The 60,948-nt window shown below is 42.6% G+C and overlaps 1 protein-coding gene across 3 annotated transcripts; it reads right to left on the bottom strand.

Moving 5' to 3' along the window:
- Window positions 1-3,617: 3,617 nt before the first annotated feature.
- On the bottom strand, window positions 3,618-43,366 carry SYK (spleen associated tyrosine kinase). 3 transcript variants are annotated; one of them, XM_079995542.1, is made up of 14 exons: window positions 43,217-43,366; window positions 24,208-24,659; window positions 23,150-23,310; window positions 21,312-21,450; window positions 18,852-18,933; window positions 17,403-17,443; window positions 15,915-15,983; window positions 13,420-13,534; window positions 11,703-11,874; window positions 9,666-9,875; window positions 8,916-9,102; window positions 8,251-8,391; window positions 7,474-7,586; window positions 3,618-5,524 (listed from the first exon to the last, which is right to left on the bottom strand). In XM_079995542.1, exons 2-14 carry the CDS (start codon window positions 24,613-24,615, stop codon window positions 5,452-5,454), a joined length of 1,911 nt encoding a protein of 636 aa, XP_079851668.1. In that variant the 5' UTR covers window positions 24,616-24,659; window positions 43,217-43,366; the 3' UTR covers window positions 3,618-5,451. The 3 variants fall into 3 exon arrangements, with proteins under 3 accessions (XP_079851668.1, XP_079851669.1, XP_079851670.1); XM_079995543.1 differs by lacking the exon at window positions 43,217-43,366 and adding an exon at window positions 37,086-37,168; XM_079995544.1 differs by lacking the exon at window positions 15,915-15,983.
- Between the last annotated feature and the right edge of the window lie 17,582 nt (window positions 43,367-60,948).

The raw sequence follows: 60,948 nt of genomic DNA, 5'->3' as shown, positions 1-60,948 counted from the left end.
GCCAGGGCAATGGGTGTGTGTGTGAGACGGAAATTTCATCAAACTCTTCATTACCCAACTTCTTTGCTGTTGCTACAATCCTCACTTACCAGTGTTTTCACACCATACATCTCCCTGTTTGTGATATTTTCAAAACCCAGAGTTAAGAGGAAGTGTGTGGATTTTGGCAATGCAGTAATTAGGTACTTGGCAGTTCTTAATGTGTATTAATATTATTATTATTAATGATAAGCCGGTAAGAAACTGAAATACAGAAACACACCAAAAGATTAAACAAAACACGTGGAAAAATCCATGGCAACATTAAATGCTGGTTATTAACAGGCATAGATTTGAATTTGGGACTAGAAAATGGGCTTGCTATTTCTTCTACTGAATTTTAGGTTTAAGAGGAAATTTTTCCAGGAGAGGCAGTCAGGCAGTCAGACAGACAGAGAACAAGTCAGTATTGAATAATGGTCAAATTAAGGGTTGGATCGGTTTCCACAAGATGTGCATGATAGCAAGTTCATGTCAGTCCTGGAGTTTTGAGGTAGTCCAAGCTCCTGCATATAGAGCAGGAAGGGGCTGCAAACTATTTCTCACCCTTTTCACATGCTCTTCTAGATTGGGAAAGATTTGGTGGTTTTTAATAAGAACTGGGGTTCTTTTTGCTGGTATAATTATGTATCCTCAGAGACTTGGAGGCTTAAGATAATGGGCATTGCTATTGACCTTAATCCCGTTTTGTATACCACCCAGTGCACCGGCAGCCACGCTGTCAGGCCTACTGGAGGCGGTGGCCGGCTGGGCCTTGGAGTTCCCAAGCCTATTGGTTTTTGGAGACTTCAATGTCCATGCCGATGCCGCCCCCTCCTCACAGGCTCTGGACCTAGTGACTTCCATGGCAACACTAGGGCTTTCCCAGTTTGTTTTGGGCCCCACTCATCAAGCAGGCCGCATGCTGGATTTGATCTTTGGTGCTGGCATAGATGTGATCATGCTCCCCCCTGTGGAAGTGCCATGGTCTGATCACTACACTCTGAAATATTGACTTCCCGCTCCTCCCCTGCTCGGGTGGTGAGCCTATTTGGGCTCGCCCGCAAAGGCTGATGGATCCTGATAGATTCTGTCAGGCATTGTGGGACCCTGCTCCTCCTGGTGACTCATTAGATGACCTTGTCGAGGACGGGAATAACCGGCTTTTGGCGGCCATCAATGAGATTGCGCCTAAGCGCCCTCTGCGACCCCACCAAAACCGGGCCCCTTGGGAAGTCAAGACTATCCTCCACCAGGGCCAGGGCCTTTTCAGTCATGGCTTCAACCTGGTGCAATGCTCTGTCCCATGAGACTAGAGCCCTTCAGGATTTAACCTCCTTCTGTCGGGCCTGTAAGACAGGGCTATTCCGCCTGGCCTTTAATTTTAATTCAGCCTAATCTTTTATTTCCCTTCTCTTCCCTCCCCCTCCCCTTTTATGGATTACCCACTCTGAAACCCCACAGCTAATTCTCCTCTCGCCTCTTTGCTGGCCCAGGTAGGACCAATTCAGCCAGCTAGCCCTGGTGATTACCTAATGCTTATTTCCTCTGAATTTTATTTATTTATTTATTTAAAAACATGAACTTTATTCATGTTTCTATACTGTATTTTATGCTGCTTTTACAATTAAGCTGATTTATGAATTTTGAATTTTATTCATGTTTTTATACTGTATTTTATGCTGCTTTTACAATTAAGTGTTTTAAATTTGTTGTTAGCTGCCCTGAGCCCGGTTTTTGAACCGGGAAGGGCTGGGTATAAATAAATTATTACTACTACTACTACTACTACTGTTGTTTTAATGAAAGTGCAGTCTATAAATACAGTGGTACCTCGGGTTACAAACACTTCGGGTTACAGACTCCGCTAACCCGGAAGTAGTACCTTGGGTTAAGTACTTTACCTCAGGATGAGAACAGAAATTGTACGCCAGCAGCGAAGTGGCAGAGGGAGGCCCCATTAGCTAAAGTGGCACCTCAGGTTAAGAACGGTCTCAGGTTAAGAATGGACCTCCAGAACGAATTCAGTTCATAACCAGAGGTACCATTGTATTCCAATAAATAAACAAACAATGCCAGGACACAGATCTCACGTGCTTTCCCATTAGGATCCTTTTTATTCTCTCCCTTTCACCTGATCTAATCTATTTTAAGTTGCAGTATTTACAAAGCCCCCCCTCGAAGAAAAACGTAGTTATCATGCTCACTTTCAGAGTAAACTGTTGTGAAGACACAGCCATTTTATCATCTGCTCACTAGATGGCACTAGCCTTAGCTGCATTTGGATGGAGTCAGAAGTTTCCTCTTGCTGTTTTGCTTTTTTTTAAGACTATGTACACATTGCTGGTTTAAAATGCAGTGAAGTCATCCCCTCCCCCGTGTTTCAAGGTGTATTTGCACCTTTCTGTCCACATCAGTATGCTTTGATGTGTTTCCACCTCGCCCGCAGTCTGTCCACACCAATGGGCAGAGAGCAGGCAGGGATGCAAACTGTCTGGTTAGTTTCCTGCTACAGTCAGTGCTGGATTTGGGAAAACCACATCAAACCACAACATTTCCAGAAAACTACAGGATAGCTCTGCATCCCAGGTAACATGGTGTGTACACAGATTCAAAAACCAACAGTGGGAGAGAGGGCAAATTTTTTGTCTAGCTTTCTGAGAGGTGTGTCTCCTAGCCTTCTATAAAATTTCTCAAACGCTATGAGTAACTTAAACAGGACTAATGGCATGCAAAATGTAAGGACATTGCACACCTTATAGGAATAATACAACCATATCTCTAGATGGATTCACCGCCAGTTTGAAACTGCCGTCAGCACCCCACTAAATGGACCAATGGTGTCACTTAGGCTTGAACTGTGCCTATAAGGCACAGGTCTGAGCTGTTTTGCCCTTGTCCTTCCGCTTTCCCTGGAAAACCTGCTCTTTATTGCTAAATCGGAACAAACGGCAATCCACGGGAAATCTGAAAGCAGCGGGGCAAATGGAAGTGTGAATGAGCCCTTCATTTCAGGCAGCTATCAAGGTTCCCAGTCCTATCTTCAGCTTCTGAGTTTACAGCAAGCATTGCCTGCACCCTCTACGAAAGCTTAGGAACATTAAAACATAAACTGAAATGTGTAGGCAGCTGAATTTTGCACCTAATACAACAGCCTGAGCGTATCAGCATTCCCACAGAACCACAATAGATATAAATCAGGCATAGGCAAACTCGGCCCTCCAGATGTTTTGGGACTACAATTCCCACCATCCCTGACCACTGGTCCTGTTAGCTAGGGATCATGGGAGCTGTAGTCCCAAACATCTGGAGGGCCGAGTTTGCCTATGCCTGATATAGATGTCCCTGGGCAAATGAAAGTGACATTTCCTGATGACTGGACTTCCAGTTACCTTGCCCACACTCCCCAATCTACATCACTCACAGATTTCTATGAACCATAGGCAGGGCTTGTATGAACCACAAAATTCATACAAGGAAGGGATATCACCACAGTCCTGACGCAACTCCCACCACCATCCATGAAATTTCTCGTGATATAAATTGGCCCTGAACAAAGGCACTGAGAAACCAGACCAAGGAAAACCAACAGCCAGAAAAAATTGAATAAACAGATGCTTGTTTTTCAAAATCAAAATGTAGACCATATGAAATAATATAAGAGAAGCGTTTTCTGTACATAAATAGGCAATGAAAATAGAAGTTCATTTTTTAAAAACTATTTTTAAAAAGGCATTTTGCATTCATAGGACCTAGTGCTAAGATTTCTGAATCTGATTGTTTGGCATTAGTTTTCATTCTGCAGCATTGCTTGATTACAAAGAGATATTCCATTTTTTTAAATGTCATGATCCTTTCTATTTGTTGCATTTGAGGTGCTGAAAAGACTCAACTGTTGTACCGTTGCTCATAGGGGAGTTCCTGCAGTCCCATGATCATTTTGGTTGCTGGTCTTCAGGGACACAATTAAGGCAACAAAACCACTTCAGAAAGCTCAGTGGAAGGCTGTGGAATGGATCCAGCACTGTTTAGGGGCAGTGTTTATGCTCAAGACAGTAAATCTAGGGGCCCTTTAGGGTGCTAGGGGAAGGAAATTCAGGCGTGCGCCTTCCGCCAGCCAGCAATAATGCAGGCTATGAGGGCTTATTTAAAATGCGACCAACTATGCATGGGGACCAGTGAAAGGATTCCTGCATAGTGGGTGCTAAATCTGAAGGCTCTTGCTGCATTCCTTGGTTCAGTCACATCTAAGCCTCTCCATGTAAGCAAATCCTGAGAAGTGCAGTGCTCACCTGGAGATTCTGAGGGGCAGCAAAAGTCTTTCAAAAGGTGATGTCCATCAACTCCTGTGTCTTCCCATGGAAGTACTTTTCAGCAGCCTACAAGATGGGACAGTCACACTGGATTGGTCGCTACAGCCTGCAGATACCGGTTAAGATTAGTTGCACTGCTGGTGGCGAGTTTGTGTATTTTATTTACAGTGGTACCTCGGGTTACATACGCTTCAGGTTACATACGCTTCAGGTTACAGACTCTGTTAACCCAGAAATAGTACCTCAGGTTAAGAACTTTGCTTCAGCATGAGAACAGAAATCGTGCAGCGGCGGTGCAGCAGCAGCAGCAGGCGGCCCCATTAGCTAAAGTGGTGCTTCAGGTTAAGAACAGTTTCAGGTTAAGAACAGACCTGCAGAACGAATTAAGTTTTTAACCCAAGGTACCACTGTATTTTGTTACTGTGAAAATTATAGTTCATTTTTAACAATGTATACTCAGAAGTCAATCAACAAGAATCACTGCTCAAGTATTTCCTTAGATATTGTAGCCGTAAGTTATATAGATCAAGAAAGAGGGCGTGATTAGGCTGCTGTTGTGGAACATAGCCTACAGAATAATTAGATTTCTGTGTTCAATAGGACTTAAACAGTACTTTCGAAGAAGTACTAGCAGAGGCCAAAGCAAGGCTCTTGTTTAGCACATGAACAACACACTACTTCTGCATTTTGCATTGGCAAACACAGTTTACGGCTGAAATCGGCTACTTGAAGCAGGCTCAGGACTCAGTTCCGGTCCAAAATCAATCCCTGTGTTGACTGCCCCAAGGAAAGGTTATGAAAGTGGCAGTATCAAATAAGGCACTGAATATCTCTTAATAGCATTTACGGGTATTCTACTGAGAGCAGGAAAAGTCCGTGGGGACAGTCTGCTCGGTTCTCCAGCATTTTTACCAGTCCAACAGCATCAATAGGTTAAAAGCATAATTAATATCCAAAGAACAAGTGCAAGCCCACTTGGAAAACGATTCCTGCAGAAATGCTCTGAAAAGCTGCAAAGGCATCTATACAGCAGAACTCTTTTCACCGGAGAGCATCTTCATTCTTCATATTTGCCTCCTGCATGGTGTCTCCATTTGCAGCCATTTAGTACACAGTGCTCTTATTGTGCCATGTCATAGTAGAAATTGCGCAGCCTGAACTCCACCGCAGAAAATCCTGGCCGATCATCGACGCTGTAAAAGAAAGACATTTCGTTTTTGTTATAGGCACACACGTTCTTTGCTCTCTCCTCATTTAAGTCCAGATGAGCAATTTCCAGACATCATTACCTCAAGACCAAAAGTGGAGATGGGTTTTGACCACATGTGCAGGTAATGCCAGAAAATGTTGCTCCCCAGCAGTGTCAAGAAGGTACTGTTTTTGGGGGACAGGGGGCGGGCGGGTGTGGGGGATTCCCTGGTCCTGAATGGGGTTACTGTGCCCCTGAAGGACCAGGTGTTCAGCCTGGGAGTCATTTTGGACTGACAGCTGTCCATGGAGGCGCAGGTTAATTCTGTGTCCAGGGCAGCTGTCTACCAGCTGGTACGATGGCTTGAGACTCTACCTGCCCGCGGACTGTCTCGCCAGAGTGGTGCATGCTCTAGTTATCTCCCGCTTGGACTACTGCAACGCGCTCTACGTGGGGCTACCTTTGAAGGTGACCCGGAAACTGCAATTAATCCAGAATGCGACAGCTAGACTGGTGACTGGGAGTGGCTGCCAGGACCACATAACACTGATTCTGAGAGATCTGCATTGGCTCCCAGTATGTTTCCGAGCACAATTCAAAGTGTCGGTGCTGACCTTTAAACCCCTAAACGGCCTCGGTCCTGTATACCTGAAGGAGCGTCCCCATCGTTCAGCCCGGACACCGAGATCCAGCACCGAGGGCCTTCTGGCAGTTCCCTCATTGCGAGAAGTGAGGTTACAGGGAACCAGACAGATGGCCTTCTTGGTAGTGGCGCCCACCCTGTGGAACGCCCTCCCTTCAGATGTGAAGGAAATAAGCAGCTATCCTATCTTTAAAAGACATCTGAAGGCAGCCCTGTTCAGGGAAGTTTTTAATATTTAACGCTGTACTGTTTTTAACACTTGATTGGGAGCTGCCCAGAGTGGCTGGGGAAACTCAGCCAGATGGGCGGGGAATAAATAATAAATTATTATTATTATTATTACTACTACTACTACTACTAGGTGGAAGTTTGTGAGGGCAATACAGATATTTAGCCCCTAGTTCTGACTCAGAAATAAACAGCAAGCTGCCTTACACCAGATGAAGCAAGGGAATAATGGCTATGAGAAGAAATGCAGGTAGTTGAAGTAAAACTGCAATTCCTGGCTGCAATGTGAATACAGAGTCTATTCCCTCCACAAAGCGGGTGGGAGCTCTCAAGGAGAACCTGTGAGGCTTGGAGGAATAAGCTACTTCTTGACCCTTCCTTGAAGAGCACAAGCAGAACTGGATCAGCAGCCAATAATGCTCCTTTGTCTTATACAACTTATCTCAGAGATATAGATAGGAGTTTCCCAGAAAACGTACTTAAAGGGGCCCCTAGAACACCATCCCCTGGGATTAGTTTGTTCTGGGTTCCCATGTAACTGAGAACATTTGCTGAGTGATCATCATCTAAGCACCCTACTGCAATAATTTAGGGCACCCTCATCACTGAAGGGTCTTCTGTTTGTGAGATGTGCCAAAAACATCGCTGTACTTTTGAGGTGTTTTTTTTTTAAAAAAAACCACCCCTATGTATATTTTTAATCATTTTTTTCATGTTGCACAGCTCTTGTAGCCCAGTGTTCTGCTCAACAAGCTTTTGCCAGTCCGTTTCTGAAAAACACAATCAGCTGCTATGTAGCTGTGCACAGTGGTTATAAAAAAGTTATGTTATCTCATCTAAAAGCTATATTGCAATTTGGCTTGCAGGGCATTACTTCTTATTTTCATTACTGTGTTAAGTAGGGCAACGATTATTGTTAATTCACATTTTATTCCTTTGGCTTGAAATGTTCCTTCAAGGGCAGTTTGCATCTTTTTATTTCATGGTTTAAAATGTAGAAAAAGCGAAGACAGAGTGGGGAGTGAAAAGCACAAGAAATCCAATATTTTTATCAGAAGAAATACAAATATGATGATGCTCACTCATATGTCCAGCATAATTTCATTAACTCATAGACCTCAGGTGGGCAGTTTTCTGGACATTCCATTCGCTCTCCTCTTTCAATCATCTGAGCAACCTCCCCACCTTTCATACCCTGCAACAGAATGAGAAAGGATTTACTTATTTTTGTCAAACTCAATTATTTAGGGACAAGTGATGCTCTGCAACAACATGGAGTGTAGAGTGCTCCTTTTCCTGGTTCCAGCATCTTTATTCTGCTCATGGCTACCAACCCAGATGTGCTTCCTACCCCCACAAGTCCATCAGCACTCTGTGCCCACTGAGCATGCTGAATCTGCGTTTTTGGCTTTGAGTTGGGTAGGCATATTTGTGCTGAATCCCAGCTATACTAAATTCTGCGCTGAAGTCTAGGGCAGCTTTCTCTTCTATCCCTGGGGACATCTAAAAATAGATTGTTAGTAGGAACCAGGAAGAGACCGATCCAGACAAGATAGTTCTTTTTACATTCAGATATAGCCACATATATTTCTCTGTCCTCCTGTTCCAGCCACTCCATTCACCCTTCCCCTCAGTTATCCCTTTATTTCTCCTCTCAATCTATTACTAGTCCATGTCACTGAGTTATTATAGGGCTGTTTGGGGTATCCCGCCCCCGTTTCCCCCCACAATTTTTTAATACTTGAGCATGCACTAGTGGTAACATCTTGCGTTCCAGTGGTATGGTTTTGGCTACATAAGCACAAGCACAGTATTAAAATATGGATGTTTAATGAAGGAAAGCAACATATAAAATGTACCTTGTATGGCTTTTGCCCATAGGAAAAAGCCTCCCACATTAAAACACCAAAACTCCAAACATCGCTCTTGCTCGAAAATTTGAAGAAGTTCATGCATTCTGGAGCATACCACTTGACCGGCCATTTCCCATAATGTTCTGCCTACAGTGGTGCCACACATAAAAGAGAATATTAGACATATAACACAGCATACAGTAATAAGAGGAAGCAATTACGGTTTTGCAGAGTTTCTAAAGTCCACCCTCTTCTGACACCATCAGAGAGGGAAGGTTAGTCACTGGTGGATCTAGTTTTCCCAGTACTGCATCATGTTGTGAGCCAATGATGTCATCAGTGTGTGTGTATGTGTACACTGATGTGTGGGCAACCTGCTAGAATCTACTGAGCACATATAACATAGCTGTACCTGCAGCCCCCAGGCCCCTGCCTTGCTCAGCTCCCAGCAGTGAATGGCTTGCATGTTGTAAATAAAAGTAGTTTCGAGAGTGTTTGTAGCAAAGGAAAGATTCCTTGCAGAGCCATGCCTGCTGCCCTGATCATGTTTTGTGTTGAAGGACAGCTAACAAATTTTAAACTACAATGACAGTGCATGCACATCACAGGAAGCCACAGTGACACCATGAGAAGAAATCTCAGTCAAGACAAGTTACAGGGTGAAATAGTACCTTGTAATAATCATTAGAACCAAGGGCTTTGGAAAGTCCAAAGTCACTGATTTTGGCATAATGTTGTGTAACCAGCAGTACGTTTCTCGCAGCTAAATCTCTGTGCACAAAGTTGTTTTCTTCCAAATATTTCATCCCCATGGAAACTTGATGAACCAGCTCAATGATATTCTTTTCTGCGACATCTCTGAAAAACCAGAACTAGTTTACTACTTTAGCAATTTGTAGTAAATTTTCATTCCTTATTATTCCATTCCACTTATTTTGTTGGTAATTAACTAGTTGTTCCTGCTTGTGTGGAATCCAATGTTACACAAGTAGACCTGCTCTTCCTTTCCTGTCCCTTAAAGCCCTCCCCCCATGAGCTAAAAATCTGTTTCCAAGGGTTAGCAAACTATCCAGAAAATATTTTGACGGCATGTGTTCTTTTGCTTCCAGTCAGAAACAGAGCCTTTGCTTTCATGTGAGTGAAGGGGAGACAAATCTCTCATAACTAACTAAATACTTATGTTACCAATCCATTATGTGCTTACACTTTTCAAGAACGAAGGGATCCCATCTCAAAGGGATCCATACTGGAGAAGAATGATGTACTCAACTCTTTTAGAGCACATCTTCACCTTTTGACTGAATTTCACAAATGTGACGGGAAAGTAGAACTTCTTTTTTACAAACCAGTAGTAAATGTGCTCTTGGAGAAAATAAAGCTTTGGAAAACTACTCAAGCTAGTGATTAGTCCATCAATTTACCTGTGTTTTATCAGATATTTATTTAAGGGGCCAAGTTCAGCCATTTCCATTACCAACATCCAGGACTCGGCCTCACATATGCCTATCATTCGGACAATATATGGGTTATCCAGCTGTTGCATAACATTTGCTTCTCTCAGCAGTTCATCTTTTAAGGAGGGGTCGTTGCTTTCGTTCTTGAGAATTTTCACAGCCACTGTCTTCTTTCCCCTGAAAAGAAACCATCAGGAAACCTACATTATATGCTGTGCTCAAAGTTTTCTTGTCTGTTTGCCATGTGCTCAATCTATCCAGTTTCTGCTTCCAAATGCGGCTGCATGCAACACCTCAGAGGAGGAACAGGCAACATTGCATTGCATAATTCATGCACTCTATGTCCTTCTAAAGCAAAAGCTATGAAGCAAAATATACGGGCACAAATATGGTTAATTGGTTTCTTTCCCACTGATGGGGAAAAGGGAGCATTCTTGGGGATGGATCATTGGTGGTGGTATAAGCACTTAAAATTGATACATTCTGGTCAAAGGCACAAGTTCTTGTTGTCAAAGTAGAAAAGGAAAGCTTTGCTGTTTGGTGCTTATGTATCAAAACAGGTCAAAGACCCAAAGTTATGAAAACATACTATATTGTATTCAGGAAGTGTATTTAAAAGGGAATAAACACGACATGCATAGGGCAATGAGCAACGCACACACGACGGAACACTGTTTGTTAGTCTGTTTCAACAAGTGAATCTTTTGAAAACGCATCCCAGCAAGGTTTAAAAGCAGGCAGAAATTCAGCAAGTGAAGTCTTTTTTTAGTATGGTAATACAATTATGGGGAAAGCTCCTCTAGTTCACATAAGATGTAGGTCAGACATTTTATTAATTATGTGTGGCCTGGTTTATCCATCCACCTTACCCCCAACAGAGGATAAAATTTGTACATGATACAAAATGTATACAAATGTGTGCCTTCTTGTGACACTGAGGCAGGGAATCTATGCAATCTAACTACTGATTTTCTTTAGGGAAAACAATGTATGGGATCACACATTAAAAGCTTTCGCTTTTTAAAATTACTGAGTGAAAAGGACTTAATATACCCTTAATGTTACAAAGGCCACCCCAAAATAAAACATTATGGATTGTAGAAAAATAAATCATAGTTATTTTATGGAACATACTCTGGTGCCAAATCATCTTCTCTAACCTGGTGATCTGCAGGCAAGGCTTATGGGAGGTGTTGTCTAAAATATCCAGAGGACAACAGTTGCGGTAGGCTGTGCACATGATGAAGGAGGCATGGCAGTGCCACCCTCTTGGCACTGGAAGTGCTTCTGCTTGCTGCAACGGCGTGTAGGTGAGTTCAAGGGAGCTCTGAGATGGTGGTGTCAGTACACACACCTTTGGGATGCCAACCTGGAGGTCCCCCCTGACCTGGCTGTCATACCCCATTCCATCCTGGACACCTGTGCTACTGATACAGGTAAAGGTAAAAGGTAAAGGACCCCTGGATAGTTAAGTCCAGTCAAATGGTGACTATGGGGTTGCAGCGCACATCTCGCTTTCAGGCCGAGGGAGCTGGCGTTTGTCCGTGGACAGCTTTCCGGGTCATGTGGCCACCATGACGAAACCACTTCTGGCTCAACGGGACACCGTGACGGAAACCAGAGTGCATGAAAACGCCGTTTACCTTCCTGCCACAGCGGTACCTATTTATCTACTTGCACTGATGTGCTTTCAAACTGCTAGGTTGGCAGGAGCTGGGGCAGAGCAACAGGAGCGCACCCCCTTGCAGGGATTTGAACTGCTGACCTTCTGATGGCAAGCCCAAGAGGCTCAGTGGTTTAGACCAGAGCACCACCTGCATCCCTCTACAGATATAAGAAGGCAGGGCAGGTCCTTCTCTCTCTCTCATGGGCTTCTATTGATTGAGGCAAAGGAAGTCTGGTCCAGGGCTTAAGAACAGCAGTATCATCAAAGGAATATGACAAATAAAATAAAATAATAGTCAAGAGGGAAGGATAATAAGATGAAAGCATTTCAAAACTTACTTTTTCATTTCATAGGTGCCTTTTTTCACAGTGCCAAAATTACCAGAACCGAGTTCGTGGTCTTCCAGGACCAGCAGACTTCGGTCCAGGGTGACATTTTTAGTTTTTATCTCTTCTGGGTCTGCATATGGACTCTCGTAGACCTCTGTGTCCATGGGCAACCTCTGATCACCTGGGTGTTGAACAGCAGAACAGGTTTAGCTTTTTCTGGCACACAAATGTTTCTGTGCTCCCTGCCTGTCAAATGTTAGTACTCTGCCTGCTTTCTCATCCATTTCACCTCCTATGCGGTGCAGTATGCTGGCAACAATCCCTACTGCTATTTGGCAAGCCTCTTTCATTTCCGGACTTCCCTCATTGATATCCAGTTCTGCAGCAAAGACTTTTATGTCAAGTCCTCCTCCCAGACTCAATTTAGCTGCACTTCCATTGCCGACTAACTCCTACCTTATCCCACCTTCAGTTCCCATTTGTCAGCTCTTCTCTCCAATCTCCCCCTGCTGTGCTGCTTAACAGGCACTTGTTTGGCTTTCATCTGAATAATGGCTTTCCTAAAATTTCACACGGGCATCATGGGGTTTTGTACTTTTCTCAACAGAAGGGGTTCTGAGAGGAGCTCGTTTTTACTCAAAATGCTGTGTACCTTTTCAAGTAGCATATTCTCTCACACACCCTTGCTAAACATTGCTAAACTGGAATTTATTTACAGTTTAGAAGAGAAAAGAAATGCCTTTCCATGGGTACCAGCCCTCACCAGTGAAAAGGGCTGTACCAAATTGAAACAGGACGTTTCTCAGTTTCTCTCTGAATTACCGGGTCAATTGCATGAATTTCTAGTTGCCATTATTTCTCTCCAGCAATATCAGCATCTGAAAGTAGCGGTACTTAGAATCACCTTACAAATCTTACAATTTCAATTTGTAAACTGCTTGGAGATCCTTTTGATCAAGTCGTTTATGAATTTTCTAAGTCAGTAAGTAAGTACAGATAGCTGCAAAGATGTAGATTGGTGACAAATATACCGTATTTTTCTGTGTATAAGACTAGGTTTTTCCACTGGGTTAAATCTGAATCCTCCAAAATAGGGGGCATCTTATACATGGGGGTGTCTTATACACGGAAAAATACGGTAAAGGTAAAGGTAAAGGTACCCCTGCCCGTACGGGCCAGTCTTGACAGACTCTGGGGTTGTGCACCCATCTCACTTAAGAGGCCAGGGGCTAGCGCTGTCCGGAGACACTTCCGGGTCACGTGGCCAGCGTGACATCGCTGCTCTGGCGAGCCAGAGCCGCACACGGAAACGCCGTTTACCTTCCCGCTGGTAAGCGGTCCCTATTTATCTACTTGCACCCGGAGGTGCTTTCGAACTGCTAGGTTGGCAGGCGCTGGGACCGAGCAGCAGGAGCGCACCCCGCCGCAGGGATTCGAACCGCCGATCTTTCGATCGGCAAGCCCTAGGCGCTGAGGCTTTAACCCACAGCGCCACCTGTGTCCCTAAAAATACGGTACTTGTTCTAAATAGGAAAAGCGTTTCCAGGATTTTTTCTTTCTTTCAAAAAAAGGTTTCTGCATTATGAATGGCCACAATTACTCAGGGTTCTATCACTCTCCATGTTTAATGCCTCAAATATTCTACAGAAAAGTCTGTCCAGTGCAAAATAAGAAGGAAACTTGGGGAACAACTATTATCAAAAGAGAACTGATTTCAATTGCCTACCTTGCTTTACACGTGGTGGCCCATAAGGGTTATCTGAGAAAGCGGCAGATGGTAATGATGTTGTTGATGTTCTAAAAGGTAATCCAGAATCATCATTCCGGACAGGTAAAGGTGGCTGTGGCACACAAACAGATTTTTCCATTAGTACATATTTGGGGTATTAAAGAGAGCATGATAAGAAAAATTAAGCAATGAAAGATGTAGGCAATGAAAGCATGAGTAAAGAAAGCGAGCGAAGCTTACCTAAATCTTCAGATTGTTTCTTGCATATCTGTGTCAGCAAGGTAAAAGACATGCTGCTAAAGCAGAAAAGGATTCTGGCAAGTATTTCGGAGAACTTCCTGATGAGGGAATCAACTAATGCAGGCATAGGCAAACTCGGCCCCCTGACCACTGGTCCTGTTAGCAAGGGATGATGGGAGTTGTAGTCCAAAAACATTTGGAGGGCCGAGTTTGCCTATGCCTGAACTAATGGCTTTGTGTTCAAATGAGAACTCAATAGCAAATAAAGTTGGTCTTTTTCAAAAAACCTACATCTGCTTAATCTGGAGCTGCTCAGTCTTATTCTTCCAACCAGTACTATGCTTTTCATGGATTCCCTTTGATGACATATGCAGCATATAAACAGGTCTCCCGCAAACTCTGAATCGTAAGCTTGAGAGTGAGCCCAGGTTGACACATTTACGAACATTTGAAATGAAAGTGGCAGACTTTGCCAACCTGGTACCCTCCAGATGTTTTGGTCCACAACTGTCATCAGCCCAGCCAGCATGGGAACTGTAGTCCAAAACATCTGGAAGTTACCAGGTTGCCAAAGGCTGGTGTATAGGAAAAAAATGCATTGTGGGACCCAGCGCCATGTCTATGTTTAAAAGCAACATGTACACCCTGGGCCTTTCTGCTGTTAAGGTTGTTGAGCTGATGTTTTAAATATTTACTCTGTAAATTTTGATGGGATTGCAGCGGAATGAGTCCAGGGCTTGTGTCACTCAGTGTAACTTGCAAAGAAACAGAGATCCTGAAAAGAATTTTGGTGTTGTCTATCAGCCTTACTCTTGTTTAGATTCCTGCATCTCTACCAATCAGTAACACTATTAAAGATGCCTGGGTGAAGAAAAAAATGTAGTGTTTAAGATAAGACTGATTTAAAGGGAAGTCATGTCATCAGACAAATCAACTCTATTCTCTCTGCAAAGCAAGCAATTGTATCCTAAACATTTTTACTCAGAAGTAAGTCTCTAAACACTATAGTACAAGTGCACATATTCTGGAATAACTATAAAAAGTGCATGCATATATTATTTCTTGTGTATCCTGTTAATATATGGAAGTGGGAAATTGTTTCTGAGTCACTGGAACCATACATTTAAAGGGGATAAGTAGTGAGCAAAACATAGATATGAGATTCCCAACTGACACTCGTTTCATACTTTGGTACTTGCACTTGCTAGGGAAGATGCAAACTCTTGACTTTCAACAAAACAGAAAAACACCATGACAGGAACTATGGAATGCCTGTGCTTCCTACCCTCTCAATATTTTTAAATTTTGTCCTAAGCCACTGGTCTTTTTGCCAACTAAGTAGGGCTAAACCAGTTTAAATGTTTGGAGATTTACTTTTAAATACGAGGTTTGTTCATATCAGAATTCATTAGGACTAGCATGAAGGAGACAGACGTGAAAATTCACAGAGAGAACTGATCTGACCCAACGTTATGGGAAAGAAGCAGGCATGTGCCAATCTGCTCCACAAATTAGGAAGTATTTTTATTTATATTTTATTTGTAATGTAACATACAAATGGGCACCATTCATCCATTTGTCCTCAAATAAACCTTTTTGCAGAAGAATTAAGGATTAATTTCAGCTTGCAGCCACTGTGATTGGCTTTGGCTTTTTCCAGCAATCATTGTGTCTAAAATGCATAGCTCCTGGAATTCGGTAGGGTGAGGAGGGGTGGCAGGAGAGTACATATGCTCAGTGCTAGCTTTCATGTTATTAGCTGGTACAATAGTGGGAGGTAGAAGAAAAGAGGGGTGGAATATCTTCTCTAAAGAAGCAGGGGCAGTTGTTTTCCACATTTCCCATGTTTCAGAGAGAGATAACTCACACAAAAACTAAGATTTAAAACGAAATTATAAATATTGTTTCATTGAAACATAAAGGCAGTTTTCAAAGATGCACCCACACATGTGATACTAGCTTATTTTCAACTCCATTCTACCAAACTGATCTCATTATTATTACAGTTATGAATATTATGGCACAGCATGTTGGCAACAAATAAAATGCAATCACTTCTTTTACATAGCTAAATTTGAGCCATGGGTTAATTATATTAGGCCAGAAGTAGAAGCTGAAGAAAGTTGCCAAATGTGCACAGAGCGTTAGCAGCAAGGCATGGAGCCAAATCATTGAAAAGAGCTGTAAGTGAGCTTCATGAGGGTAAGTCCTTCCACACATTTGCAAATTTACAAAACACCATGTTTATGCACCTTTTTGCTTCCCGGCTTTGGGAAAGTGTATGACTTGATTCTGGTGAAAATTCCACCTGTTGACCAAGTCTAGAAACCGTAAAGGATATCAAAAGGATAAATAAGTGTATCAGAAAAAGTAAGAAATATTTCACACACATATTTATTTTCTTTAGTCATCTACAATAGTGGTTTCCAAACTTTCTACTGAGAATAGGACTTGGTTGCGAACTTTTGCATTTTTAGCCAAGATTCACATACAAAGACCTTCACTTTTGCACTGTACGCATCCTTTCTAATATGCAACGCCAGACTGTAAACCAAATATTTCTTTTTTTAAAAAATGAAAGCACCTTCATTCTCTTCAGCCCAGTCCATCCATGTAAGCAACTCAACCCAACTCAAAAGAGACTGCTCCACTTTGCAATCTGTTTGTACAATGTATTTGTCCTCCTGCATGCATCCAGGAGTTATCACCATATTGTGCTAAACTGCAACAAGTGAAGGTTTGTATTGTAAAAGATGCTAGAAGCACAGCTGTGTTTCAAGCGACCACCCATGAATTGGGTGTAAAGGAGAGAGAAGGGGTGTGGCAATTTGAATAAGTGAACAATCTTTTAAAATGCATCTCCATTCAGTTTGAAGTCAATGCCTTGCCTCCTTCAGCACTGAGACTTTTAAACGTTGACGAGAAAAGTTTTATCATACAAGACAGAGCAGGAATTTTCAAAAGGGCTCAGTGCTTGAGACCATGAGTTTTCATTTCTCGTGTTCTGGTTCCTGTCATTCACTCTCCAAATGGCTTTTATGGCCCTCTGTAATGTCCTTGCTTCTATACCATTTAAGAAATGTTCCCGTTATTTTTCTCTCCACCCAGTTCTCTTATCTTGCTTTCTCTCACTATCTACTCTAGTCCTTGTCAACACATTCAAATCCCTTGTGTAACTGAATTTTTGGAAGAACAATGATTGCAGAGCAAGCAAATACATGCAGAACATCTTAATTTAAATTATTGTGATTTTATAATTGTATTTTCTCATATCTAAATTTGGACTGTTGTGGCAGAGAATACATCATACACTGTACAAAGTGAAACAAGAGTAGAAGGCAGTTGGTGCCACTCAATGAATGCAAGATATGGCTCAGTCAACAGCACAGGAAAGAAGATTTATCTTGGTGATTCTTCCCAATTCCCTTCCCTAACCTGCTCTGGAAGTTTGGAGTAATTCCCATACTTTCTACTGTGGAACAACACCAACTGGAGTCCACCCACTGCAGACTGGAATACATGATATTTTCACCCCAAAATACTTCTTATGAAGAATTAAAAGCCGGAGCAAAAAAATTAATCCACATAATGTCTAATGCTATTGCATGTAAAACACACAAATATATCTGAAAATTATAGCAAATGTTCATATATTAAGAAACTCAAAAAGTGAAAATTAACCATCCTTGAACTTTATTTTATTATTAAAAACCACCATAAATGCTTTTCAACTTTCTTACCTTGCTGAAATTAGGCCTATGATCCGGTGGGGCGAATACGCCTAAGATAATGAGGTACACTAATTACTATTGCTGCTTTTATCAAAATACATTTCGGGGGGGGGAGGGGAAGAACACTCTCAAGGGAATAAATATGCAAACATCAGTGTAGCTGTGGCATAAGAAATGAAATTACTGAACTAACAAGAAATGAACACAGGAATCAGCCTTATACAGACTCAAGAGCACAGCTGCACCCAGCTCAGAGTCATCTAGCTATGGCTCCCCAGTGTTTCAGAGAAGGGTCTCTCCCTGGACTGAACATGCCAGGGACTGAACAAGTAACCTTCTGCATGCTCTACCACTGGGCTATGGCCCTTCCTCAGAGAAGATGGCACAATACGGGTCTTCCCTGGGCAAAGTGCCAGGACATGGAGCTTTAAAGCACAGACCAGTACCAGCATGACGCAAAAGGAATTTTGGATGAGCCCCAAGTGACTCTGAGGTTGCAGCAAACTGATAAATATAGTCTTACTCGAAGAAAAGGCTAAGGAGTAAACCCTACACAAATTCAGAGTGGAGTCCCTAAGGCAATTGGATGGCACCTTGTATGCCTTCTTTTGGCAACTCCTGCAGCCAAACTGGTATCAAACATATTGCTCTGCTTTCCTTTGGACTATATCAGCAAGGCTGAGAGGGCGGTCTTGTCATCTGGGAAGCCCAGGGCCTCCAGACACACTGCCTAGGCTTGTGCCACCAGGAGGTCCCTTCCGTGCTACAAACACAGCAGTTTGACTTCATTCATGGAGATTGATGGATGCCAGCAACTATCCATGCTATGCTCTGCTGTTATTAAGCCCCAAGACTTGAAAGGGTGTCCCTGATGCAAGGCGCAGCACTAAAAGGGAATTTAGAAGAGATTCCGAGAAAGCCCTGGCCCGCTTGCTTAACACAGGGTGTTGCTGCTTTACACATTTGCACTGCTACAGGTAATGTAAGATTGGGCAACCTATGGCTGCAAATCTGTTTGAAACTCTGGAGAGCCACTGTGGACAACAATGAGCTGGACTGACCAATGGCCTTACCTCCTTGTCCCTTATACACAGATCAATCATTATACCAATAAAGGCTAAATGAATGAGTATACACAGATCAATCACTGCAATCATCTGGAGAAGTCCTCCTGACGGTCCCACAGTTCTTATATTTTTTCAGCTTCCGCATTTACTAAGACTTTTTGTGTAGTGGCACCAGTAATTTGGGAGACTGTTCCTACTGGAATCCTACAGGTACCTACAATTCCAATATCCTATCAACCTGCTGAAACCTTTTTTGATTTACCAAGTGTTTTTAGAAAATTTATTGGATTCAGTTATATATTTTATGCTCTTATAATTTTATGGATGATTTTCATGTACACCACCATGGGGAATCAAATTCTACATTTTAAAAATAAACCCAGTCACTCACCATTTTTCAAGTTAGGATTTGGAACTGGATCTGTGATGATTCTTAGAAGTCCGTCTGCTTTGTAGGAATAATGTTCCACTAGCTATCATGAGAAGAAAACAAATAAGAAAGAATAGACTAGAAGGAAGGAGAAATAACAAGCTACTCAACTGCTACAGTGGCTTAGGGCCAGACATTTAGCTAATCATTTCTAGTTAATATGTAAAATCCAGCCACCTGTCCTGCTGCCCTCTATAGGTTCTCTAGTCCTCAGGTTCAAATATGTCATTTTGTTTCCCCACTTCTGAAGCCAATAATTTTATCCCCAGGCAGCTCCACTTTCTCATTTGCCATTAGTCATTAAGTTATCGTGGCACCTGCTCCCCTTAGGTCAATTTTGTGGTGAGCAAAATACTGTAGTGTAGGGGTGGCCAGGAGATTTTACCATGAGCCACAGAAGAATTTATATGAATGGAGACCTTTGTGAAGAGATTCTGGCTGTGTCCCCTGGAAAAGAGTTCATTTTGCAGGAAGGACACAATTGGGTCACCAATTAGCACTCATTAGCTAAGGATCCCATGCCATACTTCAAACATGACAATGTCCACAATAGCCCTGTTCACACGTTGCCTGCATGTAGACCATACCTGTTTTGATGATGGTGTGTGGCAGCAATTTTAGCCAAGCCCCCAGGTGTTTTTCCTGCAACAAATCTATCTTGTGTGCATTGCCTGCTGAAAAATTCAAATGCATGACCGCTATTCACTTGCAGGGCTTTCCATGTTTGGGGCCCCTGTGCAACTGGGCATCCCGACTTCATGTAGTCCCTATATGAGTAGTGTCTTGTGCACTGGAATAGTTGTTGCAGAATAAGATCAGACAAGAAGGGTGATACTGAAGCCTGGCCCTGCTCTGCAAACACAGATATATCCTACATGTGAGGTACTGAGTATCTCCACTCAAGAAATGTCATATTTAACTTCCAAACACATATGTTACATCTTGCTTACAGTGATGCAAAAGCAAGTGCTATGTACTTTGGATTCAAAATTCAGTCCTTATCATGCCTGTGCCACTTCAGAAATTCAAACCCCTCCCTCTCCCTCTCTTTCATACAGACAGCCCAATAACAGAGAACAACAGAGATACTATGCAGTACCTCATATATGCTAGGACTCATTAGGTCTCAACCATGTCTTCAAATACCCTCAGCCCTAAAACTTATGAATGTTCCTCTGGACATGTGCAGAGCTCATTTCTCTCATTAGTTCACAACATGTTATCCATCCTCTCCAACCGCATTAGAATTAAAGAACCAGGTTTACAGAGCAAAAGACTTGACAATTTCCCCCGCTTTTGACCACAGTTGGTAGGACCAGTATTATTTGAAAAGTGCAATACTGAACATTTCATTAATGAATACTACTACTATTAATAATAATTGGGAGCCAAGACCGAGGGTGGTTTCCTCAATTAAAAAGAAGTGATAATGGAAAATGTTCAACTAACTTTTACATCCTCTTTTGGTGCTTATATATTAACATGTAAGGAACAACTTGCACACCTCCCCAGCAGAAAGATGTGTATGCTCAAAAAAAGGTCCAAAGTTCACACATTCCCTTAGGGAAATGATGGCCAAACTTGGCCCTCCAGCTGTTTTGGGACTACAACTCCCATCATCCCTAGCTAACAGGACCAGTGCTCAGGGATGATGGGAACTGTAGTCCTAAAACAGCTGGAGGGCCATGTTTGGCCATCACTGCCATAGGGAAACAGGCACCATTTTGCCTTTCCCATGATACACTAGAATTATGAAAACTGAGTGTACAAATCATTCATGCATTTGCTGTTGCTATTCCTTTGTAGAAAACTCACCTGAAAATAATGGCAGACCCTACACACTGACTCAAGCATCATGGATCCAAGCCCAATGTACACTGAACTGATACCAAGTACATGTATAACATCCTGAAAATCTTGAATTCATACTTGTAACAAAACTGCATTCAAAAAGAGCACGTTTCTGCCAATTTGAGAGTCTTTTGTTATTTGTATTGACTCAAAAGAGAGGGGGCGGGGAAATAAAGGCAACAACAGATGTCTCATAATGCAATCCTAAATTTATATTCCCTTATGGCACATAGTGTTTCAGAGAGGGCATAACAAAAATGGAATTTCGCTGTCTTTCTATAACTCTGCTATTTTCATGAATAAATTAGATGATTTGGGATTTCCTGCAATTTGCTCAACAACAACCGCAGCCCAGATTAACCTAATTTTTTCTAAGGAAGATCTAAACAGCTCATATTAACCAAAGTAAGCGTTATCCTCCCATACTTTTGCCCACAATGGAAAACAGGAAAATATGTGATTTTGCATAACACATTTAATCTATAGACCCATGGCAAAGCAAAACTCCTGTTGTCTATGCTGTCAATATGCAAACATAACAGACAGCTCAGCGAGTGACACTTGACAAACCTGGCAGAGTGTATCAAATTTCTTTCCCTCTGGGATTGAGAGTTTCCCCCTCTTGTCCTTCTCAATACGATAATGTACCACCTTTCCTTCATTGAGCAGACAGAGAGCATAGGATCCCTGATTCTCCTTTTCCCTGATTCTGCAAAGAAAAGAAATAAATAAACAAAGGAACAATTTTCAAACTGCAGAGGGTCATTCTTACGTAAACAAATATGAGGCTAATTCTTCTCCACTGTTATTAGCTGTGTAAAGCTCTCATCATATTTTCTACGGTCTTCAGAATAACTTTTGTCACCCACAACTTGTCTAATAGCTGCTGGAGACAATAGTGGCGTACTATCCACCCACCCCCAGACCCCAAACTAGCAGCCAAAGTACAGCTCTTTTCCCAACTGAGATTCGACAGACTGAGCAGTATCCAGAAAAATAGCCGTGTGAACTGACTGGTGCAGTTACCCAGACCATTTCATAAGGATTATTGGGCTCCTTAATTCTCATAATAATCCCAATTATTATAAAATAATAATACTTCAGAATATTACTCTGTCATAAAACAATACCTTCCTAGCTCCTTAATATTCCTTGGGAAGTTTTAAATGTTTGATGTTTTATCGTGTTTTTAATATTCAGTTGGGAGCCGCCCAGAGTGGCGGGGTATAAATAATAAAATTTTATTATTATTATTAACAGGCACTAACATCTACAAGTTCTCACTTCCCGGCAAGTTACACAAAGGTCCCCCCAAGTGTGGCTTGAATTTATTTTTTACAGAAAACATCACACCCTTAAAAGTCAGGATTTCCATTTTTGTCTACTACAGCAGTCCTTCATTTTAAAAACAACTGGCTTCCAAAGTGAAGGACAGATGTAATGGGATAGGAAGAGCAAATCTATTGGCTTATCATACTTCTTTTATGCCACAGCCTGGGGTGGTAGTGGGGAGAGAGGCAGAACAACTAATGTGATTTTGCCTAGTCCAAGCTACATGGGTGAGTCGGATTTTCCAGTTCCTGAATTACTAGAACACTGTGCACTTCTTGGCCTATCTATAAATAGGTTACGTAGCTGTTAACAGAAATAAAGGCAACCATGCATTACAAATGTTGTTATTACAGGACATAGTCAGATAAAAGAGGAGAGAAACCCCAAAATATAAAACATGAATGAAATATGGGACGGGGATTCACTTAATTTGTTCCACCACAAAGAAATTCAGGGCCTTTAATGCCTGTCATGAGCAACAGTGTGGTAGCGACCAAAAAGTATTTTCAAGAGCAGTAAATTCTGCTTTTTGAGTAGACTTAGGTAAGTTATCTCTGTCTTTATAAAATTTGGGTTTGCACACAGTCAAATCAACAATCTTACCCCAAGATCATTGGGTTTGAATATACTCAACAACCGACAGGGATTAGTACTTGAGATAATAAAACAGTGGAAAGTGCTTGAAACAATTAATGTTTCCAGTATGCTGAACACCACCACATCACCATTGCCTCTCATAGAAAAATAGTTATAAAGTTGGTTAATAACAGTTAAAGTATAATCCACTGTTAGCTTAACAATGTTGTTTTGAAAAATACTATCCCATATCCATAACAAGAAAAAAGGGGAGTCAATTCAATATTCCATAAATAAGTTACGATGTCTCGGCAAATAAGCCAATAAATGCTGCTTCCAGGAAGGCAAGGCCAGATGGAAATATAGATGAGTAAAGATAAACATACTTGGCAAACTTTGGTATTGTTAGAAATAATGACTCTACTACTTAGTCTTCCTATTGCAGTTCAGGTTGTCGGCATTAAGCCTCTAGAAATTGCAAGAAAAACATGTTTACTTACAAAAATTTCCCATTGGTCCTTGTCCCCAGAAGAACACGTTGTTCTGATTCCTCCCGAGTTATTATCCCATGGAACCAAGGCATTCTCAAATGTGCTGTTGTAGCAATCAATTTCTCTAACTGTGGTTTCTGACTAATAATCGCTTGCTCAAGGACATGGCCCTGCACAGTAGTGGAAAATGGGGGAAAGTTGTAAGAATACAAAATAAGCAGTTCCAGAAGTTGAGCTAAGTGCTGGGCATATCCAGAGTATTTTGCCTGTGTGTGTGTGTGTGTGTGTTTGGCAAGTAGCCATGTTTAGCCCAACAACATTTTAAGCTATATTAAGCAAAGCACTTTTTTCTGTATATCTCATGGGTAGGCAAACTAAGGCCCGGGGGCCGGATCCAGCCCAAACGCCTTCTAAATCTGGCCCGCGGACGGTCCAGGAATCAGCGTGTTTTACATGAGTAGAATGTGTGCTTTTAAAAAAAAATGCATCTCTGGGTCATATGCATCTGCATCTATGCATCTGTGGGGCATAGGAATTCATTCATTTTCTTTCTCCAAAATATAGTCTCCCCCCCCTGCAAGGTCTGAGGGACAGTGGACTGGCTCCCTCCCTGCTGAAAAAGTTTGCTAACCCCTGGTTTATCTGTTTATTAAAAAAACTGTACAATTAGTAGTAGAATAGGCTGCAATACTTCAAAAGGCACATTTTAGAAGGCAAAAATAAAATGTCAAATAATCCAACAGATTTCATAAAAGACTGACCCATGCAAGAAAACACAGCACCCTAAAATCTACCCTGTGCTTTTGTGACAGTAAATTTGATCGCTACATGGATTTTAAACTGGAAAACTTAAAGTAGTCTCCACCCCAACCCCAACCCCCGCCTGAATAGTGCTGGCAAGAATGGTATTTTTCTTTAGCTGGGGAATTTTGCCATTTATGCTCACAGTGCTTGGGTGCCATTGCAAAAGTGTGAGGTTTCACTTCTTTTCTTATTCTCCTTCACACATCTCCATACTCACCAGGTGTCAAATGCAAAACAGAAAAACACAGGAGAACTAAACTTACATGCAAGTTCCACGTTCGTTTCACATAATCCCTAATTAGATTTTCCTTCAAGTCCTCAAACTGGCTTGTTTTTGGTTCCACTCCTGGTGGTCGATGACACGGTTTTTTGAGCAGGCAAACAAGACCATCAACTTCATCTGAGTGGTAGTTAATGAGTTCTATAGGACTCCTGTGGGACTTTCCTCCCGTAATGGCGTAAGAGCCACTCATTTCCCTCTCAATGGTATAATGATAAACTTTACCACCGTGAACCATGGACAAAGCAAAGCTACCCAGATAGTTGCGGCTCTGTCGCAGGAGATACAGTCCATTGCTCAGCCCGCCTTGCATCAGGTAGTCTTCAGCTTCTTCACGTGTGATGTTGCCAAAGAAAAAGCCGAGGTGACTAACAGGATTAGCACTTGCCATTTTTTCCTTTCACTTCTTAGTTCTTTATAGTGATTATTTTGTACCTGTAAGGAAAGAAGAAATTGGCTGAAGAAATGTGACCTCATATTAAAGTGTATCACCTTGAGGGCCACATTTGGGATGTACACAACACAATGAGAGCCCCATATGTAGCCAAAAGGATGCAATGCTAAACTACAGGGAATCTATATTTTGGTGATTCTTTTACCCTTCATTCCATGAATTGTGTCCATGCTGATGAAGAGCCATAGTTCTGACTATTCTCCTACAAATCTGTTTGCCCCACTGCCATGGACTCAACTAGACCAGAATCATTTCCCTATTAATAGGTGGGAGACAATGGGGGGAAATACAGTGGTACCCTGGGTTACAGATGCTTCGGGTTTTAGACTCTGCTAACCCAGAAATAGTACCTTGTGTTAAGAACTTTGCTTCAGGATGAGAACAGAAATCGTGCTCCAGTGGTGCGGCAGCAGCGGGAGGCCCCATTAGCTAAAGTGGTACCTCAGGTTAAGAACAGTTTCACGTTAAGAACGGACCTCCAGAACGAATTAAGTTCTTAACCCGAGGTACCACTGTACAACCTTCAGATTACTTTTATTGTTTTCTTCTCTTGAGATACCCTTGGTTGTAGGTGAGATTTAATCCTGAAAACACACAAGTTAACTTGGCTAATTCAACACAGGTGGAAGTGATGCTTGGATTATATGGGTGGCATATGGAGAAGTATTCCAATGAACTAAACATATTATCATATTGCAGATGTATGGCTGAGATGAGAGCTTGTGGCTCTTCTAAGGCCATGTTCATAGTTAAGGAGATTTGAATCAGGGATTTCCTGGCTCACACGCTTACCCATTGCTCTGCCCATTTCAGCAGAACTGAGACTTTTTGCCTATATCACTATATACTTACAGCTCAAACATACATGCTAGGTTTGCTACCACAAGTGCAACTGCCTTTTAAATCTTTCTAACTGCTGCTGAATTACAGGAAAGTCCATGTTTGCTTATCATACTGCAGCCCTGGTCTATGGTTAGACCAAAAAAACCATCTTATAAGCTTTGTTGCTTGTGTTATTCTCCACCCACTACTCTAGTTTTTTTTTCTAGATTGCAATGCACTTTGATTATGCTTTTAAAAATTATTTTCATGTTACACAGGAAGCCACAAATGCTCAGCTCCTCAGCATTTAAGTATTTGTATCTCTCTGAAAGCGTCTAACCTGCCTTTCTGTTTCCTTCTGTGGCTAGTGGACATTCAAAAGTTGCCTACTTTAACCAAAAGACACTTTTTAATCAGTGTGCAAGAAAATGAGTGGAAGATAAGAGAGACAAGCACAGAACTATTGATCAATGAAACACCTTTCCCTCAGCAAAAACCAAGATATATAAACACTAACTTAAATATATATATAAGGGAAGTAACTGAGAATGAGACATATAAAAACAAGTGCCTAGCTTCCAGTCTCTAGTGAAACTGAGAATAAAAGGTACAATGGACCTTCCCTGTTTCCAAAATCAGAACTGCTTCAATGACTGAAAGAACAAGAAAGGGTCTGATAATAAAGTGTCAAACATTTTAAAATTCCCAATACAAGACTGCCTTCAGATGTCTTCTAAAAGTTGTGTAGTTCTGTATTTCCTTGATATCTGAAGAGGGGGTTCCTCAGGGAGGGCACCACTACCAAGAAGGCCCTCTTCCTGGTTCCCTGTAGCTTCACTTCTCACAGTGAGGGAACCACCAGAAGGCCCTTGGAGCTGGACCTCAGTGTCCGTGCTGAACAACAGGGGTGGAGACGCTCCTTCAGGTATACTCTGTCAAGGCCATTTAGGGTTTTAAAGATTAGGTGGCTGGCAAGTGATTTCTTTCTTTCTTTCCTTTCTTGCCACTGCTACCTTGCTGCTGTTTTGTGAGCTGAAATATCAAATACCTCTGAGATATGATGCTGTTTCCTTTCTATGTGGGAGCCATTTCTTTTCCTGTAGAAGGTTCCTGGAAAGGAAACTGATTTCATTCTTTCCCAACAAGCGGCATTTGAGGCTTTGTTCTGCAGTGCAGGCATGAGCTGGCAGTGGCAGCTCAGCTTTTGGCTTTCCTCTGGCTTAATTAGGCAAAAAAAGAAGGAAGGTAAATTTGTCTTTGCCTGCCTCATCCCATATGCCCAGTATTGGGTGTATGGAAAGAGGGTACCATCCCAGAAATACAGGACCCCTGGCCAAATGACAATCTTCTTTTTAATTCAATAGAAAAAGTTAAATGTTTCTCCAGGAATGTTAGAGCCCCCGAGAATTTCAACGGTATCTCTTTGAATCCCAAGTTGTGTAAAATGATGGAATTTGGGGGGCACATTTTCCATATTACTTATGTCCAGACAACAGAAGGATCTGCTGGGAGGCATTATCAGACTTGCTGTTGTCACACTATGGGGTGGTAACAAGGATGGGTGTCAAAAAGCTCTATGGGTGCTGCTACCTTGTTGGAAATGGATGCAGGTTTGGATGCTGACAGCACTGTATTATGGGTTCCTGGGCTCTGTTTATGTGTGTGGAGACTCTGCTTTCTACATGCTGCTCAAAAACTAAGGCTTCTCTCATTTTCAAGTGACATTTCAGTTTACCAGCCACTCACTTAACTGAATTGTACAAAAGAAGAAAACCCCCCAACCCCAACCCATGATTTAGCATGATGCAAGGGAAGAAAGCTGAATAGTTATACATCTGCAAGTGTGTGAAAATGTAAAGCTGGTATCTCTAGGAAGTGGTACATGTACATAAAAAAGGCACTAGAGTCAGAGCTACTACAGTAATGATATGCAAAAATGAAAAGCTCAGCTGTGTAATAAAAAAGTTAAATAGCAATAAGTTGCCCTAAAAATAACTGTCAATCCAATGCCCTGAATGTTTATGTTCAGCATAAATGAGGGGGAAAATATTTAGGATGCCAACATAGCACTTTTCCAGATGGATTTTAACTTTTAGACAAGAGGAGGAATGCAGTTTTCTAAGACAGCTTAGATAGGAATCAAGCTAATCTTTCACATAAAACATGAACTGAATAACACTCAAGTTGATACTTAACAACAAGTGTTGTTAATTAGGAAAAGTCAAATTATCTTCCAAATTTAGGTTCTCTCATCTCCACAAGAGAAGCAATGGGAAGCAATATATGAAGGACTTGCACAATAAAATTAAATATCCCAGAAATATCCCATTGTTTTACAGCTTGTAAAAAATACAAAACTAGGGCAAGAATGGCAACGTGTTAGTCTGAGATGCTAAGATGGGGAAATGCTAGAGCCCCACTATAGATAAACAAAGGCCCAAATCGCATGAGCCAGTGCACTGAAAAACTTCAGGCAGGGGCAGCACATCCCAGAACTTGATTCTGTCACCTGCCATGCACATCAGTTTATGCTGTATTGCTGCTTACACCTCAGCCTCTGTACAGGAATGCATGGCTGAAGAGTCATTATGCTTGCTTGGTCTAGTAAAGAAAACAGAGTGATCACCCTCTTGCCTGGCATCCTATAGTCTTTTGGGGGCACAGAAGCTAAGGGGACAGACACAGAGCTACAATGAAAGAGGAATAGCAAGGAAACAGAAGTCTTTTTTCAGTATACGTATGCATGTCACCTGCCACTAATTGCACACCCGTAATTTGCAGTGACCCACAGCAGTAATGTACCCGAAAAGTCAGTTTGGTAGCATTCGCTTTATTATAAAGAAATAAAGCAATAAATGAGAACATAAGAAGGGCATGCTGGATCAGGCCAATAGCCCATCTAGTCCAGCATCCTGGGCTGCATACACACTATTATTATTATTATTATTATTATTATTACTACTACTACTACTACTATTTTACTGCATTTATATACCGCTGTATATCTAGAGGTCTCAGGGCAGTTCACAGAACAAAATCAAAATATAAAACCACAAAATATATAATCAAAATAAAAAGAACAACCCAATAACGCCCCTGCCCCAAAAAAAACACATTTCAAAAGGGCATAGGATTTCAATCAAATCAAACAAATGCCTGGTTAAAAAAGAACATTTTTGCCTGGCACTTAAAGGCGTATAAATGAAGGTACCAGGTGAACTTCCTGGAAGGGGGGGGGGAGTTCCATTTAAAGCACATTTAAACCCAGGACTCTACTCCCCCACAAGAATCCTGGAAATTGTAGTGCTAGTAATAGTAGTTCTGAAAGGAGGTAACGCCAGATCCTGGGAGTCTTGGGAGAAGTTATGCGGCTCAAATGTATTTTAGCAAGTCAAGCTTGCTAAAATTTATCACCTGCCTGATAATAAATGTTGGAAATGTAAAGAAACTGAGGGTACATTCTTTCACCTTTGGTGGACGTGTCCAAAGATTAAGGCTTTCTGGGAGATGATATATAATGAACTGAAAAAGGTATTTAAATATACCTTCCTTAAGAAACCAGAGGCCTTTCTCTTGGGCATAGTCGGCCAATTGGTGTTAAAGAAAGATAGAACTTTTTTTATGTATGCGACAACAGCAGCAAGAATACTCATCGCAAAGTACTGGAAGACACAAGATTTGACCACCTTGGAAGAATGGCAGATGCAAGTAATTGACTACATGGAATTGGCAGAAATGACTGGCAGAATCCGAGACCTGGGAGAAGAAGCGATGGAAGAGGACTGGAAGAAGTTTAAGAACTATCTGCAGAAACACTGCAAAGTTTATGAATGCTAAAATGATGTTGGATAGAAAAACAATATGGCATTAGTGATACAGTGTTAAAAAAGTATGCAAAAATGTAATAGAAAAAGGGCGAAAGAACAAGGTTATATTATGTCAAAAGTAAACAATATGGTAAAGGTGTTTAACTATAAGGAGGAAAGATCGGAGACATAATAGAAGTGATTACAATAATTAGAAATGAGTTTTGAAAGAGGGCAAGGATTTGCTGTATCTGATTGGACAAAGAGGAACACAAAAAAAGGGAGGCGTGAGGAAGTCAAGAAAGAAAGTTTTGTAAACATGAATTCAAAAATTGGAGTTTTTTTTAGTTTTTTTTCTTTTTTGAGGTATATTGGTGACTGTTTTTGTTGTTTTGTGGTTTTTTTGATGTGTCTTCTTTATCTGTGAAAATAAATAAATATATTTTTAAAAAAATAAAATCAAATGTATGGTTTGCATGCAACCCTGTTCTCACATTGGCCAGCAAAATGCCCAGCAGGAGGAGCTGAGAACAGTATTCTTCCCCAGTTGCTATTCCCAGCGACTGGAATTCAGAAACATACCGTCTCCAGCAGTGGAGGTAGAAGAAAGGGACTGGCTCGTATCCATTGAATTTGTCTAATCTTTTAAAATCCATCCAAGTGGATGACCATCACTACCTCATGGGAGTGAATTCCATGGTTTAACTATGTACTTCTGCCTATTCTGAATATTCCAACATTCAGCCTTACTGAATGTCTTGAAGTTAAAGTAATTTTTCAAAAGGTAAAAACTTTTCTCTATCCAATTTCTCCATACCATGCTTAATTCTACACATCTCTATCACGTTTGCTCTTACTTGCCGTTTCTCTAAACAAAAAGCCCCAATTGTTGTAACCTGTCCTCATAATGGAATTGCTCTGCCCCTGTGATCTTTTTGGTTGCCTGCCCTTTTCTGAACCTTTCCCAGCTCTACAATGTCCTTTCTGAATGAGAAATTCAGGTTGCACCATAGATGTGTAACATTAGTTCAGGTTGCACCATAGATGTGTAACATTAGTTCAGTGATGTTGGGCTGGACAAGGTCATTACAAAGGAAGGGTGAAAGTGTCATGTGAAAGTAACTCACTAGCAACACTCAGAAATTATCCTCTTAGAGGTAGCTATGCAAGGACGCTTCTCACCCTGTCCAGATTACAGGTTGATAAATTTACATAAAAGTTAATGATAGATCTAGAAGCCACTGAACTTTTTACCAAATGTTTGAGCTACAGCTCATAGGCAGGAATTAGGCAAATCCAGTACATATCAGAGCAAAGTACAGATTGTGAGAAAATGTGCCTTTAAAACAGGCAGAACTGAAACCTGTTTTTGTCTTCCCCTTTTTTCACTTTACCTCCCGTTAATCACAGGCAGAATGACCAGTGGTGAGGGCTAGTGAGGCCTGTGGTCCAAAACAACTGGAGGACATCAAACTTGGGAAGGCTGTGCTGTAGAAGAGTTGGAGAAGGCCCTCTGGTCACCTATTCCAATGCTCTGCTCAGCATAGAGAATCCAGAGCTTAAGACATCCCCAAAAGATGTCTAAGTCTAGTCTCAGCTTTAAGACCTCCAGCACGGGAGAGCCCATCATTCCTCCAGCTAATTGATTTCATTACTGAGCTATTATTTCTGTGAAGATGCCTCTCCTAACATTCAGGCACAACTCTAACCCTCTCGTAACTTAAGCCCATTCAATCTAGTCATGCCCTTTGTCTTCTTCTGTGTCACTAAGAGCCAAAACTATTTGAAAACGTTCTCTCTTGCTCATACTTCACCTGCTTAGTCTTCTCTGGGCTAAACATACCCAACTTCTTCACTCTTTCCTCCTAGGATTTGTTTTACATATCACTCATTTCTTGCCCTCCTCTACCCTGGTTCTGCTTTATATTCTTAAAACTGCAGTGCACTCATTTTTGTAAGTCACTCTGAGATTCATTTTTCTGAGGGGAAGAGACTAATAAATATAACAGTAACAATAGCAACAGCTTGATACAACACTTGAAGCTGACTATGCTGAATGCAAACAAAAAGTTATATTCAAGCCTTTATTGGCTTTAGTCTGCCTATGCTAATTATACTCTGGTCTTACAAGAATCACACTCTTTTTGTCAGTTTTTGAGAAACGCTTCCTGTGCTTCTCTGAAAATGTGTCCCCATGACCATACACATTTTTGCTCAAAGTGCTTCGCACAAGTCTAATACAATCACCATAACTCATAATAAAAATTAGATCTACAACATAAACACTAAGAATTAACTGCTAATTTGAAATATATCAAAAACTGAACACTTCATGTAGAATGTCCTAGGTTCATTTTTTAAAAAAATATTTATTCAAATTTTAAAGATTACAAAGAGAAACAATAAAAAATAAAAATAAAAAGACATAAGAAATACAAACATACATTTTAAAACAACAAAGATCAGACCTTTACCTAGCTTTCTTTCCTTTACTTATTTCCTTGACCTCCTCACACCTCCCTTTTTTGTATTCTAGTTCAGTTAGATGTTTCAGCAAATCCTTTCCAGCTTTGTTTTTATCCTAATAATTTACCTTAATATACTGTAATTCTCAACTTTCACCAATTTAATAAATCAATTTTAACCTAATCCTTTATATCATTTCTGCTAAAACCACATTACTTCATTCCAACAACCTTCTAACATTCCTTAATTTTGCAATGTTTCTGTAAATAAACTTTTTTTCAATCTTCTTCCACCGACTCTTCACCTTGGTCTCGGATTCTGCCAGTCATTTCCGCCAGTTCCATATAGTCCATCACTTTCATCTGCCATTCTTCCTGGGTGGGTAGATCTTGTGTCTTCCAATACTTCACGATGAGTATTCTTGCTGCTGTTGTTGCATACATAAAGAAAGTTCTGTCCTTCTTTGGCACCAATTGGCCGACCATGCCCAGGAGAAAGGCCTCTGGTTTCTTCTGAAAGGTATATTTAAATACCTTTTTCATTTCATTATAGATCATCTCCCAGAAAGTCTTAATCCTTGGGCATGTCCACCAAAGGTGAAAGAATGTACCTTCGGTCTCTTTACATTTCCAACAATTATTATCGGGCAAATGATAGATTTTTGCAAGCTTGACTGGTGTCATGTACCACCTGTATATCATTTTCATTATATTCTCTCTTAAGGCATTGCATGCCGTAAACTTCATACCTGTGGTCCATAACTGTTCCCAGTCAGCCATCATGATATTATGTCCAACATCTTGTGCCCATTTAATCATTACAGATTTAACCGTTTCGTCCTGAGTATTCCATTTCAACAGCAAGTTATACATTCTTGACAAATTCTTAGTTTTGGGTTCTAACAGTTCTATTTCCAATTTTGATTTTTCCACCTGAAAACCTATTTTCTTGTCCAAATTGTAAGCCTCCATTATTTGATAATAATGAAGCCAATCTCGTACTTTGTTAGAATGTCCTAGGTTCAATCCCCAGCTCTCCAGGTGAGATTTTGAATGCCCCCTACCTGAAATCCTGAAGAGCTTCTGCCTGTCTACTCCGACAATACTGAGCCAGATGGACTGATGGTTTGACTCAGTGTAAGGCAGCTCCCTATATTCCTACAAAGCTTACCAACAGTTCTAATTAACAGTATACAATACCTTCACATCCCAAAGTAGCCACAAAGTTGGTAGCATTAGTGCCTAGCACCTGCTATAACTTTTATATCTTGACCTTAATGTCCAGAAAGCCCCTTCGGAGTTTTTCTTGCAGCAACTTCCTTGTGAAAACTGTAGAGCAGGACAAGGCAGGTGGAATGGCAAACACTGTGGTGGTTAAACAAACTTAGGCTAAGTTTTACCACACATGTAAAACTTAAAACAAATCCTTATTTCCTGATGAATAGCCTTTGGACTATAATGTAACTTAAATAGAAAACTATCTTTAGAAAGATTTTTCCTCCAAAAGCATTTTATTTTAAAAATCTGATTTAAATGAAAAAAAGTCTCTCATATATATATATATATATATATATATATAAAAAATTGATTTTTATCCACCCTGATATGCAGCATCAGCAGAGGTGTACCTAGGCTCCCTTCCACCCTTGACAAGGAGATGTATCAGTGCCCGTCCACCCATCTCCAGAAAAAAAACCATGATGTAATTCAGTCATCACAAATGACTTTTGAACTGGGCATTTAACAGCATTCTACTCAAAAGTAAATCCAACCAAGTTCAGTGGGGCTTACTCCTATGAAAGTAGGTACACAGGACTGCAGCCTAAATCTGGCAGGAACTTCTGACAATACCTCACTTGCCTTTTCATTACTTCGGTCAAGAAGCCAGCAGAAAGGCAATAACTTGGAGGTTGCACCCCAGTGCATCCTTTACTCAGAAGTAAGCCCTGCTTAACTCAATGGCCCTTGCTCTCTGGGGTAAACTTGCAGTGGTGCACGTGCTGGAAATTGGTCAAGCCGGGAAAGAAACCAGGAAAAAGCGACTTGGCTATCGTAAATTAAGAGCCACGCCTGATGTTTCTCAGTTACAACATCAGTTGAAAGGCTGCTCTTAGGGCAAGCAAGGGGGATCAGAGGGTGGGGAGAAGCCCTCACAGGGACAGGTAAGGGAACCCTGCAGCTGCTGAGACAGCCCAAACCGGCATTCAGATTCCTCAGCTGAAGTTCCAAGAGAGGCACAATTTTTGCGCCTTCCTCCTGGCCTGCACCCTTGTAAAGACCAACCTTACCAGCCCCTAAGTACTACTCTGAGCATTACACACCCAAACCTTGGCCTTGTTCAGAACTTGGATGAATGCATGAGGCTCAAAGTAAGACTGTGTGTGCTCAGCCTTCACGTGTTCAGTATAAGGTTTGAAACAACCCCATGTGTACGACTGTAAAAGCAGCAGGCTCTTTCCGTGCAGTCGGGAAACCTGTGTGCACAGCACAGGAATGTTTTGCATGCACAGGTGCTCTTTTTAATCCTGTGCAATGAATGTATAGTCAAGCATACACGATCCCACTTCCACATCCTTGACTACCATCTGAAAGGGGTTCCTATCACTGGCACTCACTTCCAGATCTGTTGTATTTAAATTCTTTTTTACTGTAAGCTGCCCAGGGAATTGTAAATAAATAAAATGTCCTCCACTCAGTGAAGTGGCTTTGATTCTTGGATTTCCTCTGCTGCCATATAATCTCTTCAGCTGCTAGCACAGTTCATTGAACTTATTCTTTACAGTGTTTTGACAGGGTCCACACACTAGGAATGCAATAGGATGTGGGGCAATTATAGGAAAATCTGGCAAAAGTTGAGCAGAACTGTTAATATTATTCCGTGCAACCCCAATCTCTGAGCAGCAAGAGACTCCAGGGGTTCCAATGTTTACTCACTGTTTCGTTTTCTTAGAATGAAGGTCAACTGAGCCTGTGGTGTCTTTAGGCTATATGGTTTTATTTGCACACATACACAACTTGAGCATAGTATGGAGGGGATCAAAGAATTAACACTCCAACATATCTTGCTTCCCCATTAGGTGCTCAGGGAAGCTCCAAGTCACACAAACACCACTCTGGAGATTGTTTTACTACTTTACAAGGTAATGTGGCTTCCAATTACATAAGCAGGGGTTACTCCCCTTTGTCTCTATGGCAGCAGGGCAACCTTGTCTGCCCAGTTCAGTGGCTTCTTCTACTAGTTTCTAAACCTTACATACACAGGATCATAGGATTGGAAGGGCCCCATGGGTGTCATCCAGACTGACCCCACAACCTATAACACTATGTTTAATTTTGCACCAAAACTGGGCCACTAAGACAGCAGTAGCAGAACAACTTCATCAAGCTTCCTTGCATCTTAATACATTTCCAACAGACACCATTTTTATAATGTTCATTGGACACCAGTGTGCTCTGAATGTCATTGCCGGTTGAATCAATTTCAAACAAAAAGTCTAGATTGGACATTTCAGGGCTATTGCTCACTGTAGAGGCCTGAGCGGGGTTTCCTAGTTCCATCTTCCATGGTTACTGTTGAGATCTTTGTGTACAGTGGTGCCTCGCAAGACGAAATGAATCTGTTCCGTGAGGCTCTTCGTATAGCAGTTTTTTTGTCTTGCGAAGCAAGCCCATTGACAGCTTAGCGGATTAGCGCTATTAGCGGTTTAGCAGCTTTTAGCGGATCAGCTGATAAGCGGCTTAGGGCTTAGGAAAAGGGGGGAAAAAGGGAAAAAACTCCGCAGGAACTCGCAAGACATTTTCGTCTTGCGAAGCAAGCCCATAGGGAAATTCGTTTTGCGAAGCGCCTCCAAAACAGAAAACCCTTTCGTCTAGCGGGTTTTCCGTCTTGCGAGGCGTTCGTCTAGTGGGGCACCACTGTATCTGTAATTTTCCCTGGGGGAAGGGTTAATACTACCAGTGAGGATGGGTTAAACATGCCTTCAGTCAAATTCAGAATCTCCTGTTTTAAAGTTTTAAACCCACAATATCAAGAGATCTGGTCACAGATCTCTTATGTCAGGTGTGTGGTCAGGTCCTCAGATCCATGGAGGAAAGTGTTTTCTCCTAGATGGAAAGCTGTAGGTTCTACAAACCAAAGGTAAGTCATATTTATAGCAATGGAATTGAATGAAGTCATATTGACAGCAGTGGAGGTGAACTTTACTTAAGCTCCATATATTTCAATAGGGTTTACTTGCTAATAATTTTTGTGCCAGCTGTTCTGTTCCCCTGTCTTTCTGCTTTCAAACTGTACCTTTCTTGTCAATGCTAGTAGACAACCATGTGGAATATTATGTAGAAAGGAGCTGTATCTCCCTAACCCGAATCAATTATGAAATGAGACATCTCTGGTTGAGTACCAGCCTCGTAACTATCATATTTGTTCATTTGTGGATCTATAATGTAACATACCTGAAACTTGCTGTGCTATTTTTCACTCATGCTTGTGTCTAGACCTCTAGGAAATTTTGTTTAGGGGAGTATTTTCTGTAGAGCCCTATAGTACAGTGGACCCTCCAGATATGAACTTAATTCGTCCCGGGGGTCCCTACTTACCCCAAAAAGTCCGTATCCGGAGGCGCAGATTCTGCACGCGTGCGGCACGATAGAGTGCTTCTGCACATGCATGTGCGGCAAAACCCGGAAGCATACACTTCCAGGGTTGCTGCGTTCGAGGTACCACTGTATATAGTTAGCAATCCTACTAGAAAGTATGCTAAATACCTTTATTAAGGTTTGTAAATGCAGTGTTTAAAATGCTTATGTACTTACTGTTTAAAATTGTGTAATTTTATAATAAGTATCTTCCTAGTACAATGTTAATTCTATCCCTTCCTTTCAACATTGTTCCCTTTATCTCTGGGATTCATGCCAGCTTAAACTAAATAGCTGTCTCATTATTATTTTTTCTAAAGTGGCATTGGATAAATTTTACAATACTTCTATCACAATGGAACAAAGGTCATTCTGTTTTTCAAAAAACACAAGTGAAAGCTTACTAATTTTTTGCCAGTCTTTTTTCTTTAACAATCAGTATTAAAGGTTCCCCTCCTCCTTTCTTTCTGCTGTTGCTGCCATTGTTGTAATTTGTTACGTGCATAACGGCCACTCTTTATATTGCAACTTTTACAGATGGAGAAGTGAATCCTGTAACTGGCCCTTTCGGTTTTGAAAAGCAGATTACAATAAATACAAGAAAGCCCATTAGAACAGAACTAGGCACCCCCTGCTGAAGTGACTATCTATCTATCTAATCTCCAATGATGTTATTTACCTGTTTATTATGCTTGTATCTCAAACTCCCTCTGGAAAGCTCAGAAGAGTTCACTCGGGTTTCCTGGTTAGTAACTTGTCCAGGTTCTGGCCAAGTTAAGACTGACTTGGGAGGGGCAAATAACCTCCGTTGTTAAATGCAGAATATTTGCTCCTCCCATCAGAAGTGTTCTAATTCTTGAGTTCAGTTTTTATTTTGACAAGGAATAAAATTATACTGTTTAAACATATTCACCAACATTCAACAAGAAAGATCTACATGCAGAAACAAGATTTCTGCAAACTGATTTCTATCTTCTCAGATTGGAAGTCATAAACAGGATAATGCACATATGCACTGTACTGTTCAGGCAAGACTTAATTGCTAGATGTCTCTCTTGGTGCAAACTGGGATTTACAACCCCATCTGGGACGTCTTTTATTCGTTTGTTGAAGACATTTATATATCACTTAATTGTTCGCATTTCATGGCAGTGTACATAAAAACAATCTACAGAAAACAAACGCAGGACAAATACAGGATAATAAAACATTAAAACTTTATCATAAAACCTGGTCTGCTGGAAGAAGATAGACTTCGTCATGCACCTGAAGCTAGGAAGGAGTGTGCCTGTCTAATTCCAGCTGGGAGGGAGTGCCACAGGCTTGGACACAGCACACTGAATGCACATCTAGTAGTTATGAGCTGTGCCTCTAAATCATTGGGAACCACCAACAGAGATTCCTGCATAGATCTTGGTAATTGGGCCAGGATATAAAAGATCAGGCAGTCGTTAAGATCTACTGGACCCATATTGTGGAGGACCTTGTAAATTAATATGAGAACTTTGAATCTGGTTACCAGTAATGCATGAGCAGCTAGTGCAAGCTTTTAAGCACTGCAGCTGTGTACTGGCCATGGTCTGTCTCCACCAGCAGGCTAGCTGCTGCATTTTGCACCAGTTGTAGCTTCTGTACTGGGTGTGAGGGTAACCCTGTATAGAGCACATTGCAACCATCAAGTCCTAAGGTTTACTTATATATTTTATTATTGCATTTATAAAAAGCAGCCCAGTAATATCACCATATTTTTACATGTATAAGACAAGTTTTTTTGCTATTTAAAAATGGGGGTCGTCTTGTACACAGAACATGGGCATCTGGGGGAATTTTAAAAAATATTTAAGCATGTGTCTGGGATTTTGGCTTGGGATGGCTGAGGCGGTCCCTCCTGCTACCACCCCACCTTTCTCTCTCCCCCCCCCCCCGGCTGCATGCTGGCGACTGGCTCACCTCCTGAAGCCCCCACTGGCTCGGCCACTGGATCGAAAGCAGCCGCCGCCGCCGTGAGCTGCTTCAGCTACCTCTCCTTGCCCTTCTTTCCTGTTTTTCCTCGTCCCCTCTCAAACTCCCACACTGCCCCCAGCCCACTCACCACCTTCCTCAGCTCAGTTTGCTCGATGGCCTGGCCCGGATGCAGAGCAGCTGCTGCCTTCCCCCAGCTCTTCCTTGGCATCCTCTGCTTGGGAGTCTGCTTCCCCGCAGCAGCAGCTGCCACTGAGGGGGAGCGTGTGGAGCCCCAGTCACTGCCTTTGCTTCTGCACCACGGTGCACTGCATGCACCTCATGCTGGAAACTTTGAGGGCAATTGCCCCCCAAAAGATCAACAACTTGCCACCACCAATCATCCAGATTTTCACTTCTATTTTATGGTTTCATTTTCTTAATTTTGGGCTAAAAAAATAGGGGTCGTCTTCTACATGGGGGCATCTTATACATGAAAGAATATGGTATGGTGGCTTAAAAGGTAAAGGTAAAGGTACCCCTGCCCGTACGGGCCAGTCTTGACAGACTCTGGGGTTGTGCGCCCATCTCACTTAAGAGGCCAGGGGCCAGCGCTGTCCGGAGACACTTCCAGGTCACATGGCCAGCGTGACATCGCTGCTCTGGCGAGCCAGAGCCGCACACGGAAACGCCGTTTACCTTCCCGCTGGTAAGCGGTCCCTATTTATCTACTTGCACCCGGAGGTGCTTTCGAACTGCTAGGTTGGCAGGCGCTGGGACCGAGCAGCGGGAGCGCACCCCGCCGCAGGGATTCGAACCGCCGACCTTTCGATCGGCAAGTCCCAGGCGCTGAGGCTTTAACCCACAGCGCCACCTGCGTCCCTATGGTGGCTTACATGATACTATTAAAAACACAATATTTTAAATCACCCCAACTTCCAGAATAAAAGCTGCTAGCAAATAGAAAAACAGAACCAGTGGTTCAAAACACTAAACTTTGTTTGTAAAAAAAAGGACTGGAAGACAAAACCTGGCACCCAAATGGCCTTGAAGAAAATACAGTGGTACCTCATGGTTTTGTGTTTTAGTGTAGTTTTCTGATACAGTGGTACCTCGGGTTACATACGCTTCAGGTTACAGACGCTTCAGGTTAGCTAAAGTGGTACCTCAGGTTAAGGACAGTTTCAGGTTGAGAACGGACCTCCAGAACAAATTAAGTTCTTAACCCAAGGTACCACTGTATTGTGGCCCTCTTGAGGGAGCACATTCTCCCTGGTACCACCTGGTACCACTTCATGGGTCCTCTGAAGAGGATCTTAAGGTCTGGATAAGTATATATGGGAGTAGATGATCTTTCAGCTATCCTGGTCCCAGCCTGTTAAGCGCTTAAAATGTTAAAACCAAGACAATGAATTTGGTCCAGAAAGACTGGGAGCCTGTTTAGCTGTTAAAACACTGTTGTGATATGTTGAAATTGCCAGCTCCCAGTTAACAATTTTACAGCACTGATTTGAACCAATTGGACCAAGGCAGTTCCATGATGATATTTTAGTTGCATTAGACTAAATAATTCTAGGTCACTTTGAGTTTACATATTGTTTTTAAAAAGTGACCAATATGTCCAATAAATAAAAACATACAGAAATAAGGGCATGGCTGAATTAGATGGTTTATTGCTTCACACAAGAAGCACAAAGGAGTGGGGGGGGGGGTCAGCCCTGAAAATATTTTCCCGTTTATCACACTGAATGCATGTAGCAGAAGTTGAAAGTTTCATAATGGAGTGTGGCTAACCCAAATGCACCTTCTAAAAATGATGCATTTGATGTTTCACTTCAAGCAAACTTCTACAATGTAGAAACAAACAAGATGTTCCTTTGCCCCAGTAGTGAAACCTGAATTCTGTTTTGCATTCAACAGTCTTAACCAAATTAAAGTCTGCACAAGAGTGTTACAAAAGACAAGCTTGGGTCCCGTCCCCCCATGTCCAGCTCCCCTTCCCTTTCCCCTCAAACTGTACCATACTGTTATTAAAATAAAAATATTCATGCTTCTTTCAAAATGAATAAACTGCAATATTGATGAGACCGAAACCAAGTGAAGAAATTATGAAATCCTTCCAAGCATTTAGTTTTGTTTTGTTTTTTGCTCAGATTTTGCTATAGGGAACTACAAGGAGGAACAACCAAAAAAGGAATGACCACAGACTTGCACAGAGAAAAAGGAATGGCTGCAAGAGGGGTTTTTTTTGCTTTGTTTTTTGTAGCATGTGTCCTTATTGCTTTTATTTATTTACTTATTGAATTTACATACCACCCTATACCCGGAGGTCTCAGGGCGGTTCACAGAACAAAATAAAAATATAAAACTACAATACATATAATCAAAATAACAACCCAATAACACTCCCCCCAAAGAACATTTTAAAAGGGCATAGAATGTAAATCGGATCAACCAAAGGCCTGGTTAAAAAGGTTTGGGTAGGTAGCCGTGTTGGTTTGACGCAGTCAAAATAATTAAAGAATTGTCCAGTAGCACCTTAGAGACCAACTAAGTTTGTTCTGGGTATAACCTTTCATGTACATGCACACTTCTTCAGATGTTTTTGCCTGGCACCTAAAGGTGTATAATGAACGCACCAGGCGAACTTCCCCAGGGAGAGCATTCAACAGAGCGGGAGCCACTGCAGAAAAGGCCCTTTTTCATGTTGCCACCCTCCGGACCTCTAGAGGAGGCACATGAAGAAGGGCCCCTGAAGATGATCCCAGGGTCCAGGTAGGTTCATAAGGAAAGAGGCGGTTCTTGAGGTATTGCGGTCTTGAGCCGTTTAAGGCTTTTTAGGTCAAAACCAGCACTTTGAATCGGGCCCAGAAACTAATTGGTAGCCAGTGCAGTCAGACCAGGATCGGTGTAATATGCTCAAACTGTCTTGCTCCGGTGAGCAACCTGGCAGCTGAATTCCACACTAGCTGAAGTTTCTGAACTGTCTTCAGAGGCAGACCTTTGCAGTAATCTGACCTTGAGGTTACCAGGGCATAGTCAACAGTAGTTAGGCTACCGATCAGAAGGTTGGCGGTTCGAATCCCCACGATGGGGTGAGTTCCCGTTGCTCTGTCCGAGCTCCTGCCAACCTAGCACACCAGTGCAGGTAGATAAACAGGTACTGCTGTGGCGGGAAGGTAAAACGTGTTTCTGTGCGCTCTGGTTTCCGTCACGGTGTCCTGTTGTACCAGAAGTGGTTTAGTCATGCTGTCCACATGACCTGGAAAGCTGTCTGTGGACAAATGCCACTGAAGCAAGATGACCCCTGCAACCCCATAGTCGCCTCTTACTGTACTTTACTGTTCAGGGGTCCTTTACCTTTTTTCACCCTGGTCCAATGTAATGCCGGGGTGCCAAATCACCCTGCCATTCATGCACTGCCCCTTGTGGCTTTCTTTCTGGCCCGATTAATGGCTGTTGGGTATGGGCTCTTGCATCCAGGGGTCCTTTACGTTTTTACCAGTACGTTTCCGAGCACAATTCAAAGTGTTGGTGCTGACCTTTCAAGCCCTAAATGGCCTCGGCCCAGTATACCTGAAGGAGCATCTCTACCCCCATCGTTCAGCCTGGACACTAAGGTCCAGCTCCGAGGGCCTCCTGGCAGCTTCCTCCCTGCGAGGAGTGAGGTTACAGGGAACCAGGCAGAGGGCCTTCTCAGTGGTGGCGCCCATCCTGTGGAATGCCCTCCCATCAGATGTCAAGGAAATAAACAACTATCTGACTTTTAGAATCTGAAGAAGTGTGCATGCACACGAAAGCTCATACCTAGAACTAACTTAGTTGGTCTTTAAGGTGCTACTGGAAGGAATTTTTTTATTTTGTTTTGACTTTTAGAAGACATCTGAAGGCCGCCATGTCTAGGGAAGTTTTTAATGTTTGATGTTTTATTATGTTTTTAATATTCTGTTGGGAGCTGCCCAGAATGGCTGGGGAAACCCAGCCAGATGGTCAGGGTATAATTAAAAAAATAAATTATTATTATCACTTTTGCTTCTGGCGATGGTGTGTGTGTGGGGGGGGAGATGTACCACTTCGCTCTTGCCCCTCTTTCCCCCCCACCCAGCTTTTCCCCACGTGAATTTCTTCAGCCAAGTGACCCCCTTCAGCCAAGTGACTTCAGCCAAGTGGCTGGATTGAGGTTTGATGAGGCCCTAAGCTACTGAAGGTAATGGGCCTCTTTATATGTCCAGCTGTCCTTTCTCAACAACAATTTGTCGCTTTTTGTGTGTTGAATATATGGTAATTTATGGACCTCATAGGTATCTAAAGCTATTTGCACATGCAGAATGTAGGCACCCTATATACAGTGGTACCTCGGGTTACAGACGCTTCCGGTGACAGACTCCGCTAACCCAGAAATAGTGCTTCAGGTTAAGAACTTTGCTTCAGGATGAGAACAGAAATCGTGCTCTGGTGGCGCGGCAGCAGCGGGAGGCCCCATTAGCTAAAGTGGTGCTTCAGGTTAAGAACAGTTTCAGGTTAAGAACGGACCTCTAGAACGAATTAAGTACTTAACCCGAGGTACCACTATATCTAGAAATGAGCAAACCATTTGGAGGCAGGGCCCATTACTTACATCACAGGACCCTGCGCAACACAAAACACTGTTGCTGCATGCAGGTTTTATTTTATTTATTTTTTATCTTACATTTTGGAAATGTACATACAGGGTTTTAAATTTTATTGGGGCCTCAGCTATAGCTAGTTTAGCTTATACGACGTGAACCCGGCGCTGCCCTCAGGCCCCAAGCCGCGGCTCCCTTCGTCCCCATACCCTCCCCCCCCCCCCGTCCCTCCTTCAACTGAGGGCGAAGAAGCGTCTCTTACCTGAGGGGAATGGGCGGGAAAACTGACGTGACGTCTCTGTCTCTCCTCAGGAGACGCGGCCTTCCCAGGCCGCGGGGTGAGAGGATAGAAGAGACCGGGGGCTTGGAGACCGGCCGCCGGCCACCTGCCCGCAAGCCGTCGAACCTCCTTCCTCGCTTGTTTCCTCGCCCTTTCCGCGAAGCAGCAGCCCGAGTGTCCGCGGCGAAGAAGGCCGGCCTGGGCTCGGCGCTCTCTCGCGGGCCACGCCTGCCGGGCCCCGCCGAAGGAGCCCCGGGTCCGTTCAGGATGACTGGAGCGCCCGCTTCCTCATTTTCGAGTTTCCTCAGCGGCTGGGTTTCGGCAGAGCGGCACTTCCTCGTCGGCGCCAAGGCCAGCTGCCTTCATTTGCTTAAGAGCGGTTTAACGGGGACGGGGGGGGGGGAGGGCGCGGTGTTTGGGGCTTTCGGTACCCCGAGTGGGGCGGAGGCGCTGGGGAAGATGGGGCCCGACCCGGCTGCCGCTTCCCCGGCGCCTCTGCGCTCGGCAGGAATCTCCCCTTCCCTGCCCTCCCTTTTATTTCCATGCCAAGTAAAAGCGCAGCTTCTGCTTTTTCTGCGCACGCCGTAGCGATTGGCTCCTGCCTGGCAGCGGGGGTTGGGCTAGATGACCCCTGGGGTCCCCTTCCTAACTCTGTGATTCTATGATTTCTCCTGAAATCTTGTGCTTCTTAACGTTGAAGTCATGGACTGGGGTGCAACTGCACCCCCCTAAATCAAGTGAATAAATAAAAATACTTAACTAAAAGTAGATACAGTGATACCTCGAGTTACCTACGCTTCAGGTTACAGACTCCACTAACCCAGAAATAGTACCTCGGGTTAAGAACTTTGCTTCAGGATGAGAACAGAAATTGTGCAGCGGCGGCGCAGCATCAGCAGGAAGCCCCATTAGCTAAAGTGGTGCTTCAGGTTAAGAACAGTTTCAGGTTAAGAACGGACCTCCGGAATGAATTAAATACTTAACCCAAGGTACCACTGTACATATTTTAAAAATCTTTATGCTTTTCAAATTCATACATTTCACTAATTTTACAATTTTATTTTCCTTCGTTAAAATAACAGGCGACCCCCCAAAGCCTTTTCCCCTACATCCTGCTACACAAAATAATTCTGTAAGGAAACAGGGTGGATAGCCCTGCCATTTTCATGGATTGCTCCAGAAAAATATATGGGCTTCCCCAAGGCTGGGCAGATGTCAACATGACAGCGAGGCTCTGTATTTATCTGGTACTGTGTCTTCTAGTAAATGTTGGAAGTCTTTTATAAAAATGATGGCACTGCAGGATGGCTGGAGCAAGTAGGTAAAATCAACACTTCGCCTGGCCAAGGGAAGGGGGAATAGTAAAAGCAATATAAAAAACATCTAATCTTACAATCATTTTAACGTTTAAACTGACTCCCTTCCCCCTCTTTCTGCAGTTGCTTGAATTCATTTTGTTCATATGCAGCCTGTAGAACATTCTCCTTCTGGTGATAGTCACTAGTATATGCCCTGGAGCATACCAGGAGAGTTTTACGGGGAAAAATGTGTTCTTTTTTCAAAAGGGATGTCTGTCAGTTAGACTGAGTATGCCTAAGCCCTTTGGTGGGCCAAAAGCAGCACTTTTGCATGTGACCCAGTGACATTACTGTGGATTTCCATGCCTGTAACATGTCAACATCCTTGGGTCTTACCTGCTTGGATGCCCATATCTGAATGGAGGAAGTAGGCAAATGAGTTGGAAGTATATACATATGCGGTTGCTCCCGACAATACTGGGATGCAGGTGATCCTGAGGTCTAAACCACTGAGCCTAGGGCTTGCCGATCAGAAGGTCGGCGATTCGAATCCCTGCAACGGGGTGAGCTCCTGTTGCTCGGTCCCTGCTCCTGCCAACCTAGCAGTTCGAAATCACGTCAGAGTGCAAGTAGATAAATAGGTACCACTCCAGCGGGAAGGTAAACGATGTTTCATTGTGCTGCTCTGGTTCGCCAGAAGTAGCTTAGTCATGCTGGTCACATGACCCAGAAGCTGTACGCCGCTCCCTCGACCAATAAAGCGAGATGAGCGCCGCAACCTCAGAGTCGTCCACGACTGGACCTAACGGTCAGGGATCCCTTTACCTTTACATATGCAGTTGCTCCTGACAATACTGGGTTGACCTATCGCCCTGTGAGACCACCTCACACTCCTCATGGTGTTGGACTCAGCACTTGCCATCAGTCCCAGCCAGTCACGGATGATGGGAGTTAGAGTCATACATCCCTGATCTGGAAATTAGGAGCACACACACACACCCTTTGGATGAGTATATTAGATTGTTTATAGTTAAAATGTGCCTGCCAAAGCATTATATCTTCATGAGTGGCCTCATCCATTTTGCTATCTATGTGGCAGCTTCCTTTGCCTGCGTGATAGATAACTGAGGATAGCACAACCTTTCAGATTTTCAAGGAAGTAATGGGGGACGATGACTGTATTGTTAATTTGGCAATTGTCCTTGCATATATATGTGCTTTCTAGCTAACCTCAGCCACAACAGCAAAGAACATTGCTCCACGCTTCAGCTACTCTTGGAAATTAAGTTTTAGTAGGTATGCTACCCCAGCTGCAGCGATTTCCCATAATGCCAGGGCATTCCCAGCCACTCCTTCTTTGCAAAGGTGTGAGTGAGGGAAAAGGTAGATTAGGTTGTGCAAGAACTAAGGACCTGCCTTTTCCAAATTTCCCAATAGGCAGAATTCCCATCCAGCAGGTTGAGCTGCTTTCTTTCTCCCTTGGAAATTGTGTAATAATTAGTAATTTGAAAAGTTAAGAATGCAACAAGCAGGATAAATCTACAGTGCTGGAAATGAACTGTTTGGGATGAAGAGACTGAGGCTGTATCCCTATGGGGGTATTATCTTACACAATGAGTAGCTCAGATCTGTTTTTTCCATGTGCACACAGGTGCAAGTATGTTCACAGATGAGTGTTTTAAACGTTCTGCATCTGAATTGTAAGCCAATATTTCCCATATACACTAGTGGGTGGTTCTTGATGGCATGTCTCTATGTGGCATATGCATGTCCCCTCCCTTCAATTACATACCTACCCTCCATTACCATTAAAAAAACAACAGGCATGCATTCAGGTATTTCTTTGCCAATGTGTACACACTTTCACATCCCCAGGAATTGTGCAAGAGCAGGGTTGTGGGGCGAGGGCAACGATCTGTTATATGCATGCATACTGGAGCTGTTGATTCCTGGTCATTTAAAAAATAATAATCATGGAGGTTTTGCACAAACCTGCTGTTCACATTTACATTAAACTATTGTGTGAACAACCCCTAAATTAATGAAATGCTCATTATTTCTGGAAACAATTGTCTCCAGCTATTAAAACGGTTTTGACATTGAGGCTATATCATTTAATTGCTACATAAATGTATTTCTGACATGCATTCCCTCTCTAGTTCTTCAAAGACCCTGAAAGGTATGTTTGCCTATTTCTCTGCTATGCAGAGATTTCATTGACAGCCCACAAACAGATGTTTCCCTTCTGTACTTCTGAGCTAATTCTGAGACCTCACCCTGCTTAGCATGAGTAATTTGGGTAATTTACACCCTTCAGTGTGCACACAGTGTTAAATTTACTGCCATCTGCCATCATACCATCCTCTTATTGAAATATTTGTGCTCCCTCAAGTCATGCAGTCTTAACTCAAGTCAAGACACAGCCTTGCTAAACAGGAGCTCCTTTGGTATAATTATATAGAATCGGAGCTGAAAGGGATGCATTGGATCAGACTTTTTAAAAAATTAAGAAATTCTGTCCAAGACAAACTGCCCATACAGAGGGGGCTAGGCAGTGGTAAGATCGGTCAGGCCTTGCTGTTGCCATACCAGAAAATAAGCAAACATTATAAAACATGTGTGCAAATAACAAAATACATGTTTTTACAAATTTTGTGCAGATAACATCTATTCTGCATGCAGAATGATATTGCTTGAGGTATTTTGTTTGGGGGCAGGTTAATAACAGCCCTGACCACAGAATGTAATTCTACCATAAAATATGGCAAAATGCCATTGCTGAAAAGTAGGAAAGACTTGCAGAATCATAAGTTCATTATTTATTATTTTCTCTCAGTGTATCATGCCACCCATGGCTGCTTTGCATTATATGAAGCGTTCTGCAGCTCACCTGTGTCCTCCAAATCTAAAATGGGGCAGGGCAAAATATTCTAGTAAAGCAGAACAGGGAATTTCCCTAAAAATATGATCAACATTGGTAGTAATAGCAGGGTGGAAACTCTTGATGTCTAAATGACAGGTGTCTTATTTTGTTTATAACTGTAGTACTTTAAAAAATTCCAAAAAAAGCACCTGTTCAGTTTGAAATGGGCAGGATAATTTTAGATTTTCAACAATATCACATCTGTGATTATTAAAATACTTGAGAGATTTGGGGACGTGGTTAAGTGGAGATCAGTAGAGGACTGTGGGGAGGGCATAGGGTGCTTGGCTGGAGAAAATGAAGGCTGAAGATGACAACATTCAGCTCCCAATAGTGTTTTCTCAGGATGCTGTGGGCATAATTTCAAATATATGTATTTCAGCTGCAATGCTCTTTGCATGGGATTGTCTGTGCACATTGCTCTAAAGTTCCTCTGGTGCAGAATACAGTTTGCTGCTTCATAGTTAGAACAGGAAGGTGAAGCACATAATGCTAATGCCTATATCTGATACTGAACTGGTTTATTATTTTGGGACATATTTCAAGTTGCTAGTCATGATCAGTATACATTCCTAAATGGGTTGAGCACAGCCTAACTTTGGAAATGCCTTTGTCCAAATGAACTCCACAATTCCTTGAGATCTTCAGGGGACTGTGCATCAGATTTAAGATTCTGCATATGCATGGTATGGTAGAGCATATATGAGTTTTCTTCATTTCTCAAATCAGGTATATAGGGAAAACGAGAGCAGTAATGTGCATGCTAGAGAAAACATCAAGAACGCCTGTATTGTTATCAGACATTATACTGCTTAAAAGGGCTGGTGATGAGAACGGAAACTGCAAGTCTACAGAGTGTCCAGCTAGCTTAACCACATGTGAATAATATCCCCTGCTGTGGGCTTGCATCCTCCCTACCCTGAGCCTAAGTGGTTACTGACAAATATGCTGCCGCGCTATTTTTTTCCCTAATTAAGTGATGGCTAAAATTGCATGCACAGTACAAATGAAAATTAAAATGCTGAAATGCACAGGTTATGGACATTCTGGCAACTATCCCTGACACAGTTTGCAATATTCTGATAAACGTCTATTAGTGTTAGATAAAAAGAATCTCTGGTGAGATCTTTGAAGCTGACAAATGTATTATGGCACAAACTTTCATGGAGTACAGGCCACTCTATCAGATATGTGAAGTGTTATTCTGCTCCATGGAAATATAGACACATCATGGAGGAATTATTTATTCTGCGAACGACCCTGAGACCCGTGGGTATGGGGTGGTATATAAATTCAGTAAATAAAAATTCAATCAATAGACTAGGAGGACAGAAAGAGATGAAACACAGAAAGTTCTGAGAGTGGTATTTATATAAATAGCGCCCGTTTTATTTTAAAAAAAAAATCCTTGGGAAATCCTAGTCCAGATTATTTTGTGTTCAGACCTGCAGTCTTGCTATGTTTATATTCCAAAGTCCCCTACCAAATTTCAGTAGCAAGAGGAGCATGGCTTCTGTGTTATGTTAACTGAGTGTGCTGGTTGCCCGTTCATTTCTATGCTCAATACAGTTTCCTGGTTTTTTACCTACCATATTTTTCGCCCTATGGGGCGCACCGGCCCATAGGGCGCACTTATTTTTTTTTGGGGGGGGGGAATAAAGAAAAAAATTGTATTTCCCCCCGAGCCCCAAAGAGCAAAGAAGCCACGACAGCGAGCGGGATGGATTCCGCTCACTGTCCTGGCTTCGTTTTTAGCCTTGGGGCTGGGGTCCGGGAGTGAAGGCGAGGTTGCGCAACCCCGCCATCGCTCCCGGAGCTTGCGGGGATGGGGGTGGGGGAAGCCTGACTTCCCCCGACCCCAGCCCCCAGAACGGGTCTGGGAGCGATGGTGAGGTTGCGCAACCTCGCCGTCGCTCCCGGAGCTTGCCGGGCTGGAGCGGGGGAAGCCCGAGCTTCCCCGACCCCAGCCCCCAGAACAGGCTGCTATCCGCAAGCCTTGGGAGCCCGGTGGGAAATTGCGCCGGGCTTCCAAGGCTTGTGGACAGCTGCCTGAAGCCCGGGGTGCGCCCTGCTGTGCTCCCCGGGTTTCGGGCTGCAGGCTGCTGTCTGCAAGCCTTGGGAGCCCGGCGGGAACTCCCGCCGGGCTCCCAAGGCTTGCGGATAGCTTCCTGAAGCCTGGAGAGTGAGGGGTCGGTGCACACCGACCCCTCTCGCTCTCCGGGCTTCAGCAAAAGCCTGCATTCACCCATAGGACGCACACACATTTCCCCTTCATTTTTGGAGGGAAAAAAGTGCGTCCTATAGGGTGAAAAATACGGTAATTGGCTTAGCACTTGAGTTGCCAAAGTATTGCCTTCTTTAGTATTTTCCCAAATTCCACACCAGATGCCCTCGCCAACTAAAGTTTGATGGTCATTATTTTTTCTTGACCCTCTCCTGCCATTGCTTCTGTTCTGTTCTTCTGCTATATATTTTCCTGTCTTACTGGTTTTCTTCAAATTTCCGTATGTCATCTTTTATAGGGTTTGGATAGCTTTTCTGCTCTGAGTTTACGTCGAGATCAAATAAATAATAAAACCGCGGACATTTCGTGCCACGTCCAAATTCTCCCTCTACTACCCTTCACCATGCAGCTTTCTGTATACTCATTCATTCCACCAGCAGGATGTCTGTATTTTTATCATCTCACTCATCATTCAAAGATGGATCTGCCAGCAGGCCTTTTCCCTTGAGATGAGGGAGGCTATTGGGTATGTGTGCTAAGTTAACTGGTCAGTTCAGATTCTGAGGGTTCATAACTGTGAGGCACAAATGGGTTTGTGCAGTTTAAAGCTGCATCGTAAATTGGCGGTACGTCACTCTGTATTATATTCAGTCATGCAGATATCCTGAGGCTTTCAGACAAACCAAGCGGAGAGCACGTTAAAGACCACTTCTCTGGACTGGGCAGGCTAGATGAAAAGGGATTTGTGAAACTGGAGGTAAAGGAGAAGTTGAAAATCAGGACCATGAGAATAAGATGCATGCCACATGAAATAGCAACATTATCTTGCATTTCTCCTTCACTGAAGGCACAAGGGATTTTTGTGGCCAGGAGTGCTTTTCAGCAGCTCCAGCTAGTACTCCACTCCTGGACCGTGACAGCCTGACCACAGTGGTCCATGCATTGCTAACCTCAAGTCTTCATTACCTTAATGAGATTGCATCTGATCTGGATGCTGAAATTAGTTCAGAATACAGAGGCCAGACTGTTCACAGGAGCAGATTACCAGCCACATGATGCTCCGATGCTGAGAGCTGCACTGGTTGCTGATTTGCTCTTGGGTCAGGTTTAAAGTATTTGCAGTAATTCATAAGCCATAAGCAATTGAGGTTCAACACTTGGGGCCACCTGGTTCCTTATGCTCCACCTTGGTCACTGAGATCCTCTGAAGGGGTACTTCTGGTGGTCCTCCACACCCCTTAAGGCTAGCTTGACCTTCACTAGGAAGCAAGCCTTTTGTCTAGCAGGCCCTGCTCTGTGCAACTCTCTACCAGAAACCACCCCTTTTTTCTTTCAGACATCTTTTAAAAACATTTTGTTTAGGTAGGCCTTTGCAACATGATTTTCTTTTCTTTTAACCAGTCAGCATTTATTATTATTTTTTTGTTGAGGTTTTATTAATGTTTTATGGATCTTTTGTTGATTATATCCTTACATGTTGTACTATGCCTTGCCAAAAAGTTTTAATGAAAGTTGCAGATTATAATTTGCAAATAAATAAATAAATATGAATAAAGTTAGACTGTATGCTCAGGTTTCTTAGATCCAGCCTGTCTTTTTCCAGCAACTGAGACAGACGGTGGTTTGCATCTGCTTGTGAAGGGAAGAGTCCTCTGCTGGCCACAAGTTTATTGTGAAGACAATATGAGATCATGTCCACTGCAGTGAAGCCCTTGGATGCAGGCCACTATAAAATAAAATAAACAATATATAGCACTGAAAGAAAACTCTGAAGTGCTCCCAAGGAAGCTCTTCAAACTAACTGGGCAATGTGAGATCCAGTGCTACTAGATGCTCAGTAGTAGCTGCCATTGTCAGGAAACAGAATGCTGTTAGCTTGGCCATGGGTGTAAGTCTGTGTGGCAGTTCTTACATTTCTTGAAGAAGGATGAAGCTGGTGGCCTACTGCAGCTAAGCATAGAGATCAAATAATAAATAAAGGCTGCATTTTTTCAAGAGAGAAGGGAGCTGAAAATAAGCCAAAGGATTTGTGTGACATTGACATCTTCAAAGATAAAGCTAGCAAGAAGGCATCTCATAATTTTGCTTAGCTTATTTTGCTTAGCTTTGCTCGGAAGGAAGCTCTTCCTTCTTCATTGGCAACTTGTAAGTAGCATTCATGCCAGGTTTCTGAGCACTGTATTGACACCACCCTCATTTACAGTAAGTAAAGTGCCGTATAACTTCCTTTTTTTCCTGCATGCATTGCTCTGAATTGGGCCTCTTAATTAGCAAACTATAAGTAGCATCAGGTTTGACGTTTGGCTTTGTTGTACACATGCACTAGTATTGCTGCACATCACACTATATTTCTAGCCAATGTGAAACCGGGAACCACTGGATAAAAATGTCATGCCTTATAGCAGTGGTTTTCAACCTTTCTGAGTCCACGGCTCCCTTGACCAACCACATTCTTTCTGCTGGGTGCTTTCAGCTTGGTGCTTTCATAAACCTGTGCACATCACATTTGTTCTTAAGGCTTCTTAATTGTCTACTGCAACTACCGCTGCTCAAAATTACCCAATGTGAAGTTCTCCTGATATTGCAATGAAGTTCCCAGCCAAGAAAAGGGTACACAAATGCATATAAATGCAACTTGAAAAGGTGGAAACAGTGTCAGGTGTGCCTGGATGAAAACTGATTATATAGACCCATTTCAATCTGCCTTCAGGCCACATTTTGGGACTGAAATACAGTGTTTGGTCAGTCACACTTGTTGGGAAAGGGAGTGCTCCACGGTTTTTGATAATACTGACCATGTTACCCTCTTGGGCTGTCTGAAAGAGTTGGGATTGGGCTTTTCTGTGGTTCCACTCCTCTCTCCAAGTATGGTTTCACCAAAAATGTGTGACTTTTGCTCCATGCCATGGGAGATTTCCTGAAGGGTCCTGTAGGATTTCAGTCTTGTCGGTCATGTTATTTAACATCTCCATGAAGCCGCCAGGAGCGGATATTTAGTGAGGTGTCACCAGTATGCAGATGACACTCAGCTCTATTTTTCTGTTCCATTGTTTCCAGGAAGTATTGGGAGTCCAGAAAGGCTGGATGTGCTCTGAGTGGGTTGTTCCCGTGTATGGGGCTTGGCAGAATCAATGGGGTTGCATTTCCCGCAAAGGAACAAGAGTGTAGTTTGTGGGGTACTTCTGGAATCAGCTTTGTCACTCAAGGCTGACCTCTGTGGACATGAGCACCTGGGTCCAGCTTTGGCTGGTGTGCCAACTACAGCCATAATGTTGTCGGGATAGCCTGGCCAGAGTTAGTCATGCTCTAGTAACCTCCAATCTAGATTGCTGTAATGTGCTCTACATGGTGGATGTCCTTGAAGGATGTCCAGTTGGAAGGTCGGCGGTTCAAATCCCTGCGACGGGGTGAGCTCCCATTGCTCTGTCCCAGCTCCTGCCAACCTAGCAGTTTGAAAGCATGCCAATGCAAGTAGATAAATAGGTACCACTGTTGCGGGAAGGTAAACGGCATTTCCATGTGCTCTGGCTTCCGTCACGGTGTCCCATTGTACCAGAAGCGGTTTAGTCATGCTGGCCACACGACCCGGAAAGCTGTCTGTGGACAAACGCCGGCTCCCTCAGCCTGAAAGCGAGATGTGTGCCGTAACCTCATAGTCGCTTTTGACTGGACTGAACTGTTCAGGGGTCCTTTTTCTTTATCTTACCTTGAAGACTTTCTGGGAAGTGCAACTAGTTGTCCTGAGCACACCCAGCAGAAGGAGGTCAAACAAATAGTATTTTAATTCTGTATTGGCAAAGCATGTACTTACAGGAGCTCCTAAGGGGCACAGTGTTGGGATGTGAATAGATGCTAGGAGAGGATATATTTGTTAGATATTATCCTTCCTTCCTCCTCCACGTTTGTGAGTTTGGCAGAGTACTACCCCCTTGCAACTTAAAAGGTAAGCTTAGATAGGCTGGTTTTAGCCTTTTAGTTTAAATAATCCAGGATGCTTTAAGGCAGACTGGATTCTTTTGGTATTTCCCTCTGTTCTCCCCCTTAAAACAATAATCACACAGTCTTGTAGAAGGTAAAAATAACATTTACTCGTTAAGAATGCGGTTGTTGCCCCAAAACTGAGAAGGATAACATGGTGGACTGTAAAGATCCAACTGTCAATGAAATACAGAAACTCGGTGCTTTTTTTAAAAAAGAAATGTTTACGGGTACTCCCATTTTGACTCAAGAAAATCACCATTTTTATAGTTCAGATTGGGAAAAATAAATACAGTAAATGGACAAAAGTACAAAGATTCACAAAATGTTTAGAGCTATGCATAACCCTGCCTCCCCCCAGAAAAAAACACTGTAGTTTTAGTTTGTATTTTAGGATATATATGTATGTATAATTTGGCTAACACGGTATTTTAATGGTGTATCTACGTGTATTCTGTATAGTATGGATGCCCTCTACCACAAACTCCTTGGAGCTCTGCCAGTCCCTGGTGGAATATACACACAAATAAAAAAAAGTTGTGAAAATGCTTTCTTAAAAAAAGTTTTGAAAAAAAAAATCATATTGAATTTGCCATAGCTCACCATCGCCATCTAGTGTCACATGTGTATAATGCACTTTTACAACACAATTAAAGTGTATATTTACAATTAAACTGCATATTTGACTCCTCTGACACTACTGCAAAATACTGTGGCAAGAATGCTGGTAAGGGCAGCAGGCCATGAACATATTAAAACATGTTAAAAGCATATTGAAGCAGCTGCATGGGGTAGCAGTTGTTTTCTGGGCAAGTATAAGGTATGTGATGGAGAGGGGGGCAGACAAGAGCCTTTTCAGAAATGTGTCCTCATATATGGCACTCCTTCCCTGCTGAGTCCCCTCTCTCTATAGTTGTCTCTTCATTGGGGAACATCTTTTTCAGCAGCTTGTTGGAGTAGAGACAGTTGATTGCAGCTGCTGTTTGTAATTGATCTTTAAGTGATTTCCTATGTGTTTCAAAGGGATTGCATGATTTACCGGTATTTAAAAAAATCTATTTCCTTGCTGTAAACCACCCTGCGGCTTGAGCAAAGGGCGGTATCAAAATCATCTGAATAAATACAGAGATAGGTGATAGATACATACTTCAGTGTGGGTTCTGCACAAGGCAAGTATTCAGTATTTCCCAGGTGAGAAATCTCCGTTAACTGTGATAATTGCTAGACATTGGTGTTTTAATGTATTCTCTGGATTCTATAGAGAGGGTAGTGAAGTTTCTGTGTTGGATTGTTTCCTTTTTCCAGCAGATGGCACAATGCATTGCAGGAACTCAGATTAGTGGCATGGTTACAATTGTATTTCACTGCTGGTTTCAAAAAGATCAGATCTGCCTTCTCAGTCATTTTCTGCAGTACATATTAAACACTATTTTGTAATTGCAGCCTGCAAAGCTGAAAAACCAGAGTTGTCTTATACAGTTCCTCATAGAAGAAGACAATCTTACATTAACAAATAGGCTATACAACTGCAGTGAGTGGCATGTAGTCACACTCAAAGTTTTAGAATTATTAACCAGTGGGTTGCCATGGGGGACTTTGGATAAGACCCAGACAGAGAGAACTGGTTCAAACTTGATATGGCATGATCTGAATCCTGAACCTGCTTACAAAACAAGTTCCAGCATCTGGATCACACCTACATGGCCACCCCCAGCCTGGGAGATCTGGACTTTAGCATGCTGCTTTTGTTACAGTTACTTAGGAATATAACTAACTGGAGAGCTTTTTGCAAGACATATGATAAAGATCTGGCAGCCTCAGTTAGTACAGCAGACACTGATCTAAGCCCACGCAACCCTTCCCATGGTCACCGACACATAATCCTGTCCCTTTGTGTAGGATATTAATGAGTCTGCCTTATTTTAGCTATGGTGCTGATGTTATCTGACACTTCCCCATAACATCCCGGAGCAGATTGCATAATGCTAAAAAACAACAACCCAACTACATCACATCAATTTAACACTGCATGGTTTCCATCCCTAACATGAACTCCTGTTACCCACGCAGGGTTTTGGAGAGGCTATATCAGATAGTCATTTATCGTACTGTAATTTGCAAAATAAAATTATAACTTAAAAAAAGGAAAATAGGGTGGGTCCTAAAATATTGCTACTGGCCACCCCAATTGCTGCCAGGCCATGCACAGGGTTCCAGAGGTCTTGGCCCTCAATCAGGGTCTGTGCTGCTTTGGAGAATTGAAGAGGCAGTGGAGGTTGTTGTACCTTTAAGAAATAAGTTTTATTCACATATTTGTACCTGAATTTAGATGGAGGGAATCCAGATTCGACAGCACAGCCATCTGAAGAGGGGCTTGTACCTCACAGCAGTGCAGCACTGGAGTCAAAGCATCTCTTTCTGCCTGCCTTCAGCCATCCAGCCCCAAACTCTGTGACATCATGCCCAGTTGCCCTGGCAACCTCTCAAACCCCCAGTCTCTGTTCATACTTCCGGGCAAGGGGAGAGGACAGTTCTCTTGTTTTGCCAATGGCTCTCAATAGCCCTGTATTGTTTCTTAATGGCCCTAGCTTGGCCTGTTCGTTTTTGCAGAGGCTACTCCGACAACTCTGCAGCTTGTATATCCTAAATAACCAAAATCTGTCCATTTATTAATTACTAGGGTTGGGGTCCAGTAGGGATGTATAAAAGTGAGAGCTGGACCATAAAGAAGGCTGATCGCCAAAGAATTGATGCTTTTGAATTATGGTGCTGGAGGAGACTCTTGAGAGTCCTATGGACTGCAAGAAGATCAAACCTCTCCATTCTTAAGGAAATCAGCCCTGAGTGCTCACTGGAAGGACAGATCCTGAAGCTGAGATTCCAATACTTTGGCCACCTCATGAGAAGAGAAGACTCCCTGGAAAAGACCCTGATGTTGGGAAAGATGGAGGGCACAAGGAGAAGGGGACGACAGAGGACGAGATGGTTGGACGGTGTTCTCGAAGCTACAAACATGAGTCTGACCAAACTGCGGGAGGCAGTGGAAGACAGGAGTGCCTGGCATGCTCTGGTCCATGGGGTCATGAAGAGTCGGACACGACTAAACGACTAAACAACAGGGTTGGGGTGGTGGTCCCCCTCCAAAAGACCTGTCTGTCTGTCTGTCTGTCTATCTATCTATCTATCTATCTATCTATCTATCTATCTCAGGGGTAAAAAGTCACTGAACAACATACCCAACAAATGAAGTTCAGCTCTGCATTGCTCAGCATCTCTGCTTCAAACTGTAATAGACATAATCATTTTCAGATGTTTTAGATAGATCCAGGAATAGACTTGAGGATGAAATATTCATCTAAGCCTGTATCAAAGGCACAACCTTGCTGCCTCTTAGAATGTTCCCTTTTGAACCCTAAAAGTTGAGATTTTCTGAGAAAGTGAGCTATGCTTAAATAATATTACAACAGAGGACAGGATAATGAGATGAAGGTAAGGAACACCATTGAAAACATTCCCCCCATGAAATGTGTATTACCATGCTATTCATTTATTCATTAAGCCCCCCTATGTTCATTGGGGCTCACTTTCAGGTAAATGCGAATAGGATTGCTCACTAAGGATCCATTTCTGTGTTCGAAACTAGAGAATTGGGGTATTGTCACAAATAAGGTTTGAAGTGGTTTTCTTGCTGCACCAGATCAATTTGCGATGTGAATGTGAAACCCGTGTTGTTGACCAGAAAGCTCGTTCACATGACTAATGCCGCTCCCCTGTAGTCACTTCTGGAATGCAGCAATGAGACATTAATGTAACAGCTGAGCTTAAAGCTGAATTTAAGTCTCACATATCAAAAAGCTCTAAATCATTTCCCTGTAGCATCCAGATACTGCAGAACTAGAATGAACCTCAAGTTTGTAACAGTGGTCTCAGTTTAACATTACTCTAAGTGTTTTAAAATTTATTTAATTTTTATTTTTTAAAAAATGTTCAGTGACTTCTGGCTTCCAGAACATGACATTTCACCTCTTCAAGAGCCTGCCTGCTAATGAGAAGTCACTGGCATTCTCTCAGGTGTCTGGTTTGTAGAAGTGATAGGGATTAAAGGGAGCAGAAGATCCTTCAGTTCAATTCCTTGTCTCATTACATCACTTTTACCCTTCCATGAGTGGCAGCCGGGGCTTTTTCCTCAGTACCTTTCAAACAGCCTGCCTTGCAGATGACCATCCCATTGGTGCACTCCGTAAAAGTGGTGGATAGATCTGGCTGCAAATTTAATGCACGTATTAAGGCACGCTGACTGCTCACACCAACAAAATGCATTGACTCCATCCCTCTGGCATTTAGAAGTTACCTATCACACTGTTTCCATTTAGAGGGCTGCTCCTTTTAGCTCTCCTGTCTGTCAATCAGGCTAGGGAATGGGACTGTTCAATTGCATAGGAACTGCAGGCAGTTCTTTTTCACAGTTCCCAAGAAGGTACTTTAAGCATCAAGGCAAAATTGGCCAGCTTTCCCTCATGCTTCTAAACAGGTGACAATTGACCTTTCTGTAAAAATAGAACCAAAAGTGGCCTGCGAAAGCTGCTCTTGAATGGTTATAAATATGGCTGCATGTGACACCTCGGCAGCTTAGAGTCCTATTTTGTCTGTGCGTGCATTTCTCAAAGAGGCTCTTTATAGAAGTGCTAATTTTTCATGCCCCAATTTCGGCTTTCAGCACTTTGTCATTCAGTTCAAGGATGACCTCCTGCCCATCAGATTCAGCCTGCAAAGATAATTTCACCAAGGGCGAACAATCATTAAAATGCTTATTTAAAAGCTGAAAACAGCCTTTGGCTTTCTGCCTTCCCTGTATTGGGAAAATGGAGAGCCAATTAGTTGTTAAAGCCATAATAAGGTATTTCATTTTTGTGCAGTTTTGTCCTTGTGCAACAAAACTGGCCATGACAGATTGATCTGGCTGAGCTACCACCGGTATGGATGAGTTGATTTAAAAGAAGATGAAGAGGGTATGCCTATTTATCCTAGTTGAATGGGTTTCTATTTTTACCCCATTTATAATAGATTCCCAATTTTCCTTATATTTAATTTTAAAGTCTCATTATGCTGGGGACATTGATGTCGTTAGAAAGAGATGTACAAGGCATTGGACTCTACTAGACTTGAGAGGACAGGCTCTTGGCATCAAAACATCTCATTTTATCTAATTGGATTTCGGGAAACATTTTGAAGATGAAATTCACAAGCGTGCTTCCGATTCAGGTTGAGCCTGGGGAAAAGTTTCCATGTTCCTTTGGGCCAGGGTGTCTGTCATTCAGACACAAAACAAGAGCCCTAGAGCAACCCTCTGCATTTGATGGATGAGTTGTCATGATTACTACATTGCCATTCCTGCTAGGTGAAGTGGCCTATAACAGAAGCAAACAAAAAAGTAAATGAATGTAAACTTCCAATCCAGGAAGACCACAGAGCCTTCTGATCCTGGATACATTAACCCATTAGAGTGCGCGCTCTCTCTCTCTGGTGGATCTTAACCCTCCTCCCAAACTTACATTGTCCTCTCCCTCCCACATCTGCCTTATTCCTCCCAATGCTCCCTCCAGCTGTTTTCCCCAAACCACAAATTCTCCTGCTCTCCAGCTTTCTTCTGCTCTGTCGCCAGAGCCCTAGAATGGTCTCCGTCACACGCTTAAATTCTTCCGACCCTCTCATTTCCCCCCTCATTCCTCCACCCAGTTCCGCCTGCCCCTTCCCCAATTTCTGCTTTCTCCCCCACCCTGCCACCAGAGGACTGCCACATGCAGAGACCCTGTAAGTCCCCTTGTTCCCTGCAATCAGTCTTCTCACTAGAAAGTAGCCAGTAACAAACTTTTAAGAAAGAGCCAGTGGAAATCCAGTGGAAGCCAGTGGAGCCAGTGGAAGAAGTAAAGGATTTGGAGTATCATAAAAGATGTGGGAGGAAATGATTAATAATAAGACCCACAAAGGGGAGGATGGAAGTCCAGGAGATTCCTTGGAATCTTGTTTTTATGTTGCATGTTGCACATGTGACTGTAAATGGTTAATCTAAAAAACCAAATAAATTTGTAAAAAGAAAAGAAAAGAAGATGTATGCCAATCTAACATCTTGTTGTTGTTGTTTAGTCGTTTAGTCATGTCTGACTCTTCGTGACCCCATGGACCAGAGCACGTCAGGCACTCCTGTCTTCCACTGCCTCCCGCAGTTTAGTCAAACTCATGCTGGTAGCTTCGAGAACACTATCCAGCCATCTCGTCCTCTGTCGTCCCCTTCTCCTTGTGCCCTCCATCTTTCCCAGCATCAGGGTCTTTTCCAGGGAGTCTTCTCTTCTCATGAGGTGGCCAAAGTACTGGAGCCTCAGCTTCACGATCTGTCCTTCCAGTGAGCACTCAGGGCTGATAACATCCATGCTAGATAAAACTGGTTGGGAAAGCATCATTAAGGCTTGAATTATCAATCATATAGAAGAAGAAGACGATCTATGAGGGAAATACCATTGCCAAACAAACCTCTTTTTAATTGGGCCATTGTGGGAGATACAACTGTACAGAGCTTGCTGTGCTCTTTGCCCTCCCAGAGACCTTCCTCTTTTGCCATTTTATCCTCAGCCTCTTTTCTTCTTCTCAGCATGCTTCTTTCACTTCCTAGTTTTGTTGGTGTCATCGAGAGTGCAGGGGTTAGGGTTAAATGGTAGAAGATGCACAAAATGTTAAATTCCTCCCAAAACCTTAGCAGACCTTTCTGCAACCTGCTTTCCTTTCCCACTCTTCATTCCTAAATGAGCCACCAAGGTTGACGTTTGTGACTGGCTTCTCCTTTGCTAAAATCCTGATGCAGTGTAGGCCAGCAAAAGATCTTTAAGTGATAGCAAAGCCTTATCCTCAGTCTGGAGTTAGCTGGGGAAGCTACCAGAAATCCACACTGGTCATTTTCCAGGTGGCAAGAAGAAAAGCTGGGTGATTTTAGGCTGGTCTAGGCCCGCAGCCTGTAAGAGAAGCTACTTGCTAAGTATGTTAGTAACAAGTTGGAAGCGAATGAAACACAGCCACCCTTTGAAATTTGCACATGTCTGAATGTTGCAATGCACTTCTCTGGTGTATGTATAAACTGTGTGCAATAATGTATTTGATAGGGTACAGAGACCATTGAAATGCAGGCCCAGGTCATTGAACCACCATTGGCAGGATTGGTGGCGGCAGCAGTGGCAGCAGCAGCAGCAGCAGCAGCAGCTAGGTTCTATGCTTGTGATAATGTTTCATTAAAGGTAAAGGG

The sequence above is a fragment of the Podarcis cretensis genome (assembly GCF_951804945.1).
Source record: "Podarcis cretensis genome assembly, chromosome: 11".
Taxonomy (NCBI): Eukaryota; Metazoa; Chordata; class Lepidosauria; order Squamata; family Lacertidae; genus Podarcis; species Podarcis cretensis.
This window is presented reverse-complemented; position numbering and strand designations above follow the sequence as displayed.

What these genes read in the sequence shown, in the direction of transcription:
- SYK (XM_079995542.1), bottom strand. Translation starts at nt 24,615, where the DNA reads ATGGCAAGTGCTAATCCTGTTAGTCACCTCGGCTTTTTCTTTGGCAAC. An exon ending in AATTTGATACACTCTGCCAG is followed by an intron (nt 18,934 to 21,311) that starts GTTTGTCAAGTG and finishes TTCTCATGATAG; the next exon opens with CTAGTGGAACATTATTCCTA. An exon ending in ATAGGCCTAATTTCAGCAAG is followed by an intron (nt 15,984 to 17,402) that starts GTAAGAAAGTTG and finishes TACGGTTTCTAG; the next exon opens with ACTTGGTCAACAGGTGGAAT.